Genomic DNA, 72,089 nt, shown 5'->3' with positions numbered 1-72,089 from the left:
GCCTGTCACTCACCGTGTATGGCAAGGCGTGAGGACCAAACAGAACCAGCGTCACACATGTCCCCATCTGAGAGCTGGTCACTCTGTCTGCATCTAAAAACAGCATTTGAATCTTTACTCTTAGTCTCATGAGGAACCCATTCTTATTTGTAAGCTTCTCCGGTTTAGCACTAGTACCAATGTACCACTTTGAAATGCACAGCAACACTGCAGTAATCAGGTGGTTTTAGAGCATTTATCTTCTGTTATTGACTGACAGGATATGACAATGGCACAAAATCTCACATGGCGACATTTTTAATAACTCAGTAGTGTCTTGTAGTGTCATGGCCCCTGCTATGATGAGCTACAAAAAGCACCACCACATATCTGCCAGTCAGACTGCATATTAGAGCTGATGTGGACAGTTTATAATAACTGAAGCAACACTGGCAAGAGGGGCAGACAAGTTAACCTTGAGACCCAACTCAATCAACCCGTCAGTGTGCTATTTAGCTAGCAAAGTTTAGCTATTCACATTGAACGTTAGCTATTTAGTAGTTCCTCGTCTGAAAAACTGTAATTACCTCATAACAGTTCATTCAAAAGCTTAAACACCGTTTATTTGGCAAGTAAATAGCTTGTGACAATATGCAAAGTAATAGCAATAAGACTTTAACTCAAATGACATGATACGGCAATTCCTAGAGCCGGAGGAGAATAAAATGTGTACGCTTTCCTCGTGAAGTGTTAGAGACACGACTGAACACAACAGAAAATATTGTCGATGTGCTCAGAGATGATTTAATGTAACATGAATCACATGCAGACACCTCGTTGGTATGTTGTGGGTGTAGCAAGCGGCGCGGCACTGTGTCTGTGGAGGTATATATGGAGGGGACTAAAGTTCATTTTTTATCCTGACAGACCATCAGTCAGCAGGAGGCATCCGTCCTCCTGATATCAATCTGCATGGAGGGAGGTGGGGGGGGGGGATTTAAACAGCAGCATTTATCACACCCGCTCCTCCTGCTAAAGGACAGCATGTGCAGAGACTAGAGCAGAAACATTCTTAATACTGGCTCGTAGTGTGTCGGTGCAGTATTAATGTTGCTGAATTTTGATTACAACGTCAGTTTGTTAAGTGTGTCAAGGCTCATAAAAGTTCAAATTGTTCCCTCAGCGTTTCCTGCATGCGTGGTTCTGCAGCATTAAGTTTCCGAATGCTCATATGGAACAATACATCACTTCCTATTGTGGCCACACACAGCCATAGAGATGTCATAAGGCCTAGCAGTCATACTGTATGCTCCCAATTATGTGTAAATGTAGATATTATACGCCTCAAATTCACCTCCTGATTCCAGCGTCTCTGTTTCCCATTTAGCTCTCTGCTCGCGCCGCTTCCTGAAATGGCCTCTGCAACAATAGCACGCGCTGCCGTAATGATAATGGAGTGGAGGAAAATGCTTGCATAGCGACACTGTGGCACCACGACAGCGTCGTCCATCTTCATAATGTCCTCCACATGCAGAGCTGCACAAACACACATGTAAATCAGTTCCTGTGCTTATGTTCATATATAACACAGCATTGACTGAGGAAGAAACATCGCTTACAGAGCATGCATGCATTGATTTCTCTTTGTCACGTGCGTTTCCAACGTGTTTTTGAGCTTATGGTGAATAAGAAGCTTGTAGAGTGCGTCGGCAGCCATTTCTGAGGTTTGTTGATGAGCAAATATTCCTTCAGATACAGTCTGAGATGTAGGTTCTTGTTGTTGTTGTGGTTCAAGGTTTTCATAATTTTCTCCCAATTGTAACTTTTGCCAGGCAGGCTGTTTTCAGCTTGGTTTCTTGGTTATTGTTTTCGTTTGTCAGCGCGGTAGCAGAGCAACTTGCCGTATTTTTATGACATTTGGTGTACCTACATTACACTGTAAATATAATGAATGACTGAAATATCCACTCCACAGCTGTTGTAAATAATTTTTAGCTATAAATGATATCAAACCCATACAGTACAAATACATATTATTATTATTATTATTACATATTTAAGTTGTTGGTTAAAGAAGTAAAAGGCAGTGGTTTTGGCTCTAATAAACATAAAATATATTTGTATTATATTTGGAAATTATTTTTCTCTTCAAAAACTGGCGCTGACAATAATTAATTAATTAATATTCGTATTATGATTCTTTGTTTTTTTCTTTCTTTTAATCCCTGCCTATAACATGGATTTTGTTTCATACTTGGAATAATGTGCAAATGTGAAACCATTTGTTGATACATAATGTCCTTTATTAGTTATTTATTGCATTTCCTACACTGGCTTGACAAATTAGAAAGATGACATCCCATATTAGTTTAACCTCACTGCCTGCTGTTAGCAGCTGTTTATGCTAAGCTTACAGTTTTCACATTAATATTTCCCATGCTCTGCTGCTAGTGAGAGGTTCTTACTGCTGAGGGCTTTTTGTACATGCTGTGGTTGTTAGCAGGAAATGGCCTGAGCTCTAAGTTAATTACTGCCTGTTGACAGACCGTGTTAGGGTGTTGGTAAAATAAAAATGTATCTTAGTTAAATATTGTTTAGAAGATATGTTAGGCTTCAGTTTAAAACATGCTTTGTGGTGCACACAAAGTCTTTCTACCTCACTCTACCCTTGAAATTGAATCGCTGAAAGTCACACACTACTTTTAGACTAAGAAACTGAGGAGCAGGTGGTTAAGGTGAAGGGTCGTCTAATAGCTTTTATTTTTGGGACCCCGGGGAAATCGGGCAGCCACGAGCTTGGGATCAGGGGTCCACATGTGTCTCCTCGTAAAGTTCAAGGAGCTCGACCTCCTGCTGTGCAGGGTCAAACTGTTTGTCGTTGTCCCACCCCCACAGAGAGGAGGAGGAGGAGGAGGAGGAGGAGGAGGCGGCAGCATGAGCTAGAACATATCCAGGGATAAAAGTGGCATAATAATTCCTGCAGACAACAAGATTAATGAGACAGACTAAAAAAGGAGGAGGAGAGGAAGGAGGAGGAGGAAGAGGAGGAGGAAGAGGAGGAGGAAGAGGAAGGGAAAGAGGAAGGGAAAGAGGAAGCTTCCATAGCTTCATTTTGTCAGTATTCAAAACACATCTCCATGTAACTGCTTCATTCATCAGAGCTAGCCTCGCAACATAACACTAGGCAACCTACAATTTACACTGTAGCTATTATTTATGAGACATTTTTATTTTGTATTGTATATAAGCAGTGTTGTCCCCAGTCGTTTTCCCAGAATGCACTGGTGTAGAGAGCAGCAGTGATGGCTGCAGGCTGTCACTCCTCCGAGGGTTTTCTCCAACATCACACACTCTTTTCTGTGCTCTTATGGAAACATGTTCATTTGATCAATAACAATCCATTCCTCATGAGAGACAGCATAAAGAGAGTAAGAGTTTCTGTTGGTCCCCCTCCCTCCCTCCCTACCTCCTCCTTCTTAAGATTAATCACTGTTTCATGTTTAGATAGAAGAAAAGTGCTGTGGCTAATTATCTCGATGGGATTATAATAAAAAAAATTATTTCCCATCAGTCGCAGAGGGATCTGTGAGAGTAATACTGTAATAATACTGTAACATGAGCAGATTACAAATGAGACACTGCAGCAACTTCTCACAAATACCCCTTGAAAAATACTTTCAAGGTATATCCTGCATGTTCACTACACTGTGTGTGTGATGGCATGTGGAGTATAATATATATATTTACATGTTTATATTTATATAACACCCTCACTAACAGGGGGTAGCCATTAGAGAGTAGGGGGAGGGGCTTTATCTTTTATATTTAACTGAAGGTAGGGTGGCGATAATGACTCTAGTAAGTGTGTTAAAGTGTGTGGTTGTGTGTGTGTGGGGGGGGGTCTGACACTGTGAACCCCTGATGGCCTTTCTGCTAGGTTGCCGTGGTAACGTGTGGTTGTTAATGAGGCAGTGAGCTGTTAGCTGAATACAGATGTGTGGCAGTGAAATATGAAGTGTTCAACTGCAGTTTGATTTAGCGCCTTGTGAAATGGCCTCACTGTCGTCATTGATTCACACTAATAATGGGCCTATACATGTAAAAAGTGTCCAAAAACATTTGTTTTCATGTGTTTTAAAATCTGAAAAGATATATAGTCATATATACAAAAACAATATTTCATTCAATAAATTCAATTCAATAAAATGCATCCCTTAACATTTAATATTCAGGGAAACCTATACTAATAACTGTATACATAAGAATGATAATAATAAATACATTATATTTTATTACTTATTCAAGGAAAGAAATATTTGAAAAATATTATAAGATGAATATATTATCTGTCAACATTGAATCTTTAGGGAAAACTATATACAAATACTACAAATAAAGTAAATAATACAATATAACTGAAATAAAAAGAACAAACTAATAGATGCAACGTTTGGCTTTATAAATCTTTCACAGATGCTTTTCTTCCATAAAGTGTGTAGACAGTAGAAAGGTTTATTTTGGTATTGAGCGCACATGTATGCAAACATCCTTCAATGCATGAATGGTTGCAGGCAGCTTCCTCATGTGCATGTGAAGTGGAGTCAGCTCTCTAATGTCTGCTGAGAAAACACTGAAGGCAAATGTATATTCAGGGCCCCGGCCCCACGAGGACGAAAACGGTCGTTTGCGTTACTGTTTAGTGTCATATAGAGCGTTCGACCACACGAGGACGACCGAATATGACAGTAAACAACTGCGGAAACGATAACGGGTCCCAAGGTGGATAGAACGGCATACGCAACGCTCTGGGGGGTCCAACGGCTCCGGGTGTGCGCCCTATACGATCATTTTCTGATAATGATGACGCAATAGCCCCGCCTCTCCCCGCCTCTGCTGCTCACCCCCGCGTCAAAGTAAACTGCACACTGAATTCAGATTATTTATCTTTCTCTCGATATGGACATAACGCGAGTGAAGTCTAATCTGACAGGACGGAGACAGGCAGCTCTGCACACCTGCAGCTCCTCCGGCTGTGATGCAGCGGTGAACGGAGCAAAACACACACTTCAAATCAGATCATCACCCTTTGCTATTTTAATTACCTCTCAAACTACCTAAACTAGTTATAAATATGTTTATTTTTACTGTCGGGTCACTCATTACTGGATCAGCTGCTGCATGAGAGGGAGGAAAAAGAGAGGCTCCGTGTATTTTATGATTATATTATATAGACATAAGGATTCGTTATTCATTTGTTTGAAAGCTCAATAAATAACAAAGAAGACCTTTGACCGGCACTTTTATTATTTTGTCCAGAAGATTAAAACTTTAATACACGTTGACTGGCGAAAAACTCTGCCCGGTTCCCTCGGCCCCCACCGCGGAGAATAAACAGAAGGGCAACCATGATAACCATGCTTCTTCGCTGCTTTTGTGGAGGAAGTTACAGCGCCACGTACAGGCTCCTGCATATGTACTGCAGTTTCTCCAGCGGTTGGAGCCAAACGGAGCTGTCTCGTGTGGACAGACAACATCCGGTGAACATTGCGTGTGGACGGAAGCTTTTTTGCGATTGCGTTTGCGTTAATCCTATGCGTTTAGCCGTATGCGTCCTCGTGGGGCCGGGGCTTCAGTGTTCTGCTGGCCATGCCTGCATTGTGTTCTCAGCTTCATGCGGTTCAGTGAAGCCCCCCCCCCCCCCCAGTACCTGCAGGAGTTTAAAAAGCAGAGTGTATAATGATAATAGCTTCTGAGAGGTTGATTTGTATGTATATACGAGGAGGGGGGTGAGATTATCCGTGGATCGTGGGGATTTATAACTCGGATTAATGCTCTGATTGAGTTTAAAACAGAATCACTGGCATCACTTAAAAGAAATAAAAGCGGCTTAAATCAGCTGCAGCCTTCATCATGAGAAGCTAATCTGCTTTCTAATGCTAATTAATCACAATAAGCATCAGATTATAGAAATGAGTTCAACAATACAAGATATTGTATTTGAGCAATATCATCATAACACCCCCAAAAAGTATTTTATGTGTTCAAAAAATATAGCATGACTCTTTGTTTAGTGTGCATGTGATGGTCTGCAGCTAATTTAATCACAACTCTATTTCTGTGTCAATAGAAATCTTACAGAGTAATTCAGAAAATATTTAATGAGATTGGCTCTGTAATGTGTGCAGTCACTATCTCACCCACAATGCAATGCAAATGCTTGGATAACAGCAGGTCTATCTGTGATGGAAGGCCAGACAGATTACATTGTGAGCCAGATATCTGCAGGTTTAAAGCCTTTAAAAGGAGCATCCATCATTAGTCATTACAGGAAGTCTGCATGTGGTGAGAAATGGATAAGATAAGATGCACTTTACCTGCCTCCCAGACCAAACTAATAGAATCTGGGTCAAATGAGAACAGAATCTGTCACCTGGATGTTAGACTAAGAGAATGCATTGAGGCAACCATAACGACACCTTAGAGAGACAAATGGGGAGATGTTTTTGTGCAAGTTACTTTAAAATGTAGTTTACTTTTTGTGATTTGACATGAGAGCAACACATTGACTGTCATGTGACTTGGCAGTAAATGTAGATTCTGAGGTTTTCACTTATCGCATCATAATAATTAATGTATACATTTGATCTATAAGGAGCCCAATTACGATGGCCAGTCAAGTAAACTGATGTGATTAGAGATTGATGACTGGCTGTCGTTACATTAAAAGCTATAGACTGGTGGATCGATGTCCAGTGGCAGGCTAACACTTAAACTGGTATTTCCTTGGCTTGTTAGTGTTTTATATTTCAATGCAGCCTCTACATTCACTGCTTTTACTTTTATCATTACTAATGTTTACTTTGATATAGCCTCATAAGCATCATTAGCTGTGAGGAAGTGTTTAGCACAGACGTACATGTATTGACTGATCGAGTCTCTTTAGTTACCGTCTCGCCCTATCTCTGTAGAGGCCTGATGCTACTGAGGAAGGAAATCGCAGCTTTTGAACTTTTTGTAGTTTGACGTACAATACACGACACAGAAGCTTTTAGGCATGATGATATTCTATTTTCAGCTTGGTGCAGATTCTCAGTTTTCACCGGAAAGTTGAGCGGGGCCGTCACTTTGTGCTCGCATCTAAAGTGCAGCTGAGCATCACGTACCTTCGAGCCAAACTGAGATAAACTGCATGAAAAAAGAACTAATCATGGAGCCAGGGGGCTGTTTTCTGCACATTTAGGTTGTGCTATAGACACAGGATCAAAGCAACATATCATAGTGTTAATGCATGAAATAGGGCATTAAGGATGCTTTTCAGAGTTGTAAATAAGGACCTGTGCACAAGTCTGTTGAGGGCTGTATCACATATTTAGTGCAGGAAGGTGATGAACAGGGGATCAATTGTCAACTCCTGCAGCTCTGACAGGAATCCATCGAGGGCCTCTGCCACTAACAAAGTGCTAAAACCCAATCACAGCAGCAAGGAGAAGGAGCACCTCGCTGAAATCAGAGTGGATTTAAAAAAAAAGGGGAAATAAATGTTATGTTTGTTGGTATTTCTCTTCCCTCCGCCTTTATTCTCCCTATGTTTTGCACCATTCATAACTTATTTCTAAAGTCACCATATCAGCAGCAATATCAAATATACAACTGCTGAGATGTATTTAAATCCCCCCAAAAATATCATATATTGACACTGAAATCAAAGATCTGTAATCTCTCAAGGAAAAGTTTGTGCACCCGAGACAGTTCTTAGAACAGTACATTTGATTATTAGCATTTTTGCAAAAGCATTTACAGAGTTTTGGCAAACCATTTGGAAAAGGCTTCAGATCCCGTGCTTGCTCAAAGTGAAAATATTGATTGTATTATTTCTCCTCCGGTGCAGACAGTTGTGAGTCTATGTACTGTAGGGCAGGACATCAGTAAAATCTCCAATCGACCACATGCAGAACGATTTCCCCTCAAACAGGATTACACTGTTTTACTGAATCAGTCGTCAGCAGCAGCACGTCCGAGAAGCTGCTAAAGTTCAACTGAAGTTATGTGGAGAAAGCTTGGTCACATGGCATCTGTCAGACCAAACTGTAGATATATAACTGTAGAGGAGCTGACAGAATATAACGTCCGGACACAGCGCTGGCACTCTGCTCTGCCTCTCTGGGAAATGTTTGGTGAGAGCGTAATGAGCTGCAGATCGGCCTCTGTGGCTCGGCTTCACTTGCCTTCCGTCGTGTGGTGCTGCACACACATTAACTCTGACTACTTAATAATTCCCCTCCATTGTTGAGCATGGTGCCAGGCTGGACGCGCTGCCAGGTCTTTGTGTTTTTTTTAATAACCAGAAAAACTTTTTCTGTGCTCAGCTGCTGATAAAATACTTTGTTTCCACTTCATGAAAATAGAGCCTGACCCTGTGTTCCTGCTGTGTGTCTCTCAGGAGGTGGGGGATGTGGGCGGGGACTCCGAAGAACCCGTACAGTCAGATGGTGTATGAGAACGGAGAACCCTGCTGGCAAGGAGGCTCCCGCAGTACTACAGTAAGCGCTGCACACACACTCGGGGATAAACAAAGTAAGAGATACACAAGTGGAACATACACACTGACTGACAGATGGAAACAAAGTCCTTCATCAGAGCTCAATAAATATGTGCTGCAGACCTCATTAGGATTTAAACTCATTATGGTTAATATGAGAATATTTTCTAAAGGAAACACTGCTGTTACATGGAAAATATTTAAAAAACAGATAAAAAAAAAACACTCTAAAGTAATGGTTTTGATCGTTTAGCAAAATGCTTGATTGACACGCCTTGAGTTTTTAGTGCAATGTTATAAATGCTGCATGTGAACGGACTCTTACCGAACATTACACACTTGTCATAGGAGAACTTGTACTGCCATTTAGAGATGTATTAACAGGCTTGTTGTATGGATCCAGTTTGACCATTATCAGTGATATAGTGTGTAGTCCTCCCTTTTTTCAGTCAGTGTAGCTTCTTTGAATATGTCCTAAAAATGCATCTTGTGATCTCCCCCTAGCCTTAAATCGACATCATTTCAACCATGTCTCATGGTCCAAACATTATTTCACTTTTAAGAGACTGATATGAGTATGTTTTCTTAAGAAAATAATCACCCTGTAGCTATGCTTAAGGGAAAACTTAAAGCGGCCTTTTTCAGTTTTGGTGGCGTTCCCTTCCCTGGAGTGTGTTGAATAGGTTTTTGTGAAGGCTAGAGCTAGAATCCAGAGGGGTTTTTGCCTCTTTTCCACTACGGTACATACAGAGAGTTTATAACAACTTGGTCCTGGACAAAGAAACCTTACTGGGTATAAATCAATGACAAGTCTTTATGTACACTCCTCCCTTTTCAGATATATGTGGGGTGGACAGAGACAGATCAGCTGTGTGTTTTCCACATGTGGATTTGTTCCCACTCAGCATCCTGGCAGTGAGATGTTGTGTTCAGGGCCCGGTGATGGGAGCTGACATCTCAGTCCTCATTGGTTTAATGCTGCTCCACTTGCTCTCTCTACTTCTGTTCTTTATTTCTCCGGTATTGCCTCATCTTACAGACACTTTTATGAGACCCATTTACATTTTGTGTCAGAATTGTATCAATGTAATCATCTTATTTCCTGTGCCTGGCCCCCTCTGCACAAATCACAGTCTAATAAATGTCGTTTGCAAATATATGTACTCATGCCATCCTGGGCCCCCTTTGAAAAGACTCAAATGAATTCCTTTGATACGACCTCCTCACCGAGAGCAGGCGGCATAAATGAAGTCTCGTCAGAAGTCGGCGCTCATTATATTTGAGAAGCTGAACTCGTCTCTGGGTAGTGCCGCGGTGAGCGCTCTCCTCTCTTTACTCTCCGGCTGAGGTATTGTTTCACTGAGGTAATCCAAATTAAAGTAGCATGCAGCAAAGAGTCTATAGGGAGGGGGAAGTGAACTGCTTCACTTATTAATTAAATTCAAAGTGCTGGGCTACGAGCTGCACTTATTGTAGCTACAGATATAAACCAACCAACAGTTTCCAAAATATAGGTCAGATTTTTGTTTGCCAAAAGAAACTTAGACCAAGAAACATGCATCACCATGTCGGTGAACAGTATCCCACTTATTACACGGCTAAACACTCTTACTTCCTGTCTGTCTCCTTCTGCTCTTCCCTCCAGTGTTTGTCTCCTTCTGCTCTTCCCTCCAGTGTTGACTTCCTGTCTGTCTTCTTTTGCTGTTTGACTTCCTGTCTGTCTTCTTTTGCTGTTCCCTTTAGTGTTGACTTCCTGTCTGTCTTCTTTTGCTGTTCCCTTTAGTGTTGACTTCTTGTCTGTCTTCTTTTGCTGTTCCCTTTAGTTTTGACTTCCTGTCTGTCTTCTTCTGTTGATTTCTCTGACATTTACCTCTTTCCCTCTCTTGCAATATTTTTCTTTCTTGCTCTGAACCAGCTGCAGTGTGATCTGAATCTCAGAGAGCTAGTCTCTTCTTCTCCATCAGCAGATGAACCCGGCTCCTCTCCTTCACCTCCTCACCGTTCCTCCTCTCTGCTTTCTAGGTCACACTGACATGCGGCACAGAGACAGCGCTGTGCGGGGTGAAGGAGCCTAGCAAATGCCAGTACATCATAGACTTCCAGACTCCTGTGGCCTGTCAGCCGGTGCTGAAGCAGCGGGGCGTCCACAGTGAACTGTGACCCTCGGCCTGCATGGATGTAGCCCCCCCCCGGCTAGCCCACCGTGACAGTCCAGAGTCCCCGCTGACATCAGTGCTGTCAGAAAATGTATTCTTCCAACAAGCTCGCTGTAGTTAGAATATGATGATCAGGTTTCATTCATTGTTACAGCTTTACATTGTATTAGAATAGAGCATTTATTAATCAAAAACAGTAAAATCCTCCTGTGGGTTGACAATTACAAGATTACAATGTAAATAATTACATAAATGATGTGAAGCTACATTTATTGCAAGGCCCAATTACATTGCCACCAATAACCATTTGATGTATTCCCTCCCCTTTCCCCACTTCCTGTTCAAAATTAGATGTCTTAACTGCTATTCCGGTTTAGCAGCATTGTAAAAAATGAATTTAAGTTGAGATAATTTACAGCTACACTGCGGTGATCGGATGGTTTTACAGCATCAATCCTCTGTTAGTGACTGTCAGATGACATACGGAAATGGCCCCAAATGGTATACAATTTGGATAACTCTGTAGTGTCTATGGTACCAAAGCATATCTGCCGGCCAGACTGCATACTGAAGCTGATGTGGACAGAAGGGTAGAAAAAGGTTCACAGTGTTGACATTTATAGAAACAAGATAACTTTTTAGCGAGCGTGAACGTTAGGTGTTTTGCTAGAAACCGCACTCTATCTATGAGAGAGTAAAAATCCCCTTCTAGCTGGATAGATGGATAGATCTATCCAGCTATCTACCTACCTTTAGCTATCTAGCGAGCTTTTGCTAAATTGGTTGCTCTCCTAATTGAAATGGGACATGTTATTAAACATCCCATGGTTAAACTTACAGTACGGACCTGTGTCTACCTTTCAGGAAGTGAGAGTAATTATATATAAAAACATTGTTGACGTTTTCTTTTTAAAAACCAAACAAAGCTTGCTGTAAATTCTCAATTATGTTTTTTGCATAACGTAATCACATATTGCTAATCAAAATAGTTAGTGTCTCGTTTGAAAAATGGTTATAACTTAGTAACAGTTGATTCAAAAGCTGCTATTAGCAATTAAGCTTTAACCGGAAGTAACCAGACATTATATCGGTTCAATTCTGTCAAGTTAAAATGGCAGGTTAAATAAAACCAGCAATAATCTTAGGGACATATTCCGACCATCAGGAAAAAAGCAATACATATCTTCTCATAAAATAAAATTCACTCCCTGCATGGAGATTTATTTTTCTGGGGGATTATACCAAAAGACAGAATTGAGGTGATCCATAATCTGCAGCCTTCACATTATGCAACAAAAATGTTCTTTAATAATGATACAAAAAGCAAAACCCCTGCCTATTGCCACTTTAACGCTAAAAGGAGAAATTGTGTGTGATATTAAATATTTGTTCAATTGTCCCATGAAAAATCAAACCAGCAATGAATAGATGCTCTCTTTAGCTTAGCATAGAGCCGTGCTGTTGCACACGTTGTTTTTCATGATGCACATGAGCGGTTTATTTTAGCATCTAAAAAATGTTTTCACCAAATGTGTATTAATATGTAGATGAAAGTAGTCTTCAACAAATGCACTATTCTAGCAAATGCCAGTTGGTGTTATTAAAAACCGCAGCTGTAAGTAAGCCTCTTTTCAAAATATAACTTCATATTTTCAACTGTTTTTTACAGATTAACATCATCAGAAATAACAAATTATATCTCTTAGAGAAGTTAAATAGTATTGAGAGAACCAAAACAATTTGTTGGCTTTGCTTGTTGACACGGGAACAATACAAAAAGAGGTGCACCAGACCTTATCCATTCACAGCACCAATGTAACTTCTGTATTAAATAACTGCTCATCATAAGCACAAATAAAGTACTTCATATTTTGGTATAATCATACTTGATTCTTGTCCTAATTGAACAGATTGAGTAGCATAGGCTCATTTAGGATCAGACTGCCTCCTATATTACTCTATTCCCAGCTGCATCACTGTTAGCTCTGCTATAGCCTGAGCTAATTCTCCTGATGGGAAAGTTGCTGCGCGTCGGCCACCGTAGAAATCCCCTTCTATGAAGGTGTATGAAAGTAAATATTTTTCATCTAATTTGAAATTAAAAAGACATTCAATTTGATGTATCAGATTTTTGGCCTCCGAATTGTATTGCTCGAATATTCAATGACCGATTTTCACTTCACACAAATTCAGAAAAAAATCCATAGTATTCAAGCTGCTCAAATTAGACTGTGCACAACCATGTATACAATTCAGATTAAACATCGAGGAACCCAAGGAAAAGCAATTGATTTGTAGATCAAGTCAAACCAATAGCCGGCCAAATCTAGCTCGGTTTTTCGCTCTGTCTGTCACGGCTTCCGGTAAAGTTTCAGCGTAGATTTTGCTCGCAAAAAATGGTCAGCGAGCAAGTTCCATGTTTTAAGCTGACCGTGACAGTGTGCAATGATTTGGCTGGATGTTGGTTTGACTTGATTTACAATCAATAGCTTATCTTTGGAGACCCGGTTTTTAATCTAAATTGTGTTGCAACTAAAAAGTCAAATTATTATATACGTATAGCTTTTAAGTGGAGCATCTAACAACTTGCATGGATGCAAGTTGTTAGATGCAACCATGCATTGCAACACAATGTGTGTGTAAAGCCTCACATTCAAGTTAACCAGCTAAACTGACGAGACCAAAACAGTGTTTCTCTAAGGTTATAATCTATGGACCTTGGATAGAAAAAGAAAATCTAGGAGTTAGTTTATCAGAAAAGAAAAGCAGTGAGTTGTGGGGAGGATTCAGGAGGGGAAAACCCACCTCCACATTAGCACATGAAGGAGCAGGGATGGAAAGTCTTCCAGTTGAGCGTGGCTGTATTTGTGTGTTGACTCCAAATTTCTAAAAGGGCCCAGAGGCTTTAAGTTGCATTAAATCTCCACTTTGTAGAAACTCGTTCAAAGTACCTGTTCTGTGGAGTGGGAGAAAGCGCCTGCCTTACTGGTGACTGCCTGGTTGAATGACGCCCACCAAAACACACTATTGTTTTTCAGCTCCTTCCTTTGAAGGGAGGCCAGTCACATCCTCAGGGCTGAGAGGGAAAAAGGACACTCGAGTAGAGTCACATGCATCTCCCTGTCGTCCACAGTTACTCCAGTTCAGTCACGATACTGATGCTTGACACTCAGCTTGTAGCCTACATCTTTGTTGGCACACAACACCATTTAAATGCATGAGTGAGAAATCAGTACATACAGTATGTACCGTTTCAGGCCTCAGTTGTTATTCTATGTGTACAACGGATTGTAAATGTTGTTCCTAAATATATTTCAGGCTATCATTTAATTGTATTTGCAGGTTTTTTTCTTATTTTTGACAAGCTACACTATGCTGTTTTTTGGGCATATTTTACACATACTATGTTGTTTTTTGCATATTTTCGATGTACTAGTATGCTGTTTTTAGGGAAGATTCAACATACATATATGCTTTGCCTTGTTTTTGGAAGATTCAACATAGTGTGTCGTTATTTTCCATATTTCGTGTTTCAGAAAATATCTACATACTACTATGTCGTTTTCTTGCATGTGTGGGGGAAACTTCTGAAGCAATTGGAAACAGGACTCAGAGAGACACGAGGAGAGCTGGAGCTTTGATGGAAAACACTGATGGTTTATTTGGAGTTACAAGACAGGTGGTATGTCACGAGTTGACACAGCGGTTGCCAAACCAATTCTCAAGAACTCTTCTGCAGCTCGAGGTTTTAACTAGTTCGGAGTGTAATAATCAACATTCTTTATCAGTGAGACTAAACAATTATGGACCCTGAATCTAACTAGAGCTCTCGTCCATAGAAAAGAAAGTGCGCCAGGGAACCTTCATCCCTGAACAGTAAACTACCTCATGGCGGCTTGTGCTCTGTCATAGACTGGTAACAACAATGCGCCCAAGCTGCTCCTCCTTAAAGGGGACCTATCATGCAAAATGCACGTTTGTACGTCTTTTATTCATGAATATGTGTCCCCGGTGTGTCAGGGAACTCACCAAGTGTCAGAAAACACAACCTCTTTTCCTCCATACCCAAATCTCTAAAAACGGGGCTGCAACGGATCTGATACAGATTGATACAGATTTGAAAGTTCTCTGACGTCAGGAAAGAGGAGCTCCGCCTATATGGCCAACTCTCCACCTATCAGGGGAATGTGGGGTTAGGCCACGGCCGGCCATTGCCGCTCGAAAGCGCTGGAGACGCTGTAGTACATATGCCAGGCCTGTAAGTGGCGCTGTAGTCTGCCACAAAAGCAGCGAAGGAGACTTCCCGCGCATGGTTGCCATGTTTGCCCTTATGTTTATTCTCTGCTGTGGCTCTTTTTCTCCCTCCCCGAGGCAAGCGTTTGCTGCTGTAATTCAATGCAATCCCTCCCCGTCGAGGCAAGCACTGTAATTCTCTCCGGTTAATCCACCAGCAGATGACAAACACCCACCTCTCCGAGGGGACCATCCGGCCGAGTTTCAGTTAGATTTTTTTTCGTCGGTCAACATGTCCGTTAAAGTTTAAATCTTCCGGACAAAATTAGAAAAGTGCCGGTCAAAGGTCTTCTTTGTTATTTATTGAGCTTTAAAACAAATGAATAATGACTTTATATAATCATATAAGAATAAAACACGGAGTACGGAGATCTCTTTTTCTCCCCCTCTTCTGACAACCCAGTAGCTGATCTCAAAGCACGCTCCCCTCTCCTGCAGGGGGGCGTGGTCAGCTGCAGCTCATTTGCATTAAAGCAACGTCACAGAATCAGTCCCTGCAAAAACATGCCTGGAAAGAGCAAATAGAGCGAAATGAGGCATGGCTAAAATGCAGGATCTGTTTGGTATTTTGAAAAAATATATATATTTATATACTTTATATAGGTATGGCCCTACAATATATTGTTCAAATATAGCATGATACTGTAGGTCCACTTTAAGAGAGATAGCAATACCCAAGGCCGTAGAACTATGCCATGGGAAAAGAGACAGTAAAGAGAGAAAGCAATGAACTGGGTCGAAGGTTGAATACCTAAGCAAATTATTCCCTAACAACTATAAAAAAAATTCTGTCATTTTTATCAACATGTGGTTTCTACACACAATACTGTGCGTTATTTCAACATGAAATACAATGTTTTTCAAAGACAAAAACATTTGGACAAGTACATGGCTCACACATCACAAATAGGACGGGACAATAATATGGGGGTATGGGGATTACAGTGTCAGTTACATTTTATGTATGCATATGGCGTTGTATTTATACACGATTTGCTTCATAATATAGATATACTTAATTGTTTCCTCCTTAAGGGGAACCATAATCAAAAAAGTCAAATTAGTATATAAGGGGAACCTTAAGCCTAACCCTTATACAAAAATGTACATAACTTATCAAAAAAGTTACATTTAAAATATGGGGGACCCTTGTCAAAAATGTATCAAACATTTAAATTTGATATAAGGGGGGACACTTATCAAAAAAGTTACATTAGTATATAAGGGGGGACCCTTATCAAAACATTAACATTTTACATAAGGGGGGACCCTTATCAAAAGAGTCCAATTTGATATAAGGGGATCCTTATATAAAAAAATTACATTTTACATATGGGGGGGACCCTTATCAAAACATAGTGCTATGCGGTTACCGCCCGCTGTGAATATTGGGCATGAAGGGAGGGGGAGCCCTTATAAATCAATATAAAAGGACCCCTTGTAAATGTAAAACATTTACATTTTACATAAGGGGGGACCCTTATCAAAAAAGTTAGATTTGATATTAAGGGGGGACCCTTATCAAAAAAGTCCAATTTTATATAAGGGGACCCTTATATAAAAAATTACATTTGTATATAAGGGGAGACCCTTATCAAAAAAGTTACATTTGTATATAAGGGGGGACCCTTATCAAAACATTTGCCCAATGTGTTGTATGTCATGTGCTTGCATTTATTATTCACCGCCCGCTGTGAATATTGGGTTTTCCCATAATGGGCATGAAGGGAGGGGGGACCCTTGTAAATAAATATAAAAGGACCCCTTGTAAATGTAAAACATTTAAATTTTACATAAGGAGGGACACTTATCAAAAAAGTTACATTTAATATATAACCCTTATCAAAACATAAGGGGGGACCCTTGTCAAAAAAGTTAAATTAGTTTATAAGGGGGGACTCTTATCAAAACATTAACATTTTACATAACCTCCTTGTGTTTTTCCATAATGGGCATGAAGGGAGGGGGGACCCTTATAAATAAAGAAAAAAGGACCCCTTGTAAATGTTAAACATTTACATAAGGAGGGACCCTTATCAAAAAAGTTACATCTCTTAATGACATACTACGCCTGGTTTCTACACACCATACCATGCCTTATTTCGAAATAAAATACCATGTTTTGTTTTGAATTTTTTGGACATACTATTCGACTTTTTTGTAATTTCTTTCTACATACTATATTAAGACTTTTTCAACGACAGACAGCTGGTTTCTACACACCATATAGAAACGGCTTATTTCGACAAAGTACAATGTTTGTTTTTTGCATTTTTTTGACATGCTATACTGACTTTCTTGTCATTTTTAACGACATGGTTTCTACACACCATACAGTGCCTTATTTCAACATAAAATACCATGTTTTTTTTGTGCATTTTTTCGAAATGTAAAAAACATTTTTCTGTCATTTTAGAAAAAGTTACATTTTATATGAGAGGGGACCCTTATCAAAACAATTACATTTTATATAAGGGTATGTAAGGCTATGTAGTTTTTTCAGAAAATTCGACATACTATGCCAAATTTTGGATAAACATTTCCAGTTGTTACCTCATAAAACTTGTAAACAATGCTTTACTCAGAAAAGAGATTGAGCTGACATCATTTAACCCTCCTATTTAACCCCCCCTTACTTTGGTGTTCGCGGTCAAATTTGACCGGTCCTGTTTTAACTGCTATTACATTAACACAAAAAACATTAATCATCAGCACATTTAATTTAACACCCTTTCAAACTGTACATATTGTATCAGACTACTGGTATACATGAACAACTGCAGTAAATATACAAATAATAGACACTGAACCGTGTGTGTCAGGTGTGATCCATGTGGGGGGATGGGCACATGGGGGGGGGACACACACACACACATCTAGAGTATATCCCCCCATGTGTGTGTGTGTTTTATCTGATCCGGATGGTTACTAATTCCTTTTCTTTATGGTCATTTTTGATCGGGAACACCATGGGTGGATTTAGTCCACAGTTGACTAAATCATCCAAAATTCTATGAGAGTGATGATCAGCAGTTTGATATGTTCAAATGTCTACTGTGAAGGATATCATAAAGCCTTAATGCAATTGAATCTAAAACAAAAAAGTTATGATTGATGAAAGTAGTAAATTGGTCAGATTTGAGCCGAAGACAACAGGAGGGTCTTCAGGTCAAATCTGACCTGAGCTGACAAATCTGATCTGATTTTTCTGACTTTCATCAATGAAGTGAAGATTAAGGAGAGAGTTAGAGGTGCAGATAAACAAAGACAGGAGGAGGAGAGTTTTACAGATAAACAGAAACAGAATTGACAGCCTGGGAGGAAGCTTTAGGGAAAGCTTTGAGAGGAGGAGAGTCTGTGCAGAAAACAGCAGTGGGAGGAGCAGACAGGGAGATGTGAAGCTGAGAGGAGGAGGGAGGGCAGAGGGAGGTGTACTTGTGGCAGTGGAGGGTAAATGTTTCTGTTTGTGCTCTCACTTCCCCTGTGGAGTGCATGAGTGTAAGCGTGTCGCGGTGGGAGGGTGGGAGTCCGAGCTGTGATAGCATGTGGTTACCAGAGGCCTCCCGCAGTCTGCTCTCCCACTTCAGACCGGGAGGTAACACACAGCACACAGGCTGTTTTCAATGAAGGAAACTTGCTGCCAAACAGGTAAATCATATCAGATTCAATGTCAGTCAGTAGCTGCTAATGAACACTTCAATATTCAAGGGAAATAGCTTAAAGTAAGAAAATAATCTTGGTTTCAAATGTCAAGAAGGACAGCACATGTCAAAAGAGACAGAAACCAAGACATGTTAGCAGCTGCTGCATAAAAGCTAACAAAAACATACATTTCTAACAGTTTGTTGAAAGTCAAGGACTGGTCCAAGCTCACAGTTTACTGTAGTGATATACAAACTGTTCAGGTAATAAAGAATTTAAAAGTTTTCATTACTTTCATTCTTTTGTTAATCTTGTCATCAGGGAACTTTAAAGGTGGTTTTGCTTTCCCTGTAGTGTGTTAACAAGGATGTTAATGGACTGCAAAGGCTAAAGTCCAAAGTGAGTTTCTCTCTCACACACACTCAGCCTGAAACGCCTCCCTTGGATTCCTTTGTTTGCGGGACAAAATACTAATATGAACCTGAAAATGTGCATAATTAGAGTTCATCTATCTTTATTTTTTCGTTTGGTGTGTGTGTGTGTGTGTGTGTGTGTGTACCGTACTGAGAAGGATTTGCTCATGCTGTGCTCACTAGCAACAATCCAAACACTCTCTGCGGCTGTTTCCACGTCTGTAAATTGTTGTTTTTTCTTCCGTGCAGCCCCTGTTAGGATGATAGATGAGACGAGATGCAGAGGAGATGGTTCATCTTTCAGAGAACGGAAGGCCAGGGAAAGAAGAAAGAAGGGGAGAGATGGAAGGAGATTGGAAAACAGATGGAATAAAAAGCAGGGGGTTGTGAGGGGAGCTGCGGGGGGCCTGTGGCGGAGGGGAGGAGATTGTGGAGGGCTATATGGAGCTCAGAGTCTCTGCAGGAGTTGCTTAATGAGCACAGACTTTGTAAGTAATTATTGGTTATCAACCTGATAATAGTCATTGCTCCATTTTGTGGAGCAGTTTCCACATACTTATACAATTAGGGAAATTATGAATGAAGTGCCGTATCACAATAGGTCTACTTCCCGTACAGCACGGCCTTTAATTTATGTTTGCATAATGCACAATGACCCGGGAAAAAGTCTGCCAAACAATGAGGGTCCAGTTTCAAATGGCAGAGTTCTAATAACGCGAGCAGGAAACGATAATGGGGCGGAGAAGGCTTTGTGAATACAGCCTCAGGATTCATGGCCCCCACAATGAGTGAAACGTGTCTCTTTAAAGAACATAGCCACCCCTCTTTGGGAAATATTGCATTTCAATTAGAGTCGAGTGCTGAGAGGGAGAGGAGAAACTGTTGCTGAAAAAGCAGGAAGAAGTCACTTTTCCAATGCGTTTGATTCACTCATCAGTTACAGCAGCAACAGCAGTCGGGATGAATAAGAGTCAACAAAAACAGCTGGCTCACTCCCAGCATGCACTGCATCACTTTAGGGTCTGCAGCCTGTAAACACACACATCATTGATCTCAATGAGTTATTCTTCAAAGTCTAAAAGTGTGACTGATCAAAAGTACCTGTTGCAGTAGATCCATATTTCATCACAGTAGAGCGAACAGAATAACATGCAGCTTTTAGATAACATGCTAGATTATTGAACACACACTACAGTATTGGACACATTGAAACTAAAATGATGACGTTATTCTTATGCTTCGCCGTCTCGAGGGAGCTTCCACTTTGCCGGAGTATGAATTGGAGTATTAAGTGTTTTAATTATGTGTTTATACATTTGTGCTCTGTAAAGTGTCTTTGACTTAGAAAAGTGCTCTATAAATGAAATGCATTATTATTATTAAGTGGAAAAAGGGGGGGCGGCGGGGGCTACATAAGTTGAATAAACCACAAATGTCAACCTCAAGGTGGCGCTAGAGGAAACAAAATATAGAATCTATACTGTTATTGCTGTCAACACATCTGTAAAAGCTTTGATTACTAAACATTTCTCAACCTACCTTTAAATGTCTCCAGATTCAGTGTAGCAGACATAAATGTGTTGTATTTAGCGTTTTAATATACAAAATAAATTAAAATTATGAGAAATCTTAGCAGATAAAACCGTGAGAAGTTAAGAGGAGTTCACCTCGACAGTCAACACAACCCCAATGTGTCACAATCTGAGTTCTTCTTCTCTCCCACAGGCAGCAGTAACCCCCCAACCCCCTGTGCAGGAAGTAGGCTACACCGTGTTAACATGCACAACCGACACTGAGGCGCGGGGGGGGGGGGGATTTTGCATTATTCTTAGAGGGATATTAAGTCTGTGCATCTCAGTAATTATAAAGCAATTCGGAAGTGACTGATAGGTCACACTCTCGTCTCCTTATCTGCTCCCAGCACAGCTGCACACACTCCTACTTGCATTTCAATATGCTAATCATCACCCAGTGAGTTGGAAACATTAACCAAAAGAAAAAGCTGGTGAGCATTTCAGATTCAGCTTCCTCCTGATGAGGATTTATTCAGGATATTTATAGCCTCCACTTCCGTGTCCGCTGCAGACTGATTCCATGAAGGAGCTGAGCTATTCTTGAAGACTTGAATTCACCGTATTCTTATCCGTCACACAAATACAACTTGTACAGCTGAGGTTGCAGATTCTTATTTGCTTGTACTGCAGACTGAACAAAAAAAAAATCTTGTTTGACATCCTCGACCCCAAAGGAGTTTTTTTGCCAGCTGACTGAATGGATAAAAGGAGGGAGAGGGGAAGGAAAGGGAGGAGAGGACCAGGGAACTTTGATGGAGCTCTGCAGACGAAAGGGAGGCAAAGTTAGGCCAACAGAAGTGACATGGTGGAAACATAACCCACAAATCAGAAGTGTTTTGGTTAAAGAGGTTTTAAAGGCCAATGGTTCTTGTTTAACGCAGCAGTGGGTCTTTAGTTTTTGGAAAGCTTCTCTCACTAGAGCGAACCCCTGCTGTCAGTCTCGTATTGTAGCGGATCATGCATTTTTAATAAAGTCTAAAACATCCTACACACTGGAGGTGTTTCAATCTAAAATCTGGATGTGAAACAGCTGCTGCTTCAGCCAGGGTTAACGTCTGCCATGTCTCTGCATGCATCAATTCACAGAAATGATGCAGAAGTCTACAGTTTTAAATAGTGTCCGTGTTGGAGGAGCAACAATCCTCCGATGCATCCTATCCCTGCAGAATATACATCTATACATCTATACATCCTCTCCTCTGTCTGCTCCTCTTCCTCCCTCCTGTGCAGCCTCTGGGTTCAGAGATGTTGTATTAATTAAGTCGCCTCGCTGCTCTCTCATCAAGCTGCCGGTAAATGGCCCCGCTCCAAGTTTCCCTCCCGGAGCGCTCCAAGATGGCAGCCTCCGCAAACAGCTCCAGATTTACAGTACTGCAGTCAGGGCTGCTGCTCCTCTCCCCGCACGTGCTGAGAGCTTTAATATGGAAATGCATTTTGGGTACACTCAATTACAGTCATCTCTGTTCCTGCTCTGACTGTGATTTACAGCTGCTGCTCAGAGTCTGCCGCTCGCACAGCAATAAACAATTCCGTGCACCTTTATTTACTTGGCATGATTAAAACGGTGTCAGTAGGGTTTGACAAGCAGCCATGCAAATGAGTGAGCTCCTTAGAGATGTGTAGCTCTGGAGCTGAGCTGCTGAGGGAAATACTGAGCTTCAAATAGCCACCACACACTCAGAATAGTCATTTAAATAAATTGGTTTGTTAGTAAAGATTTCATTCTAAAGGTGTCTTTGTTTATTTCAGATTTAGGCAAAAATATTCTGCTTTTCTGAGATGAAAAAAGGTCAGAAAGACACAAAACAACCACAAAGTGTCTGATGCTGTACTAAGTGATAAAACACAATTACAAAACAGAATAAAAGGAGTTCAACGGAATCACAGGAGGATGCAAAACTACATATAAAGAAACCCACATGGCTACCGAGACTTTAAACAACTGCAAAGCTAAATAAATACATAGCCTGCTAACAGATGCAACATGGCAACCAAGGGATGCTAAATGACCACAAAGCTGTTTTTCCTATCAGTGTGCATGCTGCCTTTAATGTCAGGTCTGGAAGCAGCGTCCCCACTCTGACTGCAGCCCGAGTGGGTCATGCAATAATCTGAGTAAGTGAGTGTGAGTCACGCAGAAGCTCTCCACTCAGAAGGCCGTGCTCAGACACACACGGAGCCCGCATCATCCATAAACAATGACCTGGAGCTGTCTCTCCCTGTGGACACAGCGTCTGTGTGAGCAGAAAACAGCCCTCACAGAAAGACTTCAAACATCATCACTCCCCGGGTAAATACTGCGAGGAGATCTCATCTCCACCGGCTGCACTGTGGTCAACCTTAAATCAGGCACACTGCAAACTCAGCGATGCAAACCTCACATAGCATGACTGTCAGGACGCATCTTACACATGCAACACAGACACGCTAAACTGCGTGCTGTGTGTTCTGCTGACCCCCAGCCTGGAGACATAAACACACTGTCTGCCTTAAGAAATCCTGGTTAGCCATCACACAAACTCCTCTCTGATTTCCAGAGTCAACATGAGAAGCTAAGAGAAAGAAGGACAGAGGACGCCCTCATCGTCTTGCGTGGGGGTACAGACTGATTTCTCCGTGGCTCGGGAGAATGAGAAATGACACGGTTTCCCCAAAACCTCATCGGCCCGTTCTGGATTAGTGCAGGCTGTTATTCTTATCTTCACCCTTTTTGCTACAGCACCTCATTATGAAGCGGAGGTGCCAAGGCCTCATGCGGGGGAGATATTCAGCGCTGGTGTGACAAGAAGCTGCAAACACTGTGATGTAAGAACTTCACTTAAATCCAATCACCAGACATGTTGTAGCGCGTGCACCGCTGAACAGGAGGTGTGTGATGTTTGAGGGATATAACGCAAAGAGAAGCATCGTGTGTGGCACCGCTGCAACGTGTGCTGAATCTAAAACAGAACGATTTCCTCTGACCTTCATAGTTTAATTAATTTCAGGCGGGTCAACATGCTCCTCTAAATCAATTCCACTGTTTTCCACTCATCTGAATTAGTGCTCTGATCACCTCTCATACAGACAGGTGCAGAAGGAGGAAGCTCTCACACACACACACACACACACACACACACACACACACACACACACACACACACACACACACACACACACACACACACACACACACACACACACACACACACACACACACACACACACACACACACACACACACACTTATGGATTATCCGCAACACAGGATCATATAGGAGTCAGTCACATCAAGAGGCACTCCTCTTCCTCTCCACCACAATCAGCTTAAAGGACTTCTCATTTCAGACGCTAAGAGCCTTTCAGCAGGGACACACTAAGTGACATGATGCTCCCTGACCTGGAGGGTCAAGCAAGAAGGAGACTGACACAGTTAACAGGAAGCTAAGCTACTGCTACTTGTTGGTACACTAGCAGCATGAGAAAGTCCTTACAGTTACAGAGGAAATTTGACTTCAAGTTTAAATTAGGAGAAAGCCAACGCTGCGTTGACTTGCTCCTCATATTATCCGTGCAAGCTAAACCATAACATACCCTACTTGGCCGTGGTGAATATGTCTGCAGTGTGATACTCGCCAAAAACAGAACTAATGCATCGCTAACATTTCTCTGCTGCAGCAAGCAAGACACAACATGCATTCAAACGTCCTGACTGTGGTTGGGACATGAGTTTCAAGTTGACACTGGTTTATCCTACGCTTTTATGATTCAAAGCAACTCATTTTCTGTCTCAAATGAAAGCTGCTGCGTTGTGGTTTATCATGTAGATGATGCCTCTCTACATGTTTAATTGTTCCAGAATTACTGAGCTAGACTCGCGTGGAGCGCCACACGCCGTGCACACCAGATATCTGCGTCAAAATGATTCAGATTAAAACTAAATTAAATACCGGATTGGGCGAAAAAAGGACACCTGCTAGATATATCATTATCCATCTATATTTCTCAAATCACTAGTCCTGAACCTTTTTAATAATACATTAAAACCAATTGCACAAAGAATGATAAACCACATGAATAATGTCTCTCAAATCAACAAATCTCCTGAGGACAGTCACATTAATTTGTCAATTAATTACACCAGGAGCATCTTTCTGAGTAAAAAGTTCACCATGGTCATCATCAGTTGCAATCTTGTTGGTCTACTTGGCCACTTCCAAGAAAACTGAAATTGGTACACAAAAGAAAAAAATCGATAATTATCAAGTGATTGATCTAAATTCAGGTTGGACCAGACTTTGATGAAGCTTTAAATGTCACATAGGATTAAACCTGGTAAGTAGTGTGCGGTGTCAGACAGGCGTTACAACAGCCCAAAACAAAAGTGTGCCAAACGCATGCAAATGAAGAAACATCTTCACCAACTTGACAACACATGCACACCGTTTACTAAAAGCACTGCATATATGAAACGCTGCAAGAAGCTCAAAACACAACGGAAACCAGGGGACACCAAGTGATGCCGGAGCTGGGACCGCAGCGCTTGTTGACATTCAGCAATTCTAAAGTTGGACATAATATCGGAAAAAATCATGTGATCACTATGAGCCAATAAACTTACATTTTAAGGGGAACTTTATAATCCCTGAACGTCAACAAGAGCACGTTGTGGACGTGTTGTGAAGTACGTAAAGATGTTTCTTCATGTGCGTGTGTTTTGGCACATTTGTGTTTTTAAATTTGCATCGTGTCTGAAGCTGCAGTGCATTTCTCCTAATAGAAATGTGTTGGGCCACCCTATAATGCAAAGTGCTGATGTTCCAACTTCTAACGCATTTTGCTTTTGTGCTCAATCATGAACATTAACTTCAATCTGTGCATGAATACAGACTAAGTAATAGAGAATCAGGGTGGCCATAAATCACCGGAGCAGCCGGAGCGTCTTCAGACATGTTTACGTGCGGCTGCTGACATCAGCAGCTGTGGACAGAGTGTACCGCTATGTTTTATTCAGCGTGTCCCAGAACATGCTGCTGCAGGAGAAGGGGGGGCAGTCAGCAGCGGCATGGGGGGCATCTTATTGGAGGGGGACAGACATAAATGTAGGGTAAGGAGAAGACGAGACATAACCACATACCTGAGGAAATTCAAACCAGTGCAGAAAAGTGAAATATAGCATCAACTACATCGCCAAGTAAAGCATCAAAAGAATATCCACTTTCAGCTGGGAAACCTTAGCACTTTTGGAAAGAATAAAAGGTTTAGAGTGTGGACTAGTTAGCTAGCAAACAATAGGACAATTACAGTTCGCTAGCTCAAGTTGCAAGTAATCGATCATTTGAAATGTATAAGCAAAATAGTTGAATTAGTCGTAACTAGAAGAAAGCAAAATAGTTGAATTAGTCGCAACTAGAAGAAAGCAAAATAGTTGGCAAGGAAATGATTGAAATCATAGAAAAAGAAACAAACTGTTGACCGATAAACAGTTGAAATAGTAGTGTAGTATAAAACCATAATTTAACTGGCAACACAAATGTTTTAAGGCTCAATATCTAACTTTATGCAAATGAAGTGTTTATGGGAATGTTTCCAATTGACTGACACTGCACAATGATTTAAACATAAATGTATCGCTTCAAAATGGCATCCTTTCATCTATTTGCGTAGTGCAATTTGTTTTGTATTAGCTTCTCAAATAACAATATTTGAATGACATTACATAAAGGCAGAACAGGTGGCAGAATGCAGAGGAAAAGAGCTGATCAGATGTCAACACGTTATTACCACATGACGAACAGAGCCATCACTCAGATTGATCTGGTGTCCTCTTCACAGTGAGAGCTATTCTGTTCTTCATGTTGTTAGCATTCAGAAGTCAGAGAGATTTCACAGCACCAGTCAGAGAAAGCCCCTCACCCTGTTTCACTGCAGCATCTAAGGAACAATGTGTTTGAGGAGCTTCAACATGCACGATAACATAATCAATATGGCGGACGCTTTAAAGTGCAGGAAAGGATTCTAGGCGTGACTTGGGTCACATTCGGGGATCACTTCAAAGGCATAAAGAAACAACTGGAAAGAGGCAAAAAGAAATTCTCTATATCTGACTGCTTCCTGCAAGACGCTGCATTCAAAAAAAGAGTTAGCATTTCTAAAAGTTTAAATCTTCAAAAAGCGTATAGGATGGAGATGTGTTCAAAACGCATGCATAGAGCACGAGCTGCAAACAAAAGCACCACCGATGATCCATCAGGCACGAGTAGAAATGTTGTTCCAAAGGGACCGTCGGAGTGATCTCATTTCTTTAGGGTGCTTGAACTAAACACAGGACAGAAACATGTTCTGCGTGCAGAGGAAAATATAATCCGTTCACAAAGCTGCGTTTGCCCTTCAACTTATTTATTGATGTACTGAACATGGAAAAACTCCAAAGTATCCAAACACAAAGTAAATAACATGTACATCCTCTTAAATACTCAACAAAAAGAGATTCTATTCCAGAAAAAAATGACGTGAACAAAGCCAGACTATACAACTCCAAATAAATAATCATTCTTATAGTAAGAATTGAGATAAGAGATGTGGTGGGGGGGGGGGGGGGGGACTGAGCTCATGCTGGACCCTCTGCACAATCAAACGATCAGGAAGATTACAAAAAGAAATGTCCAAAAGCGAGGGTCCGGCATGACTCAGCAGATCTGCCCCCGTCACAAGTCCTTCATAGAAACACAGAGGAATAGAAAAGCAGCTGCAGATACCAATTAGAATAATGCATAGCACACTGCTCAGTAAGGGGGTGTGTGGTGTTCAGACAACTCCCCACGTGAATAAAGCAATATACTCCAAAGACAGGTTATATGCATATATATGAATATGAAAACAAAAAAGTGGTTTATATCCATTCTTTACCACATAAATATATATCTATAATGTTTATATATAAAAAAACAAAAACATGTCTATAGTTGTCTTTTTTTCTTTTACTATCTACGACAGATTTTAAATCAAGAGTTCAACTGTGAGTAAGTCAATATCTCAAATTAAAATACCTTACATACTCCATAATAGAAAAAGAAAAGATATCTATAATGTCACACTTTCCGATGAGGTCCAAACTAAAATAATACTGATAAACATATAAACATAAAAAGGACTTATTTACAAAGTAATCCTCCGCCCTGTCCCCAGACCGGCTGCTGCCTTCACTGGCTTCATGTAAAACCCCCCGTCAGTGGTGATGTTTTCAGAGGCAGAAGCTGCAGGCTCAGATGCATCTGAAGGGATCCGTTATGAAGAACTCAACCCACCTTTAAGATACCTCCACGTTATAATTTAGCATGCACTTTTTCCTCAGCATTTTTGTCCAAATGGATTCAAAGGTGCCGGTCGTGTAAGATTTTACAAACCAGCCCAGCTATCGATCCTATAATCTAAAGATAATACAAAGATCTCAAAAGGTTTGTGTTTTTTTTTTACATCATAAATCTCCCCAGAAATGTCAACCTCTGCAAACTTTCCTGTAAAGTTCAAAAGCTCACAATATGAAGATATTTCTCAAAGTCAAAATATTTTGTTCCAGGTCCAGTAAAAAGTGTCTCCAAATTGTTCTTTTTATAAAAATAGATGCATTTTAAACCCACATCAAAGAGGTTCTTAGCTCTTTGGCAAGGTACTGCTTTAAGAAGTGTGTTTTTTGTCTTTTTATCTATTAAGTTTACAACATTATGCAGCCGACCGATAACAACTCAAATTACAATGAACAGAATACTTACAAAAATAGTTCAACAGAAGAACTGCTAACCACTGAAGGCAAAACGCACCTGAAGGCAACTCAGGACACAAATACAAAATAAATCACAATGCTGAACTTTACGAGACTTAATGTGCAACAAAAAGACAAACCCACCATCCTCCTGTGAGTCTCAGCTCACACCTCAAGGTTTTTTTTATAAAGAATATTAAGATTCAAAGCGTAGCCAAAAAAAGAAAAAAAAGAAATCACAAATGGACGCTAAATTTCCCTTCGTAACACTGATTTACAAAGCTGTGTTTACTAATGTAGAAAGTGAATCTTCCCGTTCCCATGGTAACACACTTGAGGGTTTAGGCTTTGTGTGTTTTGTTGGTTTTGAACGAGACTTGCAGCACTCTGTCCCCGAGGCGGTATCCGTTCAGGCTGGCGATGGCCACGGCGGCCTCGTCGTAGTTAGTCATGGTGACAAAACCAAATCCTTTACACTTGTTTGTGTTGAAGTCACGGATCACCTTCACGTTGGTGACCGCTCCGAACGGGCCGAACATCTGCCACAGGATGCTCTCGTCTGCGTCCGGCGCCAGGTTGTAGACAAAGATGCACCACCCGGTCCCAGCGTGGCCTGGGAGGTTGATGCCCGCCAGGCTGGTGACGCCGTCGATAGCCATCGGGGAGAACCTGCTGTGAGACAGAGAGAGACGCAGAGACTCAGCGAGGACACAAACAGCTCTGAAGACAGCAGAGGACAGGAGACAGAGTGACGGTCCTGCAGAGCACACTCCTCTGGGGGAACTCACTAAAGAATGCACTGACAGCGCCAACTGTCATATCTGCACATATTTAAAAAAACTGCAGAGCCCTCAGAAGATACAAACTTCTTTCATTTCCCTGTGCAAAAAAAGTGCTTGATGAGCAGGTTTGTGCTGGTATACAGGATCTTTGCTGCTAGTGACCGGACATCATCACTTCTTAGTGAATTCACCCTCAGTGTTAACACCTTCTCATCAATTAGACGTGCAAGTGATTCTTTTATAAGTAATCATACAGACTGCAGAGGATGCACGGACGCTAAACTAACAGCTCTAAGAGCATCTGCCATATCTGTGAAAAACGAGCCTTCTTGCAAAAACAGTTGCAGATATGTCATGACAATAAATGAATGAAGCTCCTGTGCACCAATATCCTAATGACTTCTTCCATCACAAATGACACTTTATAAAACTTGACTACCATGTGCCACATTCCCTTCTTCCTTAGTTAGATGAACAGGATCAGTATGTTTGCAGTGATGTACAGACAGCAGAACACACAGAGGCATTTATTCAGAACCAGACACAGGAAGAACGTGTCCTGTGCCAGTCGGCCGTTGTGCCAACAGTGGGATGAAAAGCTTTTGGGGAATGTGGTTTCTACAGTCAGGAGAAAGTGATTGCATGGAGCCTATAAATTATTGCCGCAGGTGTCGGAGGAGATTAGCTGCTCCACTAGGCTTCACGGGAACATGCAGCCTGACAGGTGTGCTGCAGCAGCGAGGACGCACACACACGTCATGGAAATCACCAAGCATTGTCGCGCTTTGAGCTCTCAGCGGATTGGACTTCAATCAAACTCGCTCTCACAGAGTGAGCTGAGTCAAACTGGCATCCTCAAGAATCCTGCAGACGTCTGATGCAACAAAGTTTAAAACAGGACGGCGCTGTCCATATTAGATCAAGGCCTTCAGCCGAGCTAGAAACACAAGTGTGCAATTTTGTGCAATAGCAAGAAAGACACAGTGAAAGTCTGTCTGTTGTCGTGTCGACACACAGAGGGCACTTTAATCCTGACATGTTGCCACGTCGTGTCAAGATTAAAACACCTCACCGTCCTCTTCTCAGACAGCAACGTACAATCACTCTCTAAAATCACACATCTTGGTTCAATGACCTCTGATCAGATTAACAGGATCAGTATGTTTGCCTGAGGTCATTTTCACACTTTCTAACATCTGAATAAATAATGTTTCTTGTCTATATCCTGCAGCATGGTGGCGCATACCCATAATGCCAATGGGCCTGTTGTGTGTTGATTTTCCTCCATGCTTGCTTAAACAAACAAGGATGTAAACAAAATGCTTTGCAAGTATCCATGCACCTGTAAATATACAGCTCGGCTGTTCCTGTGGACATATGTAGGCCTCAGCCTGATGACATTAAGTAGGCTCCTTTCTAATGAACATTTGAGTGTTTCCTGCACTAAGACTTAACCTGTGCTCATGCTGAGTCAGAAGCGTTTATCGTTATGGACAGGCACACTCGACAAGACTCTATAACTGCAATAAGGGTAATTGCACACAAACATACATTAAAAACTCAACAGCAATAGCTTCTGCATAAAACTGCGCCCAACGACACGGTGGTTAACCTCGAGTAACGGGGGCTTACACATACAAAGAAACATTGCTATGCATGTTGTGTGGTGATTCATTTAGTAAAGCATAAGCAGCACAGGTAGGAGGAATCCATTACTGTATTGGGCTGAACTGTCCCTTTAAGGAGGCTCTATCCTGCTCAATGTTTAGGTTGAGATTAGGAGACAAACTCCCTCCGGAGGGACCTTTGCAGACCATTTACATGCACAAATAGAACACACTACAGATGAGGGAACAGTCCGAAAAGCAGGAAAGAGCCTGTTTAAAGTGAGGACACAGGAGCAGCTCATCTTAATGACATTGCCTCTTCCTGCTCTAACATGCACTCATGTTCCTCTGTATCATATTGAATATTTACATTGCCGTGTTAGCTTTGATCATATTGAATCACAGAGAGAGTTATCCCTCATGCGGTCTCTGAACCTCCCTCAGGATCAATTAAAGAACATCTATTTACCTCTTCACTCCGTACGCCATGTTCAGCAGATTGTCCAACCTAGGGAAAACACACATTCATTTCAATATTAAGAAAGACTTTCAATGATTATTACAGGATGACAGATGAGTAATGTGCCTGATATAAAGAATCCATGTCTCCATTAAACTCTTTACTGAACATCAATATCACCTTAGTCTTACTTTAAAATTTAAAAAAAATGCTACTCAATTTAATTTTAATTACGGGCTTGCTTTATTTTTAGCTGCACTTTACTTTTGCTGTTGTAATGCTGTAAAGTTCTCTGCTGCAGGACAAATAATCTGACTCTACTACATGGAAATATGCAATTTTCACCACCGATTTCCTACACTGAGAGACAAACTCATCCAAAACACATTTTGAGATAAATGTTTTTTTGGAAAGGGGAAAAAGATTTCCAATGATATCTTTCCCATATGTATTCTGCAAGTACTCAGCACAATATGTCAAAAAACCCAAGTGTTTCACATAAATCCATGATTGAGTGAACCGTTAGTGAATTTTGAGTGATTTCAATAGACCTGGTCACATTAATGTTCACTAACTTGAGCTCTACAGCAGGAGAAGCACAGCAAAGACTTCAATGTTATTGTCTTTACCTGAAGCGCTGTGCCTGATGGGCCAGGGGTCCGGGGTACCTGCGGTTGGGGGACTGGTATAGCTGGCTCAGCAGCGCCTGGCTCGTCTTCTGGCTTGGGTTGTTGGCGAACTTCACTGTGATGGGCTCTGCAGCCCCGGGGGGCTTCTGACAGTTAAGACCCTTGATGGCCTCCTCGGCCTCTACACGCCGGTCAAAACGGATGAATCCCACCCCTCTGGACACGCCTGAGGAGAAAAACATCCAAACAACTTAATTCACACCAGCCATGACGACATGCCGCAGGGGACATTTACAAAAACATTTATTTCACCCTGATCTGGAGTGTTTTCCCAAAACGTTCAGAAAACATGTGGAAAGGCTGCACAAGGAGACAGAGTTTAATAGTGAGCTTTAACAGCTACAATACATAAATACAATGATTTTTGCTGCATTAGCTGATTGTGAGGTATAGGGCCACCTGGTGTGGTGAAAAGTCAAATTGCGGTTATTGTGGACAAAACATTTGATCCTGAACAACATTAGCGCTATTGTCTGTTGTGATGGTGACAGACAGTTCAGCCAATTGCTGTTCATCTTGTGCCTCCCCGGCTCCAGTTCATAGCATCCCTTTCCACTAGTCTCTGTTCTAACACGGCACAGGTTGCATTACCTCAACAGAGACTCATGTTTCAGCTAAGCAGGGTGTGCGTGCATAATGATTAGACTGCACATAAAACAAATATGTTGTCACCATTGCACCCTACTTAAACTCTTTCAGAGCATTTTGTGCTTATACAATGGCAGAGGCTAAAATCGTGCAGCCCTATTAAGTTATACGAGTTATACACTCAGGGTGATTTTGTCCATTTCTTGGTGAATAATAATGTTGTGGTCCAGATTCTTAAATAAAAAGAATTCTGCTAAAAACCAAACCAGAAGACAGAAGCACAAACGTTGGCAGTGACCTGCTCATCGGCAGCAGGGAGAAACAAGACCGAAGATCGTGACATGCAGACGTCCCCAAGAGGTGAGAAATAAAAAAGAAGTAAGAGAAACAATGTTTGACTGAACATCTTACTAGAAATGATCGACTGCTGCTAATAGGCATGGGACAATATCAACACTACAGGTCATGATTACCACACATAATTCATCTTAACAAACCCCTGCACAAATAATGGTCTGTTTTTCATTTCATAATTCCCAATTTGTTTGAAATAAGGCTATTTCTGAGCCACATGTTTCCTGGGTCTCATTTACCTCTCGCAGCCCTGCATGTGTTTGTTCTCTCAGTCTTGTCCCTTCCTGCCAACCAGCCTGAGCAGAGTCACACAGGTCCATCTCTCCACGCTGCGCCTGGCTGCACATTTCACTTTTAAACAATCTGCTCGTAGTTTTAAAAATAAGAGCATGTCTCGAATGGAGTACAGTCATATGATGTTTGTGCAGAGCTTCAGAGTTTCCTCTTACCGACTGATCACAGATTGTTGCATTAACAGAATCCTCCATGTTGGGAAATAAAGAGAAGCAATCCCATCATGTTTGAGGGAGGGACAGGGGCCCCAGGGGTGATGATGTGTTTATTAGTGTTTCAGCTCTGAATACATTTCATCAGGCTCACCTCAGGGAGTGCAGGGTAAGAGGAATGATGAACACCTCGAGTGGAGAATTGTATTTTTGGGGCGCTCACACAACCTCAACCTCCAAACCAGGCTGTGACAGGGTGTGTGGGGAAGAGCAGAGAGGAGATGGGGGGTACTCACCGGTCACCTGGTCCACCAGGATGCGTGAGGTAATGATGCGTCCAAACTGAGAGAACAGCTGCTCCAGCTCCTTCTGAGTCATCGTCTTTGGCAACCCGCTGACATACAGGTTAGCGTCTCTGATTGAGGCTGAGCTTGGGCGCGCGTACGACACCTGCAGAGAGCAATGACGCACGTTACAGAGTGCACGTTAAACACAATATAAACATATAACTCATGTGTTGAGAAAAGGAGCAGATGCTGTGACCCATTTCTAACAGACAGCCTTCAAACACTGCCTTTCTCTTTATGACTCGTTATGCATGTACATGTGATAATGCAACCTAAGTTTAACTTTAAATGATTTTTTACTAAAAAACAGGCTTATTGTTGTTTGACTAATACAGACATTTTTGAAATCTCTACTCTCCTAGAGTCAAGTTTGGCTAAATCAAAGTTCTAGATGACGGTTAGCTCCAGGTATTGAAAAATGTTTTTGAAACTGTGAGACTCGTGGATGGATAGTGAAGCGTAAAACATGGAGTTCCTGCAAACAAAAGCATGGGTCCGATTTGTTTGTTTCTAATAAACTGCACAACAATGTCATTTGCACAAATAAAGCTCAAGTCAAATGTGCTTGCTGTTCCTAAAACACAATGACTAAATGTTGACAGGTGAAATCTCTTACACCTGGCTACAGTAAACCTCTATACATCCTGCATCACTCCAAAATCCAAGTCAATGACCGCTTACCATTATATTTAGCCGATTAGCGTGAAATAAGTTTAACAACATTCAATCCGTCAAGAAACACCCCACTGGTGATTATAAAAACTAGTTGCTAACAAGTGTCTAAATGAGACTACTTAACGCCTTGACCGTGCTTCAGTTCATTTATAATCTAACGTTAGCTTTTCATTCAAAACACAGAAATACCACATCACTGCAGCTCTGTATTGATACGTCATGTAAATGGGACAGAGAGGAATTAGTGTCTCCGTGTGTATCTGACAGAGATGGATGCAGCATCAGCGCCGTGCAGACAGCTCTCATTTAGAAATAAATGCATCATCTCTACAGACAGAGCGGCGCCGGCGAGGCGGATTATTAAATATCATAACGCTCTGAAGGCAGGAGATGTGTGCAGAGCTTCAGAAATATGCAGCATCAATCAACATCTGTCCATAAAGCCACAGTCGTCCTGCAGATCAATACATCATCGACTCTGATGAAACAGAAATACTGCAATGAAATGTATATAACATAGAACATGGTTAGAATGCATGTTTATACACCTCTCTATTAAATCAAATAACCCCATATGTCTTAGACTGCACCGATTTTCATTTATTTGAGTATTTTTTGTATTTTCCTCTTGGCTTTTTAACGCTATAAATGTCATTTTACAATGTTTTCCGTTGCACTGTATTCATATGTTATATATGTAAAGTAGGGCTATGCAATTAATCTTATTTTAATCTTGATTACGATTTTGGCTTGCAACGATAACGAAATAAAACGATTATTGTTGCTGCATTTTGCTCCCTAAAAGCCCTCTCGGCCAGTTTGTGTTATGACTTGCAGTCTGTTTAATAAATCCACATAAACACGTTACAAGGGAAGCTTTAGTTGCTTTATTCTCCGGTACTCAATGCTCCGGTCTCTAGTCAACTTTTACTAACCTCGTCAAACCGGAGCCTCTTAGCTACTTCCGGTTTCCGGATAAGGGGTTACCAAAATAAGAGTACTGCGTGTAGCAGTATAATTAAACATTACAGGTTGTGAGTGACATTAGTTATCATATTTATATATGTTTAGTAGGTTGTGGAAGTGCGCTCCAAAATATTTGTTGATCTTTATTGGTATTTATTATTTTTTATATTATTTATTTAAAGGTGGGGTAGGTCATTTTGGAGAAACCAGCTCGAGTGCGTTAAGAGAATACACAGCCGGAACAAATCTGCCACTTCCTTACAGAGCCCCTCCTCCAACACACACGAACGCGCACATGACCAATGAGGGCACGAGATAAGTTTGTGCACAGATGGAAGGCTGACAGGCAGGTAGGCCATCCAGTTATTTTAGCCGGGCCGGTTCAGATGATTGGTCGTGCTTTTTACAGTACTACGGCTTCTACAGATGACATTTTTTTATGGATCTTTTGTCAAAGCACTTCAGATATTCATTGCTATCGGGATGTTAAGAGCATTCCATGGAATATAACAAAAATTGTTGAGCCGGTTTCTCAAACTTACCTACCCCACCTTTAAATGTGGATTTAAATGTATAATTTGTTTTACTTATTGTTTTGATTGTTTTCTCAGTTGAATTATACTTAAAGTTCAGGGTAATCAACTGTTCAAATTATTATTATTATTGTTTTAAAGATGTTTTTGAAGTCAATGAATAATCGTATTTAATAATCGTGATATCAATATTGACAAAAATAATCGTGATTATGATTTTTTCCATAATCGAGCAGCCCTAAATGTAAAGCACTTTAAAGTGCCTTGCTTTGAAATGTATTGTATATAAATAAATAAACATGCCTTACATTGTCGATTGAATCTAAATCAGTTCACATTTGTGCCAAATTTGAAGAAAAACAAAAAAAATCCAAACATTTTTAAATAACTCATGCTTAAAATTCTTCACTTAAATGAGGACACTTTTTAAAACTTTTTGACAAATTTAAGGGCACATTTTGGTGATATATTTTTTAACAACCTTCCTAACAGAGTCCTCATTGTCTTTTTTAAAGAGAAAGTATTATAATCAGTATCAGTATATTAGTATTCTGTGCCTCTACTGTGATGTGTATATACTTTAATGTTCAAAGAAGGTCCTCTGCCAGAAGAAGACAAACTCTCTCTGCAGGAGCTTTGGGAATTTAGACCATTTACATGCTCAACCACCTAGGGATGGGTATCGTTAAGGTTTTAACAGTACAACTACTTTTATCGATACCGCTTATCGATCCGGTCCTTTAACAGTATTCTTCTTATGTAGCATAATACATAATACATATTTTTTAGATGTCTCCAGTACCGATAAAAATACAGATAACGTCGAAGCTTAACGGTACCACAGTCTTTAATAATTAATAAATTAATAATTCAGCCCCGGGGCTCGGTACCCATCCCTAAAACCACCTATACAAAACACTACAGGAAAGGGAACACCAAAGAAAGCACAATAGGGCTCCTTTAAGCATTTTAAAGGACTTCCCTTTTGTACTCTCAGATCGATTTTATTCTGACACAGTGGAGGCACTCAGCCTCACCTTTATCTGATGCTAATACTTGCTAACGCTTCAACTCCTCCTCACTTCTCACAGAGCAGCAGGAGAATTAAGGATGAGTGAAATATGTTAGAAAATGTTTCCATGCTCGGCTTTCAGAAGAGATGATGAAGAGATGAGCAGCGGAAGATGTGTTCGGTATGGTTCATAACACGCCTCATCTTCAGCTGCCAGTACCATATTTAAGAGTCAGATTCAGGAATAATCAGGCGTGCAGCTCACAGATCTGCAGCTATTCAAACATCAACTCTCCATTACAGACATGGCCATGGCCGTGTGGAGAAGGAATATGACTAACTCCTGGTAAAAGATATCACATGGTATGAATCCTGCAGACGATTTTCCACACCGCCTGATGAATGCTAATGGCAGCCACCTCCCTGCACAGCACATGCTACCATAGAAACAGTTCTGCTCTACTTGAGGTGAGGCAGCGCAGAGTGTGCCCAGATTAACAATAGGTTCCCCCCCCCCCACACATTCCTCCAGCTTCATTATGTTTGACTCCAGAGTGAGCGGCATGTCTCAGATTCTGCAGAACAGATTTCAGAGAGAGGAATAAATTAATGATACACTACTTCTCACCTTGATGGTTTTGGTCTGGAGTCTCAAGCCGTTTAAGGTGTTGATGGCTTTCTCTGCGTCCTTCGGGTCCACGTAGTTCACAAACCCGTAGCCGAGGCTCTGTCCTGCAACACAAAGTAAAACCGATATCAGTATCGGCCGATCCGATCGAGTGGGCGGGGCCTATGGGGATCTTCCATTAAAAAGTGATGTTTAAAACTCAGTTATTGGCGCTCATTCACTGGCGCTTCCACAAACAACATCATTATTACATTCAAATTGACTGCATTATTCAAGTTTACATTAACTTCGGATAATAAGTCTCTCTCTCTCTCTCTCTCTCTCTCTCTCTCTCTCTCTCTCTCTCTCTCTCTCTCTCTCTCTCTCTCTCTCTCTCTCTCTCTCTCTCTCTCTCTCTCTCTCTCTCTCTCTCTCTCTCTCTCTCTCTCTCTCTCTCTCTCTCTCTCTCTCTCTCTCTCTCTCTCTCTCTCTCTCTCTCCTCTCTCTCTCTCTCTCTCTCTCTCTCTCTCTCCTCTCTCTCTCTCTCTCTCTCTCTCTCTCTCTCTCTCTCTCTCCGTCACAGCGGGCGGAGCTGCAGAATTTTTTCTTCACACACTTTGCATACCGCTATTTCACTGTCTTTTTCAGACACCCTAAAATACTGCCAGACTGGTGAAGCCATTTTGGCGAGCTTGTTTTGCCGCACACAGAGAAAAGTGTCATGTATTTTACGTCATGTGATCGGCTCTCCCGATCGGCCTTTATAGAGAGCACCGATCGATCGGCAGAGAGTGAATATCGGCCGATAAGGATCGGTGGCAGATCGATCGGAGCATCCCTACCTAAAACCCTGACATAACTCGGCAATACAAGTCCAAAAAACTTAACATGACTTGTGAGCCGGAAATAAGGTCTGTTGTTAACACAAGCTGAAGCAACATAAGATACAGTTAATGTATTTAACTGATGTATCTTAACTGGTGAATTTAAAAACAGCAGTTGCTAACAAGTGCCTAAATGAGTACAAAGCATCATCATGCTCAACTTTAGCAGCCTTTAGCTTAGCAGTGGTGATGTGACGTCATGTGACCGTGCTGTAGTTCCTTTATAGCCTAATATTAGCTTCTTACTTCAGGAACCATAAGTGGTGATAATGTGTGGAGATTATCCTGCTGAACAAAACCTGGAAGTAACACAAATATTGCCACAGATATTATTTTCTGCAATAATCCATAATCCAATAGAAAAGTCCCATTGAAGCAGGAAGATGCTGCCTTCAGGGTCCACCACAGAAATCCCTGCGGCTCTGTATTGTTAAACCTAACGGCATCATGTAGTCAGTGGGTTTTGGTTATTTGGCAGCAGGTGAAGGAAACAGCAGGTCAGGTCCGTCTGCAGGTTTTTTATAGAATAAATCCTCTAAACAACCCTTTCACAAACATGTCTTAAATTAAAAATGACAGCAATTGCTCTGCTTCTCACAGTGTGTTCCCCTCCCTCTGCAGATTACCTCTAAATGTACAATAGATTGACACCCACTCTCTATGTGCAAAGAGACAATTCAATTTCCTCCGCCCACTCTCTGGGTCTCTCTGCAATTCCAGTGCGGTCAAGTTCAGCAGCTCAAGCTGCTTTAGCATATTAATACAGCACAGAGAAAACTCGTGATAAAAACTTGATATGAGAGGAAATCTGGGTCAGATTCACATCAAGGCATGTCCAGAGACCAGATCAAGGTGCAAACATGTCAATCACTCCCAAACATTTTAACTAGTTTCTCTTTATATCAAAAAGAAGAAAAATGTGCTTCTTGAGAGGTGATTTGTTCAAATGTCCAAATATGTTACAATTAATAAGAATTCAAACAGAGAAGCAGAGCAAATGTATATATTGTTTTTTCTAAGGTCATTACTTCAGTGCTTTTAGTAAAGGCTGCGCATGTTTCATCAAGTTTTTATATTTGCATCGTTGCTAAAGCTGCAGCGCATTTCTCTAAATGGAAATGTTCTGGGTCGTTGTAGCGCGTTTGCACCCATTGGCCACCGTACTTCATGCCTCCAGGCTTAATAACTAGCGTGACTATCTCTGATGTGAGCAAGAGAAGTTCATAAACTAAAGTTCACTTTGCACCTCAGAAGCATATGTGAGGGTGAAATGACACTTTATGAAGCTCTGACTCCTCCTATGAAACAAAGTACTTTCTGTGAGCTGTCTTCAGGTGGAGAGGCCTCCTGCTGGGATACAGAGCAGCCGGTAGTGGGAGGAAGACAACGGAGATGATGCAGCGAGGAACTCTCCGTAATTACTCAACATCTGATGCAGCACCCAGATGTTGGCTGGCTTAAATCCACAGCCCTGAAAACGCAGAGACAGAGCAAGCGTCTGCAGGGAGAACGTTTCATGTGAAGTCAGAGCAGCCAGCCTCAGGAAGCACTCAGGCTCTGAATTAAATTAACAGAATTTTTTTTACCTAACTGAGTTCAAAGTCAGTTTTTCACGCCCCAATTCTGCTGGTTACTGCGATCATCTATCCATTATTTCAACATGTCAATACCTTTCAGGTGGAGGCTCTTAAAATATCTGCATTAAAATCCATTCGTTTAATGCATAGGAATCTTCTAAAGTCAGGGAGCGGCATTTCTAAGAGCCACACACACACCATCTGCATTCAGACATTCGATAATCCAATCAGAAGCTTCCACTGTTTTACTATTACTTGTTTCTTTCTGTAAAAATATGCAATCTAGAAATGATCATAAAATATGCAGGTCTGCATTAACTTCCCAGACATTAAGCAGTTTTATTAAACTCTGCAGAGTCTGACACACAAGGTAGCATGGGAACACCCATAATGCACCTGTACAACTGTTTCCAAGCTGATTACTGCTGATTCGCGTTGAAAGGTGTACTAGTCTTTTCCTTGCAGCAGCCTGATTTCTAACTGCTTGTTTACTTGATCTCCTTTCACTTAAATCCCTCACACTACTCCTGTTAATATGCATCCCATGTACAATCATTTTAAACCATCATTACCTGCCAATTCAGCCCATCTTTCACTCCAGCACACAGAATTGTGGCTGCATAGCCACAGAAACTCCCTAATAGTGTTGCACGGTGTACCGATACTTGAAAGGTACCGAGATACCCTGCCGCTAAAAACGTTACGATTCCTCCGTTTCATTAGTATCGGTACTTTAAGAATGGCGGGGAAAAGTACTCCGGTGAGAAAGCGCTGTTTTAATAAGAGCCGTGTGTGTTCAGCGCTCTGCTTCCAATCCCTGCACTGCAGCCGTGCCTGCAGTCCCTCCCCTCTCTCGCGCACGCGCTAGCTGCCAGAGCATGTGAGAAAACGAGAAGCATGGCTGCAATGAGGAGTGCAACTGCCGCTGCGCCTCGGCTTGTTGACAAAAAAGAAGCCAGAAGCGAAATTTGGAAGTATTTTAGCTATATCTCTGACAGTGAGGGTAAGCCTACGGACACCACGAGGCCTGTCTGTAAGAAATGTATTAATTTTATTTAATACGAATACTTGTCATTTATTTTATTTAATGTTCTCATTGTTTAAAAGTTTGTGTTATGGTTCCGGTGTGAAATAAAGCACAATAATTACATTTAAGACTGTTTCCCTTTTTTTAAGAAAAGTATCAAAAAATAATCGGAATTGCAATTCTTGACTTGGTATCGGTATCGAAACCAAAATGTTGGTATCGTCACAACACTACTCCCTAGAGCCCCATACACTTTCATCCTCGTATGTATTCAGTAAATACATAAAGAGAAGCTATTCCTTTGCAGTAGGGGTGTAACGGTTCACAAACATTTCGGTTCGGTACGTACCTCGGTTTTTAGGTCACGGTTCAGTTCGGTACGTTTTCGGTACAGCAGAATAATTTTTATTTTTTATTATTAAACTGTGAATAATGTATTCACTCAAATAAATACAAAATATAATAAAATAAACATTAAGGTGCAGTGTTTCGATGAACTGAAATAATTTGTATTTGAACTTTACTGTGCTAGTACTCACAAAACATTAGTTTTTTAACTATTATTAAACTGTGAATATTCACTCAAATAAATACAAAATATAATAAAATAAACATTAAGGAGCAGCCTTTCGATGAACTGAAATAATCTGTATTTGAACTGTACAGTACAGCAGCAGCCAGTTTGACATAATGACTTGCTTGTCATTGTATTTTCATGTTTTTTTAAAGAAAAATTAACTTGTCCACATTGCTTGCCGAAAGGGCAGATCTGCTGACAATGTCTCCTGCTGTGGAGAACACCCTCTCGCTAGGGACAGGGATAGCAGATACAGACAGGTAGCGCTTTGCTAACATGGCAACATAAGGATATTTGGCGTTTGTAATAGCTTTGGCTCGGTCTGAACTTTTTGCGAGTGGTGGAGTCTTAAATGCTATTGGGAGTTGGGTTTGCACTTCAGTCCTTTTTTCTTTTGGTACCGGTGATATTCACGTTCGGGTGAAGCCTTTTCAAATGAGTGTGCAAGTTTGATGTATTGCCAGCCGCGTAACCAATTTGAGTTGAACAATGCCGACAAACAGCTTTGGTTCGGTCCACCTGTCTTTGTCCGTCATCCTTGTACGTAACTGTGAAACCAAAATGTTCCCAAACCGGAGACTTCAATGATGCGGGAGGATTTTCGAGCTGAACTTTATCTGCGTTCGCCATTTCGACAGTTCCTCAAATTACTGACTACATTTGAACGCATCCCTGTGACCAGCTCTCATAGTATGCCTCTCGTCCAATGAAATAACTTGCTCGCTCTATGACGCGTTGAACCCAATGTGAGCAAATTACTCTGAATGCTGCGACGCAGCGGCTGAGATTACTTCCTAAAAGTTGTTCACGAACTTCACGTTCTCAAATTTTTAGGTTTAACGTTATATTCGTTCGGTACACTTCGGTACACACGTGTACCGAACCGAAGGGCCCGTACCGAATAATTTTGGTACGGGTACGTATACCGTTACACCCATACTTTGCAGGTTATTTACTAAAAATTCACCTTTAATATAAATGCTTCTCAGAGAAAGCCTGAAAGTGCATAGGTAAGAGAGGCCAGCAGAGAAACATATGTGTGCAAGGCCTCGAGCATTATGACATTTGACATAATGACAACAATGAAGCGTCATAACCAAGACAATGAACCCTCTGTTCAATGTAGAGACCCTTATTCTTAATGCTGATGTTTCTGGACTAAACCGGCGGCAGTAGCTCAGTCTGTACAGTAGCTCAGTCTGTAGGGACTTGGCTTGGGAATTGAAGGTAGGCTGGTTTAAGTCTCCATCAGACCAGAAATAAAGCGTGTGGCCTGATGGTTGGAGGTGCCAGTTCACTGGGGCACCGAACCCCCAACTGCTCCCGACAACTGACACCTCTAAAATAAAACAACAAGGTCATCTTAATCTTAAAACGAGTCAGATGTGTTTACATCCTTTAAAAAGCAACGTCAGACTGTGATAAAGAAGCAGATGGACAAAGGCCGAGGAGGAAACCTTCATGAAAACATTCTGCAGCCTCAAGTATCGGCCCAATACCAAACCAATCCCTACACCCTTGTCCGTTAGCGAGTTCATATGGAGGGTCTGCCACATTAAGTGCAATTCCAAACCAACAACAACGATCAAGTAAAGTCAATTAGCGAGACTGCATTGGTCCTGACCCAACGCTTTTTGTGTTATAAAACACGCAGTTTACAAACAGTTCAGTACAAACCTTAACTGTTAAACTCCAAAAGACATTAAATATCGTCTTACAGATGTTAACCTAAAGGTTAATTAGTACTTAATTGTTTTACTGAGGATCATATACCCATGTCTAGTTAAGAAACTGGCAGACTTTTCTTTTCAAAGTAAACTTTAATGATACTATGTGTGACACAGGTAGGGTTTTAAATGCTCTTCTACTACACATAAACACATGTATATAGCCTTTTTCATTTAATTGAAACTCTGAAACTAAGGTTTTTGGAGTCCAAACCAATGAAAGTGGTTACTACCCTCTGAGTAGTACCCACTTCAAATTGCGTCATTTTGTATTTATTTAGCTTATGGCACTAGCCTATTGCCACATATTAAGGCATGTATTTAGCATTTAAAAACAGTCGTTATGAACCTGCAATGTAAAGCAAGTTTATAACATTCTCAACAAAGAGATGCACAGTGATGGTGCAGGAAAAAACTCTATATTGCAAAATATCAAATGCTGCATTCATGCAACATCAAAATACATCGGAAAAAATGTGTTCCTGTCTCGTAAAATTCCCGTGAACTCCCCCTGAGATGATTAATTGATTATATTAGAGCTCTAGCTTCAATTTGCATGCCATTTATTTTATAAAAACATGGTGAAAACGATGCAGCAGACCCATTCATAGCCCACAGCATCTGAGAACATTTGTGTTACCTGTGATTTTGTCTCGAACTAGCTTGCAGGACTCGATTTCTCCGATGCTGCCGAACAGGCTCTTGAGTTCCTCCTGCGTCATGTTCTGAGGAAGGTAGTTCACGATTAGGTTCGTTTTACTGTCCTCCATGCTGCCCGACTCCACCGGGGAGGAGCAGTTGTTGGAGATGGTGCTCGGCCCGTTACTTGTGTTGTTGCACGTCGGCCCGTTGGAAAGCTGTGTCTCCATGGCAGCTATAACCTGCTGCAGAGACAGGAAGCAAAGTCACAATTAAATGCAAAGAAGACAGAAACACTTAGAGAGAGGAATCTTTGAAATGTAGGGATGTAACGATACCCAAAACTCACGGTACGATAATATCGCGTTAACAAGTCCACGGTACGGTATTTATCGCGATATTGAATAATAAAGGGGGGGGGAAAAATTCACGTTTTCTTTTTTCAATAAACATTTTTTTACTCGGAAAATGTTTCTTTATTACATAATACATCTGATTTGTACAGCATTTTAGTAGGATAGCAGTATTTTAAAGTGTCAAAAACAAAGTGACAGTAACAGACTGGAACAAGAAAACCAGTGTTTTGGTACCTACTAGTACTACCAAACAAAGTAGGAATTTTCTTTGTGCCACTGCATCTCACAAATAAACAAGCTAATAATCAGACCCTGCAATACAATAAATCAAGTTTCACTTTAGTTTTTCAAGTAACTCAACCCAAACTCACTCAGCATCATCAGACAGGTTTTTAGGAATATGAGAATGTCCACATTTCCAGGTATTTATAAGCTGGGGTGTTTGGGCATTTACAATATCCCCTGCTCTGGAAAAAACTCTCTTGCTTGGTACTGATGTTGCTGGGACAGCAGTGGTCGCGTTAACCGAATATTTTATTTAACAATGACGGAAAAATCTGAAAGCAGTATGTCATTTTAACAGATTAGAACAAACTCGGAACAGCGCCAACGTTTCTCCGCAGCGAGGCTCTGGTGTTATGCCGTGTTATGCATGCCCTCCAAAAGGAAATGATATAGTTTCCAAACCTTACTTTGCAGTACAGATCAATACATGTCTGGGAGGTTTTGCTTTACGCTGTGCGCGCTCCCGCGAGGTGCATTATCTGTTGTTTTATGTTCATGTTGTAACCTACTTGCTGCCATGTTGGACAGGTCTCCCTTGAAAAAGAGATTGATGATCTCAATGGGACCACCTGCATAAATAAAGGTTTAAAAAAAAATAAGTGTTTAAAAAAAAGAAAATATATATATTTTTTTAATTATAATTGTTTTTAAATCGCGGTAGATTTTGTCAGTCTCACGACGGTATTGGGAAGTTTATTTACCGCGATACCGCGATATTCGGTATATCGTTACATCCCTACTATTTTTAACTTCAAGACATTCAAGAAAAAAAGTCAAAGATTCTTCATGCAACTCACATTGTGTTGTGAACTAATGTACGGTGGCCAACAGGTGCAAACGGCTCAGAACATTTCCTAATGGAAATATTTAGGGCCGTTGTAGGGTGTTTGCCCTTTTCGGCCACCGTATAATCATCATTTGGGTTAGCATTACAAGCCTTTACATTTCCCAAAGAAGTCAGGCAGGCTCTTCAATTATCTAAATGTGTGTTTTTAGAATAAATACCCGCAGGAAGTTTGACATGCAAACGTGAAATATGACATTATGTGGTGCTACCACAGGTGAAATCCCTCTTTTGCAGTTACATGCAAGCCTATAGATGTGCAGCCATTAACATTTGTTAACAGAGCAGATAATCACACCATATTTAAAAAAGCCATAAAGCCCTCACTACTAGACACAAACACCCAGAGATTAGTCCTTACATAAAAACAGGAACCATTCACGAACCCCCAAATGCCTTGAACATGAATTCATTTTGATGAATGGTACACCATTAATCAAAATGAATTCATGTTTAAAAGAGAAGAGCCACAGACCCCATTCCACGGCTCTGGAGCCCACGAGCCACTTCTTAGCAGTGAAGCTACATCACACAGTCTCACTGCCATGGTAGTCGGGAAAGGCCTTCTGCAGACATGGACACAGAGAGCACTTCATGTTAGAGCAGTCAAAGAGACATCATAGAGCAGACGATGACGCTTCGGAATAATACTCAACTCATAAAACTCATACTTAAGAAAGGAACCAGTGACAAATTCTCTGAGAGGAGCCAAAGTGCGTCAAACAGAAGCTAAACTGGGAATTAAAACTGACTTCAGTCACTGAACAAAGAAGAAACTAACATATTATTGCACTATGACTAACACGATAATAGCCATTGCTGCACCATGCTCAAACTATTGAGTACATTTGGGATAAAGCTGCAGTCAGATGTTGCATTTTTGATCACGACTAATCTAACACAAATCATTTAATATACGGTATTCTTCTGGCTTTCTGAAATAATTCCTAAAGAACATTTTAATATGCACCAAATGTGCAGCCATAAGCACAAAGGCATGAAGACCCTGTTAGCAGAGAGCAAATAACTCTTTCAGGATGGGTTGCAATCTCAATAGCAAAAAGAAATATAAACCTGATGTATTGGGCAGCCTTATGTGTAACATCTTCCAATCGGGACACATAACACTGAGTGGAGTCTGCTGCACATACACATGATGTCTGTTCTTCATCATCTAAATTAGAGTCACAGAACCACGCAGGTTGCAGCAGTAAAACCAAACATTTAGTTTCCTTTTGTTGGATGCATCTCATGGAACTGTAAACCTTCCATAACTTAAGATAGATTTTCTCCATGAAAACAGAAATGGATTTGCAGTGAACAGGAATGAAGTTGATCAATGTTTCTGAGGAGAGCTTCTCAAACATGTATTGAACAGCGTTATTTATCTCCATATATGAACACCTATCTGCAGCAGTCAGGAGGGAGAGTGTGTGTAATCAATCGAGTTGTGGCGACTAATCCATGAGATGATTTATTTGACAGATCTGTCAAAATGATTTATCTAAAATATCAAAAACTGAAAAAGATCATTTACTTCCTGCATAGTAAAATACAAACATCATAGTGTAAAAGAGGATCAATCAGACTAACATGCTGCAGTTTGGGCAGATGTTTGTGTGTTTTTCATGAAATCTATATCCCTCCTTATCATCAGCTTCCTGACTCATGTGACTCTGTCATCATGTCCCCAAACCAAGGCCAAAGCAGAGACTCGATAACCGGCCCTGATGACCCATTAATACAGAAAAGTCTCTTCACTAGAACAAACAATAACCTCAGATGAGTAACTCATCGTCCACGTGACCAGCATGCACTGCAACGAGGAGAGGATCACAGAGACTCTGAACCAGGACAGTTTGCAGCACATGCAGAGAGATGTAATAAATAACTTAAAGGTCCCATGTCATGCTTTTCCGGTTATTACACGTCCCCTTGTGTGTTATGAAGGTTTTTATGCATGTAAATGGTCTGCAGAGCCAAAACCCTCAAAGTACACCCTGTAGCGAGTAAAACTAACAGAAAATACCTCCCCAAAACGCCTCGTTGGAGATACGTCACTGTCCATTGATTCTTCCGGGTACCGCATGATGTCATGCGTTACCCGGAACCAAATGGACCAATCCATGGAGCCGTTACGTTACGTCCGCGGAGCCGTTACGTTAAGCCCCTGCTGCTTGGTCCAAATTGACCAATCCACGGACTTCCTCACACACACACTCAGTGCAAGCAGCTCTGCTGATTTCTCCTCCCTGGCTGCAGGCTGATAACAGACAGTTGGGATTGCGGCGAAATTCTCTCTGCAGACCCATTCTCACAGCGTTCATCAACCTTTTTCTTACTCAATATCAAGCCACACTTATTGTTTTTACTTCGGCTGTGACTTTGTTTGTGCTCAGGGTGAGTTTGGCTGTGTTTCGCTGTCGCTAAACAAGGAAACCACAACTCCACGGAGCTCAGCGCGATTCACAACGTTCCGACCAATCAGAGCACACTTTGCTCACAGGGAGGGTTGATATGACGATATATATCGTCGAGACTATATTAGGTCTCCACGATATGCCTTTTCAGAGATATCATATCTATCGTGATACAGAGAGTCACTCAGTCATAGAATGTGCACTCACTGTGAGTGCTGCGAGTGCACCAGGGTAGGATTTTCACGGCGGCCATGCCGTCATTGCCCCTCGGTCTGGCCGTGAAGCCCCGAAAATAATTGTACGTCCTCCATGGCCTGTGTGCCCCTGATACTGTTAAAATCTCGAAGTTGCTTTAAAAGCGTCAGAACAGTGGTTTCTGAACTGCATTATGCTGCGTTCACAACGGACGCAATGCGAATATTCTCATCGCTCTAATCGTTGGAGTTTCACCGCGGCTGTCAGCTTTGTTTACTCCTGTCATTCAAACAGGACGCGCTGGAGAGGGGGCGGGGCTTATATCCATGCAAATACTGTGGTGGAAACCAACTACGACCAAATTAACCTATTTTACCGTGATTCAATTTTAATACACGTTTCAAAATGATGCCGAAGTAACTAAATACGGATAATGGTTAGTAAACACCAAGCTGTCTAGTCAGGATTCAGACAGTATTGCACTTCATTTATTGTCTTGGTTGATTCTGTTGGCTTATATTTTATTTTATCAATAAGGTATTTATATTGTTTTTCCCTTTTTAAACAGATGTTCAGTTATGCTAAAGTCTTTGATTGCACTTCAAGTCTAAAGTTTACATTTTAATTGTTTGGCACTGACTTTTCCTCATTGATGTTTTACTTATTTATGTTTTACTCTCCTTTTCATGTTTATTGATGTTACATCACTGCTAGTGCTACCTAAAACAAAGCAAAGTTTTATACTGAGAAACTGTGCCTTGAATATTTTATTTTATTTAGCAAGAGAGTGCACTTTACTTGGTGAAGAAACCAGTGTTAACGTTTGTTGTGTAGGGTGTAGGCCTTCACCAACACTGAGGAAGCAATATCACAATTCCTATTGGATTGTTCATTCAGGGATTCATTGCAGAATTAAAACCAGCTTGAAATGGTATTTTGGTCTGTTACTCCTGTTTACTTTATTTGTTGTTACCTTGCAGGTGGTTGTACTGTTAAGTAACTTGAAAAAGAACCATAATAACCGGCATGAAAAAATATCGTAAATAAATATCATCTATCGTGATACTGCTTGAAAAATATTGTGATATGATCTTTTTCAATATCGCCCACCCTTAGTTGGGGGGGTTTGCGAGTGGGTGCTAGTGGAGCACGCTCATGAACTGTTCGCCGGAGCCTGCGGAGCGACTGCGGAGTGACTGCGGACCGCATAAAGCAGACCCTTCATGCGATAGCAGAGCGAACAGGTACAGGAGGGGTAGTTAATCGAACTCGCGGACGGATAAATAAAGATTTAACCGAAATGGGTCTCAAGATATACTTTGGCGGACGTTAATATACCTGGGCGGCCCGCCCAAGTAATGTCTATGTGTGTGAAACCCTGTATATAATTTTTATGTTTTAAAAAGAAATGTATATTTATATGTACTTCTTTGCATTTACATTTCTTTTAAAAACGGCAAACACTTTGCACACTGGTGTCATGTATCCTATGTTTACATTTTGTTAGTAGAAGTTTGGTCTATTATTGTGTACACTAACTATTCTTTGTATATATATATATATATATATATATATATATATATATATATATATATATATATATACACACACACACACATACATACATACATACATACATACATACATACATACATGTTGATGCAATTGGAGAAGATCAGAGGATATCCAAATATTTTCAGGCTAAAGATCTGTACAACCTGCTCCATACAGACCTTGTAAATGGTCATTAAAATACATACTACAATACTCTTACTGCAGGAAATGTATTAAAATGTTATACAAATCATGCATTTTCTTATATATTGAAATGTTGTGACAAATGCAAACATCTAAAAGTGGTTTTGCAAGTTCCAAGATGTAAAAACAATGCGAAAAAGTGTGTCCAATGCTTTAGATCAGCATAAACCAGCATTTTTGCTGCACACAAAGACTTAAAAAAGGATATCTGTCAATGCAAGAGGACGTTTACTGTTTCCACTTCATGCAGTATAAATGGACAACAAAGCTGCATGTCATCCTCTGAACGTCAGCTGATAATGGTCATTAAAGGTAAGAGACTCAGGCGTGGTGCTGCTCAGCTCTGCCTCCTGCTGCTCTTTCCATCTGCTTTCTCCAAATATAAACTCAGTCAGAGCCTGAAAATAAGCTCATAATTGGACGTTTTTGCAGGACAGAAAGCCATTTTTAAAATAATATTGAGCCACGAAAATCCTCACGAGAACATACTGTGTTAGAGAAGCCGTCTGCCTTCAATCTCCATGTGTTTAACCTTTTTATTCACAAATAAATACTGGCTGCTGTCCCGCCGGAGTAGGAGCCACGAGGCAGGAACATTTTCTCAGATAAACACTTGGCAGGACGCCTCTCCCAAAAAAAAAAAATATATATATATAAGCAGCAGCCGAGGCTTTCAGCGTGCAGCCAGCGCAGCATCCAGATCCCCCGGAGGCCGCACCACAGAAACACCAGCTCCTCTTACGGCTCCCAGCATGCAAAGAGCAAATCCAAAGTTTAAAAATACTCTGTTACAAGTAAAATCCTGTATTTTTTTAAAGTACTAAAATTACTTGTATTGTTTATAGGTGACCTGTACCTTCATTTTAAAAGGATTTATTTAGGGGTGAAAGACAATATAAACACTCCTGAGCGCATGTTACAGTATGTGAGTGACACTACATCTATTCCGGGACAATAATTAGAATTTTGGAAAATAATTAATTTGAATATGTTTTGTGCATTGAGTCAGATCATTGTGATTTTCTGTAGAAGACTAGATATTTCTCTTAATTTCAGCTCAACTAAGATGTTATGCAAATGGTTTCTGTTTTCCTAAAATTAGATATTAAATACATCTAACTCTAGTAAGAAACATGATATGCTAAAATAGGTATTATTAATAACTCTGTAAATGTCAGGGATTATATGAAACAATTTGTGTAAGACCTTCTGTGTGATCAGAAGATGATTTAGAGGAGATGTGATGAACTTGTTGAACCCGAGTGAGCACTCAGAGAGAGGAGGAAGAGGAGGAAGAGGAGGCTCTGCTGCAGCTCCGGAGAGGATTACACTGAGCGAGTCAGCGTGACAGATAGGAGAACGGGCACGCACGCACGCACGCACGCACGCAGGCACACGTCCTTGAAAAGCAAAACACATGCAAGAAGGTTCAATATGTCCTCGCTGCAAACGGACCTGACGCTGCAATAGGAGGAGAATGCTATCAAACATGGAGATACATATATTTATATGTGCATCTGAAATGATTTCCATGTAGTTGCCTTTTTAAAGGTTAAAGTATGGAAACCTGTCCCAGTGGAGGCACTAAATACAAAAATGAACCTGAATTAAATGAGCAGAATAGGGCCCCTGGAACAACATGCAAAACCTCAAAACTAGCTTTGTTTTAACCTTCCCTACATGCAAAGTATCTATGGTTACAGATTGACATTTAAAGAAGAGCAGAGATGTTGTTCCTTCAAATGCTATGCTGCAGACATGACTTACACCATAGCAAAAATAAATATAGTAAAAAAGGGATGAAACACTCCATATAACTGGCTGTCTGACTCCAAACTAACAGGGCAGTATATCCAAATAACACTTATGGAAAACGGAACAATTAGACTAAACCAAAATCCAAATACCACAGTCAGTGTGGAATAACATCCAGCTGCAACACATGTGCATTATACATAAAATCTGTCTGGAACTAATGTAAAAAACCATCAACTTGTGTCTATATCTTCTTGCTCTCTTATCAGAATCGGGTTAATTACCAAGTATTCTTTCAAAAATTAGGACATTTGCTTTGGTTTAAATGTTGCATACATAGACATAGAAAAGGGAATTAGTACTGTTATAAAAACTATTTTAGAGAATATTGTAACCAATTGAAAATACAATATTTACACAACATTACACATATAATTGGATACACAATAAATCATTTCCACACCAGCATATCTGCTCATAATTATATATATAAAAATGGCCAACTGTGCTGACACTGTTTTACCATCACAATGCTACAAACACATCAGCGCACCACTGTTGTATACAACTTTATTTATATCAGAACTCACACTAATGATCGTTACCTAACCAACACTTATGGAGAAAGGAATTATTATGTTGTGATACAACAGTCAGTGTGAAACAAAATTCACACATGTCCATTTCTAGTAAATATATACTATCTGTCTGGAACTAATAGCCGCGTTCACACCGCAGTACATTTCCCACTTTAGTTCCGATATAGTTCCGAAATGTTGCGTTCACACCAAAAAGGGCCGGAACTAAAATTAGTTAATGAGAACCTTTTTACCACCTTTTCCATCCCTGCTAGAGAGCAGGGACTTTCGTGGGAGAAAAAGGTTCCCATTTCTGATTGGCTGGGCGGATTGCAAACCACGCCCCGTAAAACTCAAAAAAGGTTTTGTGAAGCCATCATTTTATTATCCTAGCATTATTAGCATTAGCATTAGCCCAGTGCAGAAACGCAGAGAGACTAACTTATGGCAACACAAAATAAAACATGGGAGCGGTGGAGATGAGGAGGTGTCGGCATTCTGGCGATTTACTCGGAAGGCTTCAGTAGAAGCTGCTGGGAGTCCCAGCAGCTTCTACTGAAGCCAGTCCCCAACTCCGGGGACTTCCGGCCGGGGACTTCGGGTGGCAGTATACGGCGTGAAGTTGTTTGCGGCCTGCCAGTAAACCCAAAGCAGAAGAAGAAGAAGTGACGTCAGCGGCTTCATTTGCCTAATCCACCCCCAGGGACTTATTCCGGTGTGAACGCGATGTGTACTTAGTTCATCAGAACTAAAGAGTTGTGGGAAAAGTACTGCAGTGTGAAAGCGCCTATAGTCAACATATCAACATCCTCCTGTTCTCTTATCAGTTTTCTTTTTTAAACAATATATATATATATATATATATATATATATATATATATATATATATATATATATATATATATATATATATATATATATATATATATATATATATATATATCAATCAAATGACTGAACAGCTAAATCAGGCCCTGCTGCCATCTAGAAACATCCGAGGCCTGCAGAAAGAGATTTCATTGCAAAATGAAACTGAATTTGTTGTCTTCTCGTTAAAAGAATCCATCACTTTATCACATTGTAATATATAATGGGGGAAACACATTAGGCAATTTCAGTTATTTACAACATCATGTACAATTCTATTTTCATGAAAGAAGCCAATCCCATCTCCTGTTAAAATAACTGCAAGTGTGTGGATTAATGGTGGGGTAGGTAATTTTGGAGAAACCAGGTTGAGTGCGCGAGAATTTGAAAATACAGAGCCGGAAAAAATCTGCCCCTTCCTTACAGAGCCCCTCCTCCAACATACACGAACATGACCAATGAGGGCACGAGATAAGTCTGTGCACAGATGGAAGGCTGACAGGCAGGTAGGCCATCCAGTTATTTTAGCTGGGCCGGCTAAAATGATTGGTCGTGCTTTTTACAGTACTACGGCTTCCACAGATGACATTTTTGTATGGATTTTTTGTCAAAGAACTTCAGATATTCATTGCTATCAGGATGTTCAGAGCATTCCATGGAATATAACAAAAAGTGTATCTCGAGCCGGTTTCTCAAACTTACCTACCCCACCTTTAATTCACAGCTAAATAAATATTCTACTAATTTAGCCTGACTTGCTCCATTCATTAAGTACATCTTAGTGTTAAATAAATGAACAAGGGAATGAGACATAATCATTGCATGGTATACAAATATCTTCACTAAAACTGCAGAGAGAGGCTGGGAATGAAGTTTTATTTAGGAATTGTTTTTCTGCAGAAAAGGTGCAATAGAATCAAAACTAAAATTACAGAATTTATAAGTCAGTTTATATTAAAGGTCCCCTGATATTCTGTTTTCATCAATATATTATACAGGTCTTAGATATATATACAAAACATGTCTCTGAAGTGTTTGGCTCCAAACACCAAACAGATCATTGCAGCATCCCATGAACCCCTCTGTTTCAGCCCTGTTTCAAAAGTGCTGATTCTCTGTCTGTTACTTCAGATGAAAATAAGGAGCCCCTCCCCACACCCCTCTGAGAGAAATTTGGTTAAAAACAACACAATGGTGCTCTAGGAGGAGATTCAGGTGATAAGGTGGGGGGGGGGGGGGGGGGGTTACCTTGGTTGGTGATTGGCTACACAAGCCAAAAAATCGTTATGACATCATTAAGTGGCCAAAATCTGATCAGCTCATTTTCAGACAGGTTTTTATATAAATGGATCAGGACAAAAAGAGAGAGACTCTTTTTTCCTGAGACTTTCAGAGTCTCTCTACACAGAGGGGACACATGGTGATGTAGAAGAGACATGACAAAGTGGATTTTGTACAATAGGTGACCTTTAAATGACCTGCCTGTCCTTGCATCTGTTTACTTGCAAACACTGAGTTATGAATGACTAGGAGGAATAAACGCCAAATGTTTTTGGCAATTTAAGAATTTCACCAAAAAAAGGTAAAGCTGCAGTAACACACAGTAAACTATATCTGCTTCAATATACAAAGTTGCACAGGGACACACATGTGCAATACCACTAATATTGTGCCATATGTACATTTGTGCAATTCATTTTTAGTCTTCATATTTCATTTATATATATATATATATATATATATATTTATTTGTTATTTGTTCCTTCAATACGTTCATATGTTCACTTCATTTTAAAATAATGCTACTTGTTACTATTTGTATTTTGTCTATATTCTTAATAACGCATCTAACTTTTTCGTAAATAGGCAAGTCTATTACTTTTTTATTCATTTGATCTGTACCTCGCTTTTGGTGATTGTGTGACTATTTATCCTTTTACTGCATTTTCATTTCATATAGTGCTATATACATGTTATTGCTCTCGTGCAACACATTTCACTGAACCGCTCACACCGAGTTAACCTGTGAATGACTAATGAATTACGCATTTCTGACACCAGAATTACACAACATAACTTAGGACACCAGACCATAAACACATTTGCACACCGATAAGTTTAACATAATATTCATTATTTTCTGCAGGTTTTACACTGTTAACCTCACTTTTGATGTCACTTTAACAGACATGCAAATACAAATTAAATAACAAACTATATTTATTTACATCAGCTCTGCTTCAGGACTACACGCAAAATATAACATCAATAGGAGACATGTGGCACACACACACACACACACACACACACACACACACACACACACACACACACACACACACACACACACACACACAACGCCTCAATCTGCATTATGGGACCGTATATTAGCATGAGGGCATCTCCTGTCTACAGCTGCAAACATTTATGCATGAGTTGCCAAATATTATGATAACAGATTTATTAGGTTGAGTTATTTAGAAAAATGCCTCAAACTAAGCTTTTACATGTGAACATCTTTGGAGACATTTCAGGATGTCATTTTGAGGTTAAGTAATAATAGTTTTTTTTACTACTTTCTGACATTTTAAAGACAAAACAACTCTAAAAATAAAATAAGCAGATCTTGAGTCTCCTGAGGAGCACGGACACAAAGAGGACAACGCCTCAAACTATAAGGACAGACATATAGAAACATAAGGGCTTCCCCAATCTACAGCTTCAAAGATGTATGCAGAAGTTGCCATTTTATTAAATTAAAAGCCAACTATTTAGACAATTTATTCCTATATTTCAGTAATTTCATGAGAGGAAAGTATTTATGTTTTGAGATATTACAGGATTTGTCTTGAGCTTAGGAAATAACTGAAGATTCACAATGTTCAGACATTCTATAGCCTAAAAACTTGGTTGAATATTCAGCAGATTGATAGACCTTGACAGTCATGTGTTAGCTGCAGCACGGATGACTATACATCAGTGAAATATTTCTTAAAGATTAGAAATGATATTCTCTTTTTCTCTTGACATAACTGATACTTAAAGAAATTGCGCAAAATTACTATTTAAGAAACACTAAACAAAACCTGATTGTGGAGTTTTTGATAAAATATATTTTGCATTTACACTTATTAACAACACATACTGCATTAATATCAAACTTCAACTTACTTCTCACATAGCCTTAAATCAATACTAAGGAGACATGTGGCCATATTAATTCTGGAGCACGAGAGCATTCAAATGCACACAATATACTCTTAGATATCTTAAATACCAGCAATCTACACTAAAGTGTGCATGCACCCCCCCTGCAGGATGCACACAGGTAGATAACATGCTCCGCCTTAGTACAAAGTAAAATATAAACATTTTCCTGACCCTCAGACTGCAGATGACTCAGTGCCTGTGGCCTCAGACATCAGCTGCTCTGTATTCAGAGCCACTCTCTGCACACCGTCAGAAGCAGGAAAAGGTGCCACACACAGACAAAGAGCACGCCTCTGTTTATATTCAGCAGCACATTACTGTACAACACTCTGCAACGCCTGCAGCACAAACACTACTGAGGACAAACACTGATCTGTCAGCAGGAACAAACACGCCAAAAAACGTCCTCTGAACATGTGGACAGCATCACCTGCATGATTTAATTTAGTGTCAGCATCCTCATCTCAAAGTGTGCGTGCATCACATCGCACGACAAGCCATCGCCAGTAACGAAAATAAATCAAACGCAGCGTGCTACAACCTCAGTACAAAAGCAAAGCATTTTCCATGACTAATCTCTTACAAGAGTTTTTATTGCTACTGAGTGACATCCAACCTTCACAATCAATCAGTTTACTGTAGAGCCAACTAGGCCCGCTGTAGAAACTCCAGATGACTGCAGATACAAGATTTAGATGCAAAAGGTAACTGACTTTGTAGACATCAGGTAAACAATTCACTAGTTTTTCACATTGCAATATACAATATGGCAATGTCAGTTATACAATATCATGCATTCCTTTTTCTTTTGTATGTACACAACACCCCCAGACCAACCGCAAAACAATCTGTGAGTGTGTCGATTACTTCACAGCTATAAATAAATATCCTGTTGATTCAGCCTCTTGTTTTCAGACTCCTAGGTTCATATAAGTGTAAAAAAAACGATTAGAAGAATATAAAGAGACATGATTATTACATGGATTAAAAACACAAAAAAGGAGTGCCCTGTGCCATTCTTTTAACATTTCTTCAAATTAATGGACACGTGAATGTGTGCATAACATTCCTGAACAAAGCATGAAAGGCATACAATTACTAATATATGGCACACACCTCTCAATCTCTGGACCCTGAATGCACCACCACATGAAGCTGTATCTTTACTGTAAGTGCAGAGAGAGGCTGATAATGTCGTTTTAATTCAGGAATTAATTTCTGCAGAGTTGCAAATGATGTTACATAGCAAAAGTATAATATTAAATACAAAATAGAACTACAAAGCTACAGTGCTCAAAGCAATGTATTCCAGTAAAAACGGTCTGAATAAAAGTGCTTTCAAAATTGGAGTATTGTTAATGGCAAAGCTTTTATTTTAAATATTAAAACCAATGCGTTTACATTATGGATATATCTGGTGTAAATTATATTGTTTTAAAAAAAATATATTTTTAATTTTTATTTAAGTTGTTGTAATTTGTATTTTCGCACACATCTATTTTATTCGTTAGATTTAAAGGGAAGCCCGTTGAGCTGCATGTTACAGCCGCAGAGCTGCAGGTGAACAGAGCTCTGATTGATTAACGAGACACACCTGTGCACTGCAGCACACCTGCACTGACTACCAGAAATGCTAACTCAGAAACACGGAGGAAACCCTCTACAGCACGACAAAAGCTAAACACGGAGCATTCATATTTGTAGGTGCATTGTCTTAAATGTTGAGAAAGTACATGCTAGTCCTGCAGAGAACAGCAGGCGGCGGTGTGTGGGACACACTTTGGGTTAAACACACACCGCTGGAGGTTATCGAGCACACTAATGCAGTATTAAATCATGCTAGCGAGCTCAACGTGCGCAATTGTATTAGCAGGAGCTTTGCCCAGCAAATCTTCCTCCTGCACCGAGCTTTGTGACACTAGCCGCGGTCAACGATAAATGCTTTCACTTTGCCTACATTTAATGTACGGTTGATATATTTAAAATAAAGAATGTGTACCCTGGGGGGCTCTTACCTGTAGGTGTTTGCTCGGCGCTGCGGTTATTTATGGAGATAAAGTGTGCACTCTCAAACTTTTGGTCGCAGGGGTTTGCGCAGCGGAAAAGGGGCGGTGGCGGGAACACGGCCACCCTAAGTAAACTAATCAGAGCCTCAGCCAATCAGCGTGCAACCCGGAAATACACTATAAAGCATTGATTAGCTGCCGTGCACTGCGAGATGTATAGATAGCCTACATTATTTTACCTTTGGCATCATAATTATAGTTATAAAAGCTAATAAAATGAATGCTGTTAAGTGGCATTTAGCGTTTAAAATACGTGTATTTTAAACGCTAAATGCCACTTAACAGCATTCATTTTATACAAGCCAACAGCCTACAAGCCTACAGTTCTTATACTGAAAGAGATCTCTTTCAGTATAAGAACTGTAGGCTTGTATACACCTACAACAAGACCAGAAATCCTATTTAAACATGCAGAAATTAACTCCAAGTGCACTTTAACCTATAAATCACAAGCATTATTTAGCATTTAAACCATTGTAATCGCCTTAGTTTAAATCACGTGTTTTAGATCACGTGTTTTAAATGAAATTCTCAATTAAATCCAGGTTGAAAATCGTTTGTTTTCAGCAGCCATAAATCTCCAAATACAGTCCCGATCCCGAATATTCCCAACATGACGCGAGTTTTACTCCTTGTGCAGACTCCGTGCCTCGGCCTATGGACACAGATACACTCCGGAGCATGTCTGGCACCTTTGAGATGAGGAGGAGAGGAGAGGAGAGGAGAGGAGAGGAGAGGAGGAGATGTGGAGAGGAGCACATGTGCAGCATCTCTCCGTCAGAGCATCATGAAGCATCACCAGCGTCAGTCAGTGTCGCATGCACACAGCATCCATCACAGCGCTGCAGGGGAATGAGTGTAAAAGAGATCTTACCGTTTCTACAAATGAAAGTTACGGACGTCCTGAGGAAACAATCTCTGAGTGAACCCTGGTCAATAGTCACAATGACGGCTCCGCTCTTTAACTCGGAAACATAAAAGCCAACACAAACAGGATAAAATGAGGAAATGAAATATTTATTAAATCAAAACACACAAACAATGAGCTCCTCTCAGCAGAGGCATGAAACAAAAGGAAAAAGGAAACAGAAGAAATAAAAGGAATCAAATCATTAAAAAAGCCGGCAGTGCCTGTCTCTCTTCACAGGGGTGCCACACACGCGCGCGACATTACTGAGTGGCGGCGCAGCGCGAGGTGCAGCTCTTTAAAGGAAGTAGTCCTGACCCATGATATACAAGCCACATCACTACGTCGGTAACCCTCCGCCGAAGCTTTCGACATACACACACACAGCGCGGAGGCATACCTCACACTCGTTCGCTGTACGAGCTCTGCAAGGGGATTGGCTGCAGGGATCTCCGCAGACATCCGCGTGCCATTCGTCCTCCACACCGTCACTCACTGCACTGTCAGACATAAGACATCCACCCTGCATCCTTCTTCTACTCTATAGCCTACTATACATCCATTCTATCCCACCTGCATATTAAAGGAGCCCTATTCAGCTCATGTTCAGGTTGATATTTGTTGTGCCTCTACTGTGGCATGTTTACATGTTTTAATGTTCAAAAAGCACTTTATTTGTCTCATACTTCCTGTGCTGCAGCACCTCTTTTCACCCTCTGTCTGAAACCAGAGCCCAGTCTGCTCTGATTGGATGGCTGGACGCAGGGCCGCCCCTCCCTACACAAAGACTTGCGGATGGAGCCTCATCTGGGGCCTCATTTATAAAGGGATATTGTGTGGTGACTCTAGTTAACCATAATTAACTTTTGGGTCACAGTTCCTACATGGACCTTGTTTAGTGTAACACCGGAGATATAGGTTGCCAAGCTAGAGCTAGCAAGGCACTCTAACTTGACTCTCATCACTGAGTACATGTCTGATATCACTATTGCTTGATGGAAAATAAAGAGTGAAAGTCCATCTTAAATACTCCGCCTCCGACTCCTTCTTACCGGCACTACACTGGTGACCCTGCATTTTTCGAGATGGTTTCCGAAAAAAAATTGAACATGGCTGAACGAGAGGTTTTCGTTAAGCTGCCGGAGTTTTGGGAGCATGGTTTGCACACGTGGAGGCTCACTTCGCTTGCAAGCGTCTCCACGACGAAGAGCTCACAGTTCACTTCAGGGCTCTGGGGCTCGGTTGCAGACAGTTTGGGGGTCAAACTGCACAGGACTACCGCTTACCACACCCAGGCTAACGGCCTCTGTGAGCGCTTCCATCGCTCTATGAAGGCGGCGCTCAAGGCCGGCCTTACGGACGGTAACTGGATCGACAAACTGCCCTGGGTGATTTTGGGCCTGAGGACCGCGCCTAAGGAGGATCTGCAGTGCTCCACAGCGGAGATGGTTTACGCTCAACACCTGAGAGTCCCAGGGCAATTCCTACCCAAGGCAGCAGTTCCTTGGTCTCCTACGGCTCAACGGGTTTTCCTGCAAGATGCGGCGGAGGCTTTCGTTCCGGTTCCGACTTCTCAGCACGTCGCGCCGGTGTCTCAGGTGCCAGCAGAGCTACGCTCGGCTGGGCACGTTTTCATCCGCCACGACGCGCACAGGGGCCCCCTACAGCCCCCTTACGATGGGCCTTTCCGGGTTTTGGAGCAGGGGGACAAGCACCTGGTGGTCGACATGGGTGGCAAGGCGGAGACCGTCTCGGTGGACCGGGTGAAGGCTGCTCATTTGGACTTGGAGCAGCCGGTGGTGTTGGCCCGTCCACCACGACGGGGTCGACCCCCGTCTTCGATTCCCGCTACAGGTTTGAGTCCTGTGGTCCCGGTTCCCACTTTGCCGGGAACCGCACGTTCAGGAGTTGTTTTGCCTGCCCCCATACTCAGGAGTAGAGGGGGTCGGCGTGTTGTTCCTCCCCGCCGCACGGACTTTGTTTATCTGTGAATTCTGGGGGGGCTTGTGTGGTGACTCTAGTTAACCATAATTCACTTTTGGGTCACAGTTCCTACACGGACCTTGTTTAGTGTAACACCGGAGATATAGGTTGCCAAGCTAGAGCTTGCAAGGCACTCTAACTTGACTCTCATCACTGAGTACATGTCCGATATCACTATTGCTTGATGGAAAATAAAGAGTGGAAATCCATCTTAAATACTCCGTCTCCGACTCCTTCTTACCGGCAATACAATACACCCAAAAAATGGCGTACGGCAGTTTCTACGCAATGTTTGCGATTTATAAAATACTAACTTGACGGGAAAACGTGCGGTCCTCCACGCAAACTCTAACCCATGCGTACGCACTAAGGACAAAAACGGGAGAGACGAGAAACTGCGACACCGTTAGCAGAAGGAAGAATGGAGAAAAATATGTGAAAATAATACCATAAATAAAGTGTTACCTCTCATTTATCATATATGAAGAATTCATTTTCAAACATTGATTAAAACCAATCTTAAAATGAGTTAACAAACGCCTGTTTGAGACTCCTCAGTGCACAGAAAAAATAAATACGGATATGTTATTTAAAACCACCTCGAATATGTTGTGTTAATGTTATGAAATGTTTTCTCATAAATGATCCGGTAAGCAGGAGGACAGAATTACGTCTAAACTGACGCCGTTTTGCATTTCTATAGGTTGTAGATACGAGCATGGTTTTATATACTATCATGTTTAACCATGTTTTATGCCGTTTGCCAAGACTTGATAAGTCGCTCGTAAAACACAGGAGGTATGGAAACTAAGAGCACCATATGTGGTAAATTGTACAGCTAATATAACAGAACACATTAGTTGTATTTCCTGAGACGCTGCGCACAGCTGATCGACAGGTGGGACACAAACCACCAAATACAAAAACATAATTCAGATCCAGTCGTCATGACTCCACTCCGGAGGTTTTCCCCGATCATTTCTTACAGTTTCTCATCAAGGGGGTGCCTCCTGTCCCTGGTACAAACACACTGCCTGAGGAAGGCTGTAGAGGTTTCTCAATACTCAAATTTCCCCTCCTCGACTCCTTTCCTCGACTCCTATCCTCGAGACTTGGTGCCGCCCACAGGAGATGCGAGCGGAGAACTGAGGGGGGGAACCGAGGAGAGAGGAGTGGAAGCAGCAGGCGGTTAGAGAAATGAGAACTCCTCTCCTCTGAGCGGTCATTTTAAAGAGACGTCCATTAATGATGACAGGGGGCACAGCAGCACTCTGATGGTCAGATGTGTTCATGATGACTTATATATATTTACTTTTAATTCATTGACAGTGCTGTATAATGAGACAATAACAGGCTACAGATGCGGACATATACACACATATATTTATATAAATATATACAATTTCAGAAGTATGAGAGCACTCTCATAATAACGTAACACAATCAGAGACTGGATATATCCCCCCCTCTCTCTGGTCGCTGAAATGGGGAATTGAAATGAAACATTTTCTCAATTTAATTCCATTTCCTGCCTTTCTACAAATATATTAGGGACTATAATGTTAACAAATCCAAGAAAAAAGTGTAGTGTATATAATGAGTCTGCACACTTATCTAGTATCCTATCCATGTGAAACTGTATTATTTGTGACGACCTAACATCCTCTAGGGGGGTTCGGGGGCATGCTCCCCCGGGAAGATTGTTTTTCTTTAAATTTAAGCTAAATGCATCAATCTGGTGCACTTTGAGGGCAACATTAAGAGATTTATGCATACAGTTCTCAACACTCATATGAAACAGAACTGTATATTTCAATAGTCAAAAACCATTAGAATGTGCTCACAACCAACAACAAATCATTGATAAACTCCTCTCTCCTATCTTTATCTTACCTAGTCTGCATTCTTTCTTTTTATTTATTCATATTTGACTAATCACTCCCCTTTCAAACTGTTTTTTATTTTGTATTGACCTATAGTACACTTTGGAAGGATTTCTTAACTTATTTTATATACAACTAATATTACATAGATGGAAATATTTCTTCACAAAGATGAACAAAACGTTTGAGACCCACTGAGATAACTTAGACTAAAGTTTACAATCTAATCACTCAGAGTCCTTTACCTCCCTGAGCTGACGTTATCTCTCTCAGTCCCACAGGAGAGGACTCTCCCTCTCCTTATTGTTGAAACAGCTTCTAATCTCCGTTAACTCCGAGCTAGCACCAGATGCTAACAACAATCCCGTCTATCTCTCTCCCCGTCTCTTTCTCTCAAAGTCCGACAGGAAAGAGCTCTCCCTCTCCTTATTGTTGAAACAGCTACTAATCTCCGTTAGCTCCGAGCTAGCCTCTCTCTCTCTCTCTCTCTCTCTCAAAATAATAAACACATTTAAAAAGTGGGGGGGACACAAATGGGATTTTGAAAAGTTGGGGGGGACATGTCCCCCCTGGCCCCAGTGGAAATTACGCCCATGCACACACGCACAGTAACTGATTTAACCTGGTGTTCAGTAGCAGTATTAAGAACGTTCACTATCATTTCCTGCTATTTGTCATGCAGAAACAGTGCACTTTGAATATGAGTATGCAATCCAGGAGGACACGAAGCATGATCAGAAAGTCATATCTGGTATGTTTTAAGTTCCTCCTATTGAGCTACGGGAAGTTATTATCCTCGCCAAAAATATCAATTAGCTGATTAGCATTTAGATAGCATGTAGGTGTTAAAACGAGCAGCAAATGAACCTGTTGGCCTTTCTTTCTTTTTTTAATGGTGATTTGTTAAAGCTTTTAGGGGGTAGATTATATTTTAAATATCAGACAGAGAAGGTCATCAGCAGGATTCAGTAACTCTGCAGAAATTTGCAGGCAGTTAATCATGAAGAGTCACCCGAACAAAGGACCAATCGGCTCTGTCCCTTAAGTCCCCTTCACATTTAAATCCTAAACTTTGTGAACACTGCTTATTAAATACCATGCAACAGGAGAGAGTTTCTCAGCATAGCGGCCAAGTCAACAATCATCAGAGACCCCCCTCACCAGACTCCCAGAGCGCTGGACTTCCTGTCAGACCCTCATAATGGGCTGCACCCACGGAAACACAATAAAACAATAACAACAAGCATCCTTATTCAAGCAGGGACACAGAGGACATGAGTGCAGCAGGAGAACAGAAGAGCAGCCTTTGAGTATTTAAATTAAAGATTAGCTAGTTAATTAATAAATACTTTTAAGGGGTTAAAAACATAAATAACTTCACTTATCTTTCTCCTGTGCAAATGATAAATGCTAACATTGCTTACACATTAACACAATGCTAACACATCGCTATCGCCCACTGGATAATAAATATTAAAGCAGCAGTTTTACTTTCTGACACTGCATAATATTTGAATGTCTTCCTGCCTCATTTCCTGTTTTATTTTGAAATCCTCACCTCCGTTCCAGATATCTTTACTTCCTGTCCTGTGTGTCTCAATCGGCGTGAGTCTACTCGCATGTCCCTCTCTGTATGGATGAGAAACTTCTGTTAGTACAGTGATAATGTGCCAAATTAAGAACTGTTCCAGGTTAGGCATGTCACTATCCTTTAGTCATATTAACATTAGCTCTCCTAACTTAGCGGCTATTTCCTTGTTATGAGTCATACAACAATGTAGTTCATTAAAGATCGCAATGTTGAATTGTTTTCCGTGCATGAGATTAAATCTGAATTGTTAGAATTTTTTAACGAGTGGTATGTTCCTCCCTGTCCACTTGCATGATGTCATTAAATGTAGATCGTCCAATAAGAGTTTCTGCAGCGAAACACCCACAAAGGCTATGATACGTAATACAGGACAAACAAATCAACAACAATACAGCTTGAATAAGGAACATGGAACAATTGATTTTATTCAACATAAACTTAATTGTGTATGTACCCGTTTAAAATTGGACTACGATTACAGCTGCAATAATGTTTTGCAAAGAAAATGTTCTTTGTATTGTGATTTTATATTTAAGGCAACAGAGTCTTTTCTGTCCACATTTTTCTTTACTTTAATTAATCAGTATTCATAGAAATGGAGAGGATACAAAGTCTACATCTAGATTAGACAACAACAAATATATGCAATTAACTATAATGCATCACGACTTGTCAACAAACTTCTATCATATAATTTCTATCAATTCTATCAAAAAAACTCACAAAAACTCACCTCTTCAATCTGGATTTTCATGTGTGATTGTTTTTGTATTATTTGACTTTAACTTTAACTATATATTTATTTGTTGTTCCTTTCTTCTCTTTTCTTTTTTCTTCACTATTATCTGTAAAGCGTATTTGAGCACCTGTAAAAGCACTAACAAATTAAATCTATTATTATTATTATTATTATTATTTTAAATATGGTTTCTTGGACTTTAAACTCATGCAATTTGAGAATTCTGTTTTGTTTCTGACTATTGATATCTGACAGGGGAGGTTTCTGCATAAGCTCTGATATATTTCCTGATGACTTACCTGCATTGTATCAGATTGCCTTGGATCAAATACTGAAGGGGAAGTTTTTACGTCCTTTACTTTTTATTTGGAGAGCAGCTGTGGATGTAGGGAAATGAAACCTGATGTAAAAAGAAGCAGAGCGTTTATTGGAATTTATTTTTGTAGCACTTTGGAGCCAATAGTGGAGAGAGAAAGGTATTTCACTGAAGAGATAAACAAAAAGCCCTTAAAGCTCGGAAAGCAAATAAAAGCTGTAAACGGTTTCTCACAAATCTCGTCCTCCGGGAAATACTATGTGTCAGGAGGACCATGAGAAGAAGAAGAAGAAGAAGAATTAGAAGACTGACTGAGTATAGTACTCTCTGTGTTTATCCCCCTCTCTCCGCAGCGTGCTCGTTAACAGCACTTTAGCACATTGTGTGTTAATTGATGACACAGCTGGTGTTACACAACAGAGCAGACACAGGGTCAAACTGAAACCAGAAGAAACTCAGGAGCTCATTTATCTCAGATTACTGTCTTACCTCCAGCTCATGCAGCTATTCCTTCTCATTTAGGGACAATCCTTTAAAATATGTTTTGCTGCACAACTGGAATAAAAACACACAGAGTGCTTCACACAAAAAAAGAAGCTTTAAGTATTCATGTACAACTTTTGAATGTCATTTAATTTAAACTATTAAAGGTGGGGTAGGTACGTTTGAGAAACCGGCTCGATATACACTTTTTGTTATACATGTATTCCATGGAATGCTCTTAACATCCCGATAGCAATGAATATCTTAAGTGTTTTGACAAAAAATCCATAAAGAATGTCTGTGTAAGCCGTAGCACTGTAAAAAGCACGACCAATCATCTGAGCCGGCTCGGCTAAAATAACTGGATGGCCTACCTGCCTGTCAGCCTTCCATCTGTGCACAAACTTATCTCGTGCCCTCATTGGTCATGTGCCCGTTCGTGTGTGTTGGAGGACGGGCTCTGTAAGGAAGTGGCAGATTCTTTCCGGCTGTGTATTTTCAAATTCTGGTTTCTCCAAAATTACCTACCCCACCTTTAAGTACTATTATTTACTAAGTCCTTTTCCATGCAGTAAATAGATTTGTCATAAGTTTTGATAATTGTACATGTGTTTATAAAAATGTGCACTTATACTGTACCTTTTACATATTATGCCAAACTTTTTTTATTTCACTTGTTCTCTTGATAATTCCTTCTTTTGCATGTCTTTGTAGCTCCTAATCTCTGCTTTAATCTGTGTTTGTCTGCTATTTAGAGATTTTTTAAAGCGTTTTTTTCAGGCAACAGCTTTCAAATAACGCCGAAAACGCTGCTTTGAGAGCGTGATAGTGAACAGAACCGATAAACAACATGCTAAATTCACTATTAAAGTAGCAAAGACAAAGTGAACTACCTTCTCCAAACTTCCTAAAGGGAGCATCATGGTGTCCAAAAACCAAAAGGCCTGTTACGTCTCAAGGTGTTTCTGTCCTTGAACTGCCCACATCATTCATTTGTATATGCATGAACCAAAGAGGTGTGTGTTTTCTGAAATGAAAGGAGGATTATCTGAGGAGGAAAGTGTTGTATAGTCAAACAAACAGCTGATGAGGTGATTAATTATTGAGCCGTATTCGATTGCAGAGATAATGGCCTCCCCGCCCTGATGGATCTCACTACAGAGGTCTTTGTCACATCAGAACATCCCTACCCTTCATCGCTTTCACCCTCAGAAATATTTGTACAAATCAGACAGCCAGGGTTTACAGGGGAGATGAATGGAGCCTGCAGCTCGTTCATTACTGCACAGTGATTTATTGTGATGTGAGGAGGGCAAAGAGGACTCCTCACTCAATCCGAGATACTTTAATCCAAGGACTAAGTGTTGACGATACTTCATTCTGTAAAGATACAGGTTAGCATAGAGAGAAGAGGACAAAGCATTTCTCACTTTAAATCTGGACTACTTCAGTCACAAATACAGGAGGAATAAAACACTTCAAATGTGTGCAGGTCACAGACAAGTGTCTCCTAAAGTGCGAAAAATAAAGTAAAGATCGTTGAAAATCTTTAAATATAAGTATACAGAGACAAGAGGATAACGTAAAGTAAAGGTGAAATGATGTGGTCAAAAAAACAAACATTCAGCCTGAAAGATAAGAAGCTTTTCCATAAACATTAGCTATCGATCTAATAAGCTTGCTAGCAAACATCATCTATCTGTCGTTTGGTACGACACCGACAGTATAATTTATAATTTAACAGCCTATATGGTTAGAATCCTCACAGCTGTACATTCTGTGAATTTCTGAAGCTCACCTTAGAACTCCCTACAAAGTTTGTAGGATCATCCAAAAAACACAAAGGTAACACCAGAGGAAAGTCTGCATCTAAAGAGATATGTACGTGTTGCTAGCATTCATAAACAAAGTATCTCTTCTGAAAACCCATTACAAAGTTGCAGGGATCTGTCACATGCTTCATGTTTGTGCAGAGATTAAGGAGTCAGAAAGTAAAAAACTAAATCCATTTCTATTACAAGCTGAACACAGAAGATCCAGCAGGAGGATAGTCCTGATCATACGAGCCAGCTCCATTAACCTGCAGCCAGGGGACGATTCAATCAGAGAGACAAACACTCCTCAGCTAGACTACGTGACCTGCGACCACCAGGCAGCCTTAGCTACACACACACACACACACACACACACACCTGAAACTCACAGGTAAGGGCCGACAGAGGAAGGGTTAAATATAGGAAGTGGAATCAGAAAAGGAACGGGGGCGAAAAGGACTATTTGCTTTCACATCTCTCCTCCATGCTCATGCAGAGTTACATATATCTTAGCTCACAGATCACACACAGGTCTCGTGCACTACTCCCTTTACATTGCGGAACACCACGATGTGGCGGAGATGTCTCATTTAAGACGGAGCTTTAATTGAATGTGAGATCACGGCTCGCAGATACACCGTTCCCCTGACACCGGCGTATCAGAGGATCCTGTTTCAAAGTGGCTTTCATGGTGTTTCATGAGAAAATGGTTAATACGCTGCGCTTAGGAACATCACAATGGGCGTTAATCCCCGTGTTTGGAGGCCTGCCTCCCTGTGCACAGGAAATCATGGTAACATTTGATAACAATGCGATTCACTCCTTCATGTGTATGGCAGCAGGAGAACATAGAGTGAAGCCACAGAAAGACAAATGCTGCAGATGGTGAGGTATAGATCAGGGTTGTGGTCGAATTGATTTAAAATGGAGGGAAAAGACACTGAAGTCTCTGAGCTAGAGCCATGATAAGAGCTGTTTGATCCTCTAGAGATGATGCATCCTTTGTTACCTCCTTTAGGACACACCGGACCAGCCTCTAGGAAAGGAAAGGAGATAATGTCGTCCCACAATGCAAGTTATGCTTGTTATTGAGCGACAAATGTAAGTGCGCTGGCAAGGAGGCGGGGCTTATCTTCATGCAGATAACAACACCAACAAAATTAACATTTTGCATTGATTTAATTTTCATACACGAATCAAAATGAAGCCAAAATAACAACATCCCATTAGAAGAAACCATGAATTAATGCTTTGGTGAGTGTGTCTGCAAGTTGTCAGGCTAAACACTTTTAGACAGGCTGAGCAGCAATATTTGGACCACATTTTTGTCATAAATCATGTTCCCATAATCTTATTTCTATGCACATTTTCAAGCATTGCATTGCAAAATTGACAAAGCAACGTTAAATAAAACTTGCAAAATTGCGTTAAAAAGTTTTTATGATGAGGTTTTTGTCTTGAAATGTAAAGAATGAATGGTCTAAGTGTGGTATGGAATATCTTTTTGTTTGCTCATTAAGAGTAAAAGGAAACATGCTTAATTCACGTAAAGAGACTCAGCTCAATCTAGAAGCTTCTAATAAGATTCCTGCATAAAGAAAATGCTGGTATATTTAATGAGACTCATGAAAATGGATCTGTATTCAAGCTGAAACGTCCTTTATTTATCCTGCTGCGGCATGTTGTGATTTGAAAAGAGGAAGAAATAAGAAGACGGACAGTAAGTCTGTCATTCCTGATTACAGATGTAGTTCTCTCTCACGGTGCGTTCACCTGTCTGATGAAACTTGCATGATGCAGAGTGGCCTGTGTGTGTGTGTGTGTGTGTGTGTGTGTGTGTGTGTGTGTGTGTGTGTGTGTGTGTGTGTGTGAGTAAACCTGTGTCACCAGCAGGAGTTCATGTGCAGTTCATCCCATACCAAGGGACACGTGCTGCTCTTTAAGCTCTGCTGCTTTTTAAACCGTCTCCAAAGGAACCAGCCGAGCCTTCCTCTTCCTCACAGTCGTGTGTTTCACCCTCCTCTTCCTGCACACTTCTAATAGAGCTCATTAGTTTGGTATTGAATAATCTCTGTCTGTGTGCTCCATTAGAGAATTAAAGATTAATTGCCACATTTCTCCGGATAAAGCATCGATTAATTACAGTGAGAATCACAGCGGAGCCACAAGATTAATGCTGCGAGTGTCTCTCCTTTAGATAGATATTGATTTTCTCAAAAAGTGTCCTCTTCCCTGAGGGGGTGGAGGGCGAGGCTGTAAAAAGCTGCTGCTCAGAGTCACAAACTGTATTACATTTACAAAATCCACTCGAATCATCATCATATGTAAAAGGTCAGAATCAGAAAATAATCCTAGTAGCTAGTGAGTGTTAAATAAATGTAGTGAAGTACAAACATATTTAAACTTGGCTGTCACATTTCAAATAATAAATATGAACCGACTCCCCATTAATATGAGAAATATCCAGAAGGACAATCTTGCTCATAAACTCATGCTCTCACTCCTAATATGGCTGCTATGGATACTGCATTTGAGGATTAAATAACACATTAAATACCATCTAAACACATGAAGAAGAAACCCTGGACACTGTAAAGCGTGTGTGTGTGTGTGTGTGTGTGTGTGTGTGTGTGTGTGTGTGTGTGTGTGTGTGTGTGTGTGTGTGTGTGATTCTGCTCGGTGGTGTGTGAGAGGAGTGGGAGGTAAATCTACAGCGTTTGTGTGTTTCATGCTACTTCAGGACTTCTCACTGCACTGAATTTCACACAAGCCACACACGATCTACACAAAACACCAAAGTTAGTTCTGCAAAAGAGTTCCTCTCAATCTGTTCTCGATAATGTTACTGGAATGCATTTGCTATAGAAATATATGATCGTTGCTCAAAGAGTGAGATGAAAGATCGATATGAGTCTCATGCATCATACAGAACGCTAACAGAACATGTGGACCCTATTCTGCTTCTGGGGGTTTCCCTTCCCTGTAGTGTATTCCATAGATTTTTGTACATGTAAATCTGCAAAGTTGCCCCCAGAGGGAGTTTCTATTAGAGTCTCCCCCCTAACTGAAACATCTCCATTGGACTCCTTTGTTTTCTTCTGGAACATAGTAACATCACTATATGTAACAATATTTCCCTATTGGTTAGCACTCCAACACATTGTACGTGATGAGCTAAGGGGCGGGACATCTCTCTAAGCCAGTGATTCTCAAACTTTTTTCAATAATGTACCCCCTTTGAAAACAACATTCAGCCAAGTACCCCCTGATCAGCGCAAAAACAATTTGTTAGGGAAGAAATGCCTAAATAAAGAGGTACAGCAGCGCTGCACCATCAGTGTCTGATTTATTAAAACAACAACTTTGTAACTGAGAAACACTTAAATGCTACATTTCAAATGTTTACAATCCATCACTGAATTCATGGCCAACCAATTTTAACATCATGCAATAACACTAAGACGACATTAGTTGCATTGAACTGATCTTTTTAATAAGTTGTACTTACAATATAGTGAGAAACATGGGCTTGTGCTTCACTGAGGATCTTCGTTATTCTGACAGCGAGGCACGTGCAGTTATTACACTTCGCGTTTTGAAAAATGTGTAACTCTTAATATAAAACCCACACTGCTTCTTTTTTTTTCATTAACATAAAATAAATCTCACGTACCCCCTCAGAAGCACTGCTCTAAGCGGTTGGTCAATCACAACAGAGTCGGCAAGCTAACCAATCAGGCAGACTAGACAGATAGAAGATAGAATGGGAGGGATGAAACCCTCTTTAATGGTCACACATGCAGAGCACACAGCACACACAGTGACATTGGCCTCGGCATTTAACCCATCCTAGTAGTAGGATGGGCGCCCCGGGCGCTATTGCACAGCGCCCATGGAGCAATAGAGTGAGGGGGGAGGGGGGATGTCCGGTGCCTTGCTCTAGGGCACCATGGCAGGGACCTCTCCAAGTAGCAGTCCACACTCCATATTTAGGTCTGGTCGGGGACTTGAACCGGCGACCCTAGGCTCCCAGTCCAAGCCCCTACTGACTAAGCCACTGCCGGACACTGAGCCACTACTGGACAGACTGGGCTCTGGTTTCAGACAGAGGGTGAAAAGAGGTGCAGCAGCACAGGCAGTTATGAGAAAATCAAGACCTTTTGAACATTAAAGCATGGAAACATATCCCAGCAGAGACACTAAAT

At 40.8% G+C, this 72,089-nt stretch overlaps 2 protein-coding genes across 7 annotated transcripts in view; one reads left to right on the top strand and one right to left on the bottom strand.

The window, feature by feature from the left end:
- LOC307032782 (glucosidase 2 subunit beta-like) overlaps window positions 1-12,559 on the top strand; it is a 57,218-nt gene extending 44,659 nt beyond the window's left edge. Inside the window, exons 14-15 of one of the 2 annotated variants that reach the window (XR_013806374.1) lie at window positions 1,367-1,531; window positions 8,420-8,507. Coding sequence is in view for 1 of the 2 variants with exons in the window: in XM_079671033.1 (XP_079527159.1) it covers window positions 8,420-8,519; window positions 10,541-10,678 (238 nt within the window). In the remaining variant the exon portion in view is untranslated. Of the gene's footprint in view, window positions 1-1,366; window positions 1,532-8,419; window positions 8,520-10,540 lie in introns of those variants that run through there. The other variant, XM_079671033.1, reaches the window with a different exon arrangement.
- A 15,437-nt stretch (window positions 12,560-27,996) lies between these two features.
- Window positions 27,997-59,226, bottom strand: elavl2 (ELAV like neuron-specific RNA binding protein 2). 5 transcript variants are annotated; one of them, XM_079668098.1, is made up of 8 exons: window positions 59,043-59,226; window positions 45,795-45,885; window positions 43,836-44,076; window positions 37,425-37,528; window positions 33,560-33,713; window positions 31,816-32,041; window positions 31,196-31,234; window positions 27,997-29,009 (listed from the first exon to the last, which is right to left on the bottom strand). In XM_079668098.1, exons 2-8 carry the CDS (start codon window positions 45,864-45,866, stop codon window positions 28,679-28,681), a joined length of 1,167 nt encoding a protein of 388 aa, XP_079524224.1. In that variant the 5' UTR covers window positions 45,867-45,885; window positions 59,043-59,226; the 3' UTR covers window positions 27,997-28,678. The 5 variants fall into 5 exon arrangements, with proteins under 5 accessions (XP_079524224.1, XP_079524222.1, XP_079524221.1 ...); XM_079668096.1 differs by having other exon boundaries at window positions 43,836-44,079; window positions 59,043-59,220; XM_079668095.1 differs by lacking the exon at window positions 59,043-59,226 and adding an exon at window positions 58,118-58,274 and having other exon boundaries at window positions 43,836-44,079.
- Window positions 59,227-72,089: the final 12,863 nt, after the last annotated feature.

Source organism: Notothenia rossii (genome assembly GCF_949606895.1).
Source record: "Notothenia rossii genome assembly, chromosome: 3".
Classification (NCBI taxonomy): Eukaryota; Metazoa; Chordata; class Actinopteri; order Perciformes; family Nototheniidae; genus Notothenia; species Notothenia rossii.
The sequence above is the reverse complement of the archived record's forward strand: the minus strand, read 5'-3'. Positions and strand labels throughout refer to the sequence as shown.

Coding starts and splice junctions, on each gene's coding strand:
- elavl2 (XM_079668096.1), bottom strand. CDS start 45,866: ATGGCAGTGAGACTGTGTGATGTAGCTTCACTGCTAAGAAGTGGCTCG. Junction 44,080..45,794: donor CTCCAGAGCCGTGGAATGGG/GTCTGTGGCTCT, acceptor CTGTCTCTGCAG/CAGGTTATAGCTGCCATGGA. Junction 29,010..31,195: donor ATGGCGTACGGAGTGAAGAG/GTAAATAGATGT, acceptor TCTGTCTCACAG/CAGGTTCTCCCCGATGGCTA.